General features: G+C 42.2%; 1 protein-coding gene and 2 long non-coding RNA genes across 5 annotated transcripts in view; 2 read left to right on the top strand and 1 right to left on the bottom strand.

Moving 5' to 3' along the window:
- Positions 1–8,930: 8,930 nt before the first annotated feature.
- Positions 8,931–12,530, bottom strand: LOC115599952. Its single transcript, XR_003988722.1, has 3 exons — positions 12,368–12,530; positions 9,423–9,463; positions 8,931–9,146 (listed from the first exon to the last, which is right to left on the bottom strand). It is a non-coding gene; the product is annotated as an uncharacterized LOC115599952 (long non-coding RNA).
- Positions 12,531–12,641: 111 nt separating this feature from the next.
- RCL1 (RNA terminal phosphate cyclase like 1) lies at positions 12,642–36,870 on the top strand. Its single transcript, XM_030467865.1, has 9 exons — positions 12,642–12,813; positions 14,195–14,266; positions 15,063–15,238; positions 18,927–19,001; positions 20,252–20,376; positions 22,757–22,882; positions 25,830–25,986; positions 31,484–31,587; positions 36,558–36,870. The coding sequence occupies exons 1-9, from the start codon at positions 12,654–12,656 to the stop codon at positions 36,706–36,708; spliced, it is 1,146 nt and encodes a 381-aa protein (XP_030323725.1). The 5' UTR covers positions 12,642–12,653; the 3' UTR covers positions 36,709–36,870.
- A 19,235-nt stretch (positions 36,871–56,105) lies between these two features.
- The window catches only part of LOC115599879, a 36,215-nt gene continuing 23,388 nt past the window's right edge, over positions 56,106–68,932 (top strand). For all 3 annotated transcript variants that reach the window (XR_003988658.1, XR_003988659.1, XR_003988660.1), the window contains exons 1-2: positions 56,106–56,214; positions 56,838–56,966. This is a non-coding gene — a long non-coding RNA (uncharacterized LOC115599879). The remainder of the gene's footprint in view (positions 56,215–56,837; positions 56,967–68,932) is intronic.

The following is a 68,932-nucleotide window of genomic DNA, read 5'->3' as shown; positions in this document are numbered from 1 at the left end:
TTGATCAGGTTGTTTATGTAGCACATTCCAAACTTCTGCACATTCAAAGCCTAAAAGAGTACTTATTTAAACTTAGAATAAATTGGCCTTGTGAAACCAGTATTAGAAAGTATTTCTTATTGTCAGGCCATTAGAGAAAAAAAAAAATCCCCAAAGGATTGGAAAAATCCGGAAAGGAAAGGGAAAGGAAAGGACTTCAAGAAATCATTTAGTTCATTCCTCTTCTCTAATTATGCCTGTCATCATTTATTGGCATATCTATCTAAGCTGTTGGTAAAAAATCTCCAATGATGCCAAATGCAAATATCTTAAACATGACATTTAGCTATGAATTCATTCAAAGCTATAACAGCATCAGAAATCTGGTGTGACCAATTATTCTGCCTTCAAGTCACATCCTGACCTTGATCTGAGTGAAGAGAACCTCCTAATGGACAGAGGTCATCTGTGAGAGAGTTGGTTTTTTGTTTTGTTGGGTTTTCTTGTTGTTGTTCGTTGGTTGGTTGGTTTTGTGGGCAGGGCACAGGAGGGACAATTACTGCTTTGTGTTGAAATGTTGTGCTTGATTGCTTTTGTCAGAATTTGCATACACCTCTGGCTTGGTTCAGGGTGGTCTGCTATTAGCTATACACAGAGATTCCTCATACTCGTATGAACTGTGTACCCTGTGCAAATTTTCTGAGGCAGCTGAGAGGGTGCTGTTTCTGATCTCTCTTACATGGAATATGAGAAAATTAAATGATCTTCTTTTTTTACGCCATTAAATGCAATAATATAAGAAAATTTATTCATCCAGCAAAATTCCTACTGACCTCCTGAAGAAAGAACACACATCTAATGTGTGTAATTGATGATGCCACAGTTAGTTTTTTCTGATGAACTTCTAAGATATTGGCTAGCTATGGCTGTGTCTCAAAAGGTACAGATTAATTTTATCCTTTATGCTGCATAAAACTTGATGTTTGAAATCTACTCAGAACCTGCCTTCTCATCAAGACTGTCTGAAAGGAAGTGGATGTCTGAATCCTGACACCTCTTGTCCTTTGTATGTGTCAAGCTCTGTGGCTGGCCCATGTCTCCTCCAGCACATCTTGGTCTGCAGCTTGCTCACAGGCTGAAGCAATACCTCCCTGGCTCAGTGTCATCTGCATTTTGAAGAGTAGGTGTTCTGTTCCCAGGTGTCTAGGCATGTAATTCATATTCATTAGGTCTGACGTCTTCATTCTTATTCTTGTAAAATTACCGTCATGGTGAACACCTCTCTAGTCTTGGGTTAGTGGTTAGTCTTGATAAGTGGCCTTTTGTTCCTCAGGTAGAAATGCACCATTCCCTGTACCCACCTACCAGTGGCTGTGTTAAGACACAGGGATCACCATTCTGCATCAGAGCAGAGGTCCATTTACGTTTGTACCCTGTCTGCAGTAATAGGCTGTGCCAGAAGCATCATGGAATGAAAGAATTGTTATTGCCCTCACATTCCTGTGAACACTCTCCTGCTGAGAAGCATGCAGTTGTTTTACATTACAGTCTTTTGTTTTCACACTCTTGTTTTTAAAGTGTCATTTTATTTTTTTTTTTCTTTTTAATCCTGATTTGGTTTTGGCCACAATAATACATTCTAACAATGAGATGCTTTCTCAGCAGCAAAATCTGAAAGCAAGGGAGTTTTGCTACTCTATATGTTTGTCTTTCAAAATAGATACAGTTAGTGCAGTTCTTCTAGCAATGATCTGATGGTGCTGTTGATGAGTAAGAAAGTGAGAAGATCAATGGAATCACAGAATCACAGAAAGTTAGGGGTTGGAAGGGACCTCAAAAGGTCATCAAGTCCAACCGCCCTGCCAGAGCAGGGTCACCTACATCAGGTTGCACAAGAATTTATCCAGGTGGGTTCTGAATACCTCCGGGGAAGGAGACTCCTGCACAACCTTTGTGGGCAGCCTGTTCCAGTTCTCTGTCACCCTCACAGTGAAAAAATTCTTCCTAATGTTTATACAGAACTTCCTATGATCCAGTTTATAACCACTGCTTCTTGTCCTATTGCTAATCACCTCAGGGAAGAACCTGGCTCTGCCCTCCTGGCACTTGCCCCTTACATATTCATAAACATTACTGAGGTCACCCCTCGTTCTCTTCTCCAAGTTACAGAGACCTAGCTCCCTCCATCTTTCCTCATAAGGGAGATGTTCCATCCCTTCATCATCTTGGTCACTCTGTGCTGGACCCTTTCAAGCAGCTCCTGCTCCTTCTGGAACTGAGGGGCCCAAAACTGGACACAATATTCTAGATATTCCTGGTAGTCTCACCAGGGCAGAGTAGAGGTGGAGCAGAACCTCTCTCGACCAACTAACCACCCCCCTTCTAATGCACCCCAGGATGCCATTGGCCTTCTTGGCCACCAGGGCACATTGCTGGCTCATGGTCATCCTTCCATCCACCAGCACCCCCAGTTCCCTTTCCCCTGTGCTGTTCTCCAACAGCTCAGACCCCAACCTACACTGGTACCTTGGGTTGTTCTTTCCCAGATGTAAGACTTTACACTTGCTCTTGTTGTGTTCTATTAAATTTCTCCCTGCCCAACTCTCCAGCCTGTCCAGGTCCCCCTAAATGGCAGCACAGCCTTCTGGGCTGTCAGCCTCTCCTCCCAGTTTTGTGTCATCAGCAAACTTGCTGATAATACACTCGGCTCCCTCATCCATATCAATATATCTATTGAACAGCACTGGTCCCAGTACTGACCCCTGAGGGACTCCACTAGAAACAGACTTCCAACTAGACTCCATCCCATTGACTACAACTTTCTGGCTTTTGTCCTTCAACCAGCTCCCAATCCACCTCACTGCCCAATCATCCAGGCCACACTTCTTCAGTTTAGCTCCAAGAATGCTGAGGGAGACAGTGTCAAATACCTTCCTGAAATCAAGATAACCTCTGTCTGCTGCTCTGCCATCATCCATCCACCTGGTTACATCCTCATAGAAGCCTATCAGGTTGGTCAGACATGACTTCCCCTTAGTAAAGCCATGCTGACTGCTCCTGATAAGCCTCTTGTCCTTGATGTGCTTGGAGACAGCACCAAGAACAAGTTGTCTCAATAGGAATGTGATCTGTTTAGCAGAGCTGCCTTTGTTGTTTTTTTAAAAGTGCAACTTAAGCACAGATATGCAATGTTTGTGGTCATAAGGATTTTCTACAGACAACACAGCATTACAAGCACAAGGCCTTGGTCTCCCATTCTATGTGGTACTAGTGCAAAAGGTGAAAAAGGGGAAAAGAACAGAAGTAGGAAAATCCTTTCTCCCTTTAATCCTCATATGTTCCCATTCATTCTTTCTACCTACTGCTCAGCAGATGCCATCTAAGTGGTGAGCAGTTAATTTTGCTCAACATTCTTTCTTAATTCTGTGTCAGTTCTCAGGAAAGACACCAGGCAGACAGGTTTGGAAGCTGAAGCTCTCTACCTGCAACAAAAAAGTCCAACACACAGACACCAATCAATGTAAGCCACCCAGTGCTGCCAGGCATATTGGATGCAAAATAGAAGTGGGTTTTCATTGCATTAACTTTCTGTTTTCTGTGCCTGTCATGGTTTAACACTGGGCCAGCAATTAACCGATGACAGACGCTCTCTATTCAACTCCCTCCCATCCCTGGTAAAGGTGAGAGAATAAGGGGGAGAGACTAAAAATAAGGGAGAGAGAGAATAAGGAAGAAATTCTTCAGAGAGAGGGTGATCAGGAACTGGAATTGGCTGCCCAGGGAGGTGGTGGATTCTCCATCCCTGGAGGTTTTTAAGAAGAGACTGATGTGGCACTCAGTGTGGTTACTCAGGTAACCACAGTGGTGGTGGGTCAATGGTTGGACTTGAGAGCCTTTCCAACCTGGCTGATTCTGTGATTATATGATTCTATGACTTACGGGTTTGAAAATAAGCTACACAGATTTATTGAAGCAGTAGTGATCAAAAGGAAAAAAATTATTAAATATATAGAAATATACAGAAAAGTGATAACACGTTCTTCCCTCTTCCCCCCAGTAATGTTCACATCACCACTGAAGCTGCAGGGTAGCCCTGGGAAAGTCCAGGCTGGACTCCTGGAGCCAGCAGCAGTCAGGATCTGGAGACAGGAACACACAGATTCAGGCTGGCAGGGATCAGGACTACAGGCAGACAAGTGGACAGAATTCTCCCAGGATGCTGAAGAAAACAGGGACAGATGAAGACAAAAAGCTGAAGGATGGAAGCAAGAAGAGAGAAGAAGTTTGACCCTCGTGATCCCTCAAATTTGTACCAAGTATGATGCATATGGAATGGAATATTGTTTGGTCAATTTTGGTCATTTATCTTGTCCATTCCTCCCCAAAGGAGGGCTGCAGGTGTGACCTTTTTACTCCTTTTCTCTTCCCAGAGCACGAGATGTTCCTCAGAACTGAGCAGTGGCTGTGGTTCTGCATTCCAGTCCTTAGCTGTAACTGTAAACACTGAGCTTTATCAGTCCTAGAAGCAGACACTGACTGAGATACTACTTGCTGTTAATTTCACCAAGGACAGCTAGTTACAAAAGACTTAGTTCAAAGCAAAATTACAATACAGAAAATTAGCTCTCTCCTGGTCCAAATCAGGTCATCTGTTTAATTTATTTAAAAGAGTTCCTCTGGAGCTTATCACTAAAACTTCTTTTTTCTTTTTTTTCTTTTTTTTCTTTTTTTTTTTTTTTTTTTGTTGTTAGTCTTTTTCCTAGAGGATGAGGCTTATCTGATCCCACATTCTTGCCTGTGTATGTGTTTGTGTGTGTCTGTATAACTGTTTGTTCCCCTCTGTTCTTGGAATGACTTTTGCACCGCAAAGATACAAAATTCCTGCAAGAGTAGTGACATTGGTTGTCTGTGTGAAACGGGCATCATAAGAGCCTAGATGAGAAAACAGTGCAAGACACAGATTCATAAGAAATGAGGCTTCAATTGTCACTCAGATTATTAAACTTCTTGAGTTTGGTTATGTCAGTTGCACCTTCTTTTTGCTTTACATTAATAAAAGTACTGTCCTTGGTATGTGATATCATCTTTGTGACTTACTTTAAACCTTGAAGTGGCAGTGATTTTGGCTGAGATTATCTACTTGAACTGTTTGGCATTCAAAACCCTTTTTCAGTATAAACATGTAGACGCCTAACTTGTGGTAATTTACGTTAAAGAAAACCTTGAAGAACGTTGTATGCTCATAGAGTTGGGTTCATTTTTGTCCTCCAAGTGCTGTTTCCAACTTGACAGTCTTACCTTGAGCATTTTCCTTGCCTTCAGCCACTATTGTTTTAATTGAAGTGGCAGTGATTTTGGCTGAGATTATCTCCTTGAACTATTTTGACATTTAAAGCCCTTTTGCAGTATAAACATGTAGAAGCCTTATTTGTGGTAATTTACATTAAAAAAACCCTTGTAGAACTTCGTATGATCATTGAATTGGGTTCATTTTTGTCCTCTGAGTGCTGTTTCCAACTCAACAGTCCTACCTTCAGCTTTTTCCTTGCTTTCAGCACTATTTTTTGTGTGTGTGAAGTAGCAATGATTTTGGCTGAGATTATCTACTTGAATTGTTTCAATATTCAAGACCCTTTTTCAGCGTAAATATGTAGAACCCTAATTTGTGGTAATTTACATTAAAAAAAATATTTCAGAGAAGGAAACACACCTTTTTAGGTAGTTTGCAGAAGTGTTTGGTCTGCAGAGTTTTGCCTCATTGCTTAACATTTGGTTTTGCTAAATGTGCTACAGACCTGGAGAAGAGTGGCTGGAAAATTTCCAAGCAGAAAAGGACCCCCAGGGGTGCTGGTTGATACCTGGCTGAATATGAGCCAGCAGTGTGCCCAGGTGGGCAAGATGGCCAACAGCATCCTGGCTTGTACCAGGAACAGCATGGCCAGCAGGAGAAGGGCTTCACCTTGAGTGCTGTGTTCAATTCTGGACCCCTCACTACAAGATAGACATTGACCTGCTGGAGAGAGTTCAGAGGGGGGAAATCAAATTGGTGAAGGGCCTGGAGAACAAGGCCTATGAGGAGAGGCTGAGGGAATTCAGAATGGTTAGTTTGAAGAAGAGGAGGCTGAGAGGAGACTTAATTTCTCTCTACAAATACCTGAGAGGAGGTTGTAGGGAGATGGATGCTGGCCTCTTCTCTCAAATAAATGATGATAGGACTAGAGGAAATGTCCTGAAGTTGCACCAGGAGAGGTAGGAAGAATTTCCTCACTGAGAGTGTAGTCAGGTGCTGGAATGTGCTTCTCTGGGAGGTGGTGGACTCACCATCCCTGGAGATATTAAAAAAACAAGTAGATTAGGCACTTCAGGACATTCTCTCATGGAATGGTGATTTATTTTTCTTCCTGGCTTGAAAGTTGGACGCAGTGACATTAGATGTCTTTTCCAGCCATGATAATTCTGTGATTATATACTCACAAAAGAAAGCATGGGGACTTAGAAGTGATGACTCAAATCTTGGGAGACTGGAAAAGGGCAGTAGCATACTTCACCAAACACCTCAGTGAGTGAGCAAAGGATGGCAGTCATGCCCCCGAGCAATAGCTATTACAGTGCTATTTATTTCAGAAGCACAAAAGCTAATCCTCAGACAACCTCTAGCTGGTTTTGTGCCCCATGCTGTCTTAGCTGTCTTAGACTAGCATAGGAGTCAAAGCAGTAACACCAGGGAAGTAGTTAAGACATTATTAAACGAGATAATTCCTAAGTTTGAGATCCCAGAGGGCACAGCATCTCATAACAGCCCACACTTCATCTCAGGTCTTGTACAGATGTCTGGGATCCTGCAGTTTAACTGTGAACTGCGTACCCTGTGGAGACCGCAATCCAGTGCCTCAGATGAATCAGATCTGAGGCAAATTTCAAAACTGTGTCTTGAAACTCAGATGAAATGGATAGCCCATAGCTCTAGCAAAGGTCCAAAGAACTCCAAGGTCTTGGGAGGGTGTAAGTCCCTTTGAAATCCTATATAGAAAGCCCTATCCTGTAAAGTTTGACTAAGAAAGATGTCCACATGTATCTGAATGGTGATCAGATCCTTACTGAGTGTATCTTGTCACTGAGGGCTTTATTCTGTCCCCACAGGTGTCTTCATGAAAGGACACCTACACCATTTGATAGCCCAGTGCATACTTTCAAACCTGGAGACCGAGTCTATATTAGGACTTGGAAGGGTGAATGCCTCAAAAAAAAGTTGGAGAGCTCCATACCTGTTGTGTTGAACACCTCATCAAAGTAAAGGGTCTGGGTCCTTGGATACTTCTTGGATATAAGGGTAAAAGAAGCACCAAAACCCTACGAAGACCAACAGACTTCGAGTTCTACTGGGGATTTAAAACTTAGGATCTCCAGATATGATCCTCAGTGATGAACTGTACCCATATCTGGAGTTCAGAAAATGCCTGTGTGAATTTGGACCGTACTTGAAGGTTCTTTATAGTATTTCGTATGCTGGTATTATTAATATTTTGTATGGGTTTGGACCTTTTTATATGCTTGATGCTTTGCAGGAATTTTAATTCATTTGGGACAATGGTTACTCTGGTAAAGAACAAAATTATGGTTTTGCTTGGTTTGATAATACTAGAGAGTAATGCAAAGCTTGGTAATATTTTGGTGCAATTGGTACATATTGGAAAGAAAACATGTATCAGTCTGACTGATAGGTAGTTAAAGAGACCAATAAGAACAATTTATGGGTTTGTTCTTATTTTGCAGAACACTCAGAGAAAGGGATACCCCTGACTGGGATTGGGATTGGCATTGGCATTCCCATTACCCCCAGTATCTCCTGGACCAATTTATGGGTAAGTATGGGATGAGTTAATATAATGGTTTCTAGATTTTGGATGCTGGTTCAGGCAAATTGTAAGTGTAATATTTCTAGCAATTCTGATAGTTGTGCATATATGTAACATTATATATAGTTCAGTGTGGTATACAGTATTGCACCAAAGTGCTCTATGGGAAACAACCTCAGAAATGGTACTATCTAAAAAAGATTATATAAACAGACATGAAATTATAAAAGATATCTGCACATAAGAGAGAAAATATCTAGGCAAGTCAAAGCAACAGGTTATTGTATAGTGCCAATGCAGTAGTATAGAAGGAAGAGACAAGTTTCAAGAAAATGAGCTCTGTAAGTCTCAAAGGGGGGAATTGTTAAATGGTACACAGAATGACTAAAGAGTGACAATTGCTGGCCTGCCAAGGACTGATAGTCTGTCTCCATTACAGTGCACAGATAACAGGACAGATAACAGCATGTTATTATTATGGTAAACTGTCCCTACTCAGCTTTAGCCTCCACCCTTGGTATGTGTGAAGAGAACACCAAGGCCAACAGAAAAGTGTGATAACCACGGGGATCTCAAATTTTATTGTATAAATACCCTTTGTCCTATCACTATAGTGTGCTATTTTTTTTTTTTTTTTTGGCATTAGCCTGCCAACCTTGTGCAGTGTTGCAATAAGCCTGATACCTCATCTCTCATGTTTGGACTGGACTTTGGATGCTCAATAAAGAACCTGGTTTGGGGACAACTACTAATACTGCTTTTAGATACTCATTAATACTTTTGAAGTTTTGTCTTTTTCACAGATTGTAGTACTGAACTGCCTGGAACATGACAGTTTAGTCAAATGCTTTTTAACTTTGTGCTGATTAGCACAAAATCAGGACAATAGCAATGTCCTCAGTCACGCATTCTCTACCTCGGAACTGCTTATCGACAATAGTCATACTTCAAGTCTCAATGTATCACCTTCCAAAACACAATACTGCCACTCCTATGCATTATTAAAAAAAAATCTATAGATGTAGCTCTGCATGTGACCATTGTATGATGGGAGATGAGGAAAGACAGAGTGAGAATTCTGTCAGGCTCAATTGTACTTTATGTGGGCAGCTGCATACAAGCAGCCTGGCATGAGCTGGCTGAAAATTTTCATCACTGCTTTCCAGCTACCAGCCTGAATTGAGGGCCCTGCTCTTGTCCAAGCCCTCTTTGCTGAAGTGCAGCATCACCTTTTCATAGCAATGATCTCTGCAGCCATGCGTGACACCTCAGCTATTGCATCTCATGGGATGGCACTCAGTGAGCACATTCCTGCAGACAGAGAAAAGCAGATCTTGTCAGAGAGCTGCTCAGCCTCTTCTGGAGCTTCCAAACCCAGAGGAGGAAGAGGTACAGAGGTGCTGGAGCTCCCTTTTCTTTCCCCCCTTTGCAAGTGCTTCTCTCCCCCTCCAGGTTTAGCAAAAGGCCCCAGCAGGAGCAGCAGACACAAGGCCTGAGAGCTGTGCAAGTGACTACAAAAAGCACAGGAGTGCCTACTGGTGCCCCACCAAAGGTGCTGCCAGTCTGAAGAGAGGAGAGGCCTCTTACCCTGGGGGCTTCCACAGAGATTCAGGATGTGCCAGCAGCACCTGAAAGAGACAGGCTCTGTTTGACCTCCAGGGCTTTCCAGAGCCAGTGGCCCCAGAGAGGCACAACAGAAGCTGCTGCTGCTTCTCTGGGTCACTCCCTAGGAAGAGAGGATGGGGTGATTCACCCACCCCCTGCCTATACTGCTTATTTGCAGGACTTTCCTTGGGCCACTGACCTCTGCCAAATCCTTTGCCTGCAGCCTCCACATCAGCAGCAAGGCCTCGCAGCAGGCACCAGCTGTAATTCCCAGCACAGAGAGAGATTTACTTGACTGGGGTCTCTAACAGTCCCTGCAGCCACAGGCACCTCCTGCACCACGGTGGCAAGGGGCTGGATGGATGAGGAGGACATGGGGAAGGGGTGCAGGGGGAGGTTGCAGCTCCACGCTGGAGCAGAGCCATGAGGAGCTGCTGGATGATCTCTGCAGATCAACTTCTAAGGCTGCCTGCTAGCAGCTGCCTGCACAGACCACAGCACATCTGTGGGTGGCCCAGGACAAGGAGGGGATTCCTGTGCCTGGTGATGGTGTCTCAGCCACACAAAGAGAAGATCTGTGGATGATGGTGATGTTCCAGAAGTGGGGTCCATTACCGGGTGTGCAATAAGCCAGTTCACACACAGAGTCAAGATACTTGCTTTAATAGCAATTTCTGCCCAGAAAGGGGAGCAGGATGGTATTCAACAAAGCAAGCTCAATTTTCCAAAACAAAAATGCTACTTTATACCCAAAATTGTGAGAAATAACTTTATCTCTAACATCATTTCTAGCATTATTCTATCATTCGTACTAACCTATGGCACTAGCTTCTAAGACAGCTGCTGATGAAGTCTGCTTTCCTATTCCTTTCAGCATTCCCTGCCACTAAAGGAATTGAGCAAAACATCACTTGTGCTCCTGAGCCCTCAACCATTCGTCCCAGCACCCTGGGCAGTTTCAGCTCCAGTGGAGCTTTTTCCACTCATTTTTTCTCCCTACAGTGTCTCTGTATTATTCCCTATCACCTGACCTATCTTCCACTGGGCATACACCTTCCTCTTTCACCTGATTTGTAGGAGCAGATCTCTGTTGAGCCAAGCCAGTCTTCTACCTCGTCTGCTTGACTTCTGACATTTGGGATTGTCTTTTCTTGTGGCCTTAAGAGGTGATGTTTAAAGAGTGACCAGCACTCATGAACCTCAGCACCTGCAAAACTGTTTTCCCCTGAAGGGAAGGGATGTCATCTACAGGGACCTTGATGAGGCTGAGCAGTGGGTCCATCTGAACCTCATGAAGTCCAAAAAGGCCAAGTGCAAAGTCCTGAGTCAGGGAATCCCTGTTATCACTGAAGACTGAGAGATGAATGAACTGAGAGCAGCCCTGAAGAGAAGGAAACAGGCATGGTGGACAAAAAAAGTGGATATGAGCCAGCACTGTGCGTTTGCCACCCAGAAAGCCAACAGTATCCTGGGCTGCACAAAAAGAAGTGTGGGAGGTGATTCTGCCTTTCTTATCTGGTGATACCTCAGCTGAAGAGTTATCCCCATCCAGTTTAGGGGCACCCAGCTCAAGAAAGACAAGAGCCTGATAGGGCCACAGAAGTGGTTAAAGAGATGAAACACCTCTCCTGTGAAGAAAGGCTGAGCTGTCATTGTTCAGCCTGGAGAGGGGAAGGCTCCAGGGAGACCTTATGTTGCCTTTCAACATATAAAGGTGTCTTACAAGAAAGATGAAGACTCTTTACTGGGCCCTATAGTGACAGAAGGGGCAAATGGAGAAGGTTGTCCAGGGAGGTTATGGCTGTCCCCTCCCTGGAAGTATTCAAGACCAGGTTTGATGAGGGTGCTGGACTAGGTGATCTTTAAGGTCCTTTCCAACACTAACCATTCTGTTATTCAGTAATATATATCTTGCAGGTTGATTTGTCAAGACAACAAATAATCCTTATGCTCATTGATCAGAAAGGCTGTGTTAGAAAGTAGCTAATGAAAGGGGATGTAGTTTCTGCATAGCTCTTGTAAATCATCCCTATCATGCTTTCTTTATTAAAAAAAAAAAAAATTAGTTTCTGGAAAACAACTTCCCAGTTAAAAAAAAAAAAAAGGTTATTCTTTTAAAGGAGAATTATTTGATCTTCCCTGTTCATGGTTTGTTGACAGCAACAAACTGGTAGGTTTGTTGATTTTATTGCTGATTCTCTTTAGAAAGACCTTGAAGAGGTATCTGGATAGTGTGGGGGCACTTGGCAAGTCATCGGTAGTGTGAAGTGGAATAAGAACGAATGATGGATTCCACACCGAGGACAGAAACGCCAAGCACAAATATAAACTGGGAGAGGAGCGGCTGGGGAGCAGCCCTGCAGAAAACAGCCCACGCTGGTCAGCAGCAGGGCTCACTAAGATTCAGCCACATGGCCTGGCATCCTTACAGCTTAAGAGGGATGTGACGGTCCTGGGATGCGCCCAGCGGAGGGCAGCAAAGCTGGTGAAAGGGCTGGAAGAGGAATCGGTAAGGATTTACGAGCTCGGTCAGTTCGAAGGAGTTGAGGGGCGACCTCATTGCTCCCTACACCTCTCGGAGGGATCTCTCCTCCCTGGAATCCAGTGACAGGACGTGTGGGAATGGCTCAAAACTGTGGCAGAGAAGCTGTAGAGTGAGCACGAGAAATCATTTCTTTAACGAAAGGGTGGTCAAACACTGGAATGGGTTTCGTGGAGAGGTGGTCAGTGTGTCAAGCCTGTCAGTGCTTAAGAGGCATTTGGAGAATGTCCTTAAATACATGCTTTAGCTTCTGCTCAGCATTGAAGTGTCCGGGCAGCTGGGCTGGATGATCCCCACAGGTCCCTTCAGACCACTCTGTGCTAAGAAACTCTCCCCTGCAGCTTACCCATTGACACTGTCACCCCTACAGCGCACTCCACCTTACTCTCAAATGCCGACTGAAAGCTCCGCGCAGTCTCCTCTCCCAGGACAGCGGGTCTCTGCCGCTCCCAGACACCGAACAGCCCGGCCTGGCAGCCGGACCCCCTGAAACGAGCTTCCCTTGGGGCCGCCACAGCCTCATCCCTGCCCCGCGCCTCCGGCTCTCAGGGCTCTGGCAGCTCCGCCCCCCGCCCTCTGACCCGCGCTGCCCCAGCGCTTCCTGTCCGCCCGCAAGCGGGAGCGGCAGCGGGGCCGGGGCTGGGGCCGGGGGCGGGGCAGCGGCGGACGGCATGGCGGCGGGCGGTGGCGCGGCGGCAGGGGGGGAGGCGGCGTGCATCAGCTACACGGGATGCAACTTCCTGCGCCAGCGCCTGGTGCTGGCCACGCTCAGCGGGCGGCCGCTGAAAATCCGCAAGATCCGCGCCAAGGAGGAGGATCCCGGCCTCCGCGGTGAGCGGCGGCACCGGCGGACGGTGTGGGGAAGAGGGCGGTGGAGGAGGAGGAGGAGGAGGAGGCGGCCGGGCTTCTGCCCGGGCCAGCCCCGTCGGCAGAGGGAGCCGAGCGGCCCTGCTGCGGGGGCCGGGGCCGGAGGGTCCCCGCTTGGCTCACGCTGCGCCTGGCGTGAGGAGGCGTGGGTTTATGGCGTAGAAATTCTCCGAAACCAGAAAAAGAGCCACGCCGGGGCCTGGTTTGTGTTAGTGGTGCGACCTGGCGGGACTCTGCTCCTCGTGGCTGGCAGAGCGGCAAGGAGAACGGGAGGGAGATGTGTTGTTCCAAGGACGCACCCTCCTCGCTCTGGAAAGGGTCCCAGTGCTGTCGTCTGAACTTTCATTCCAGAGCTCATCCTGACAGAGAGCAGAACCGGCATTGCGCGGCCGTGTTGTGCAAATACTGCCAACAAACTCTGAATTTCTGCAGTTAGGTCTCTGGTTTCAATGTCTGTACATCCTAAAAGTTTAGCTAGAAAGAAAAACCTGGTTACTATAAAGTACCACGGCGTCATTGCTAAGGAAGCTTTGCAGCCTGCCAACAGCTGAGCCAGTGCCCTTGGTCCTTCAAACTGCCCGGCTTTTAGACACTGCATATATTCCTTGGTACTGAGTCTGAATACTAGAATATGAGCATATTGGTGGTTTTGGTTTGTTGTGGTTTTTTTTTAATTAAAAATGCTTGTCCTTTCACATTCCCTTGAGCAAGAGTCCACATAAACTTGAGGAAATACTTCCACACAAGCTACTGCAGTGTACACAGCAAGCAAGAAGGGAGACAATAGGATCTTTATTATGTCAATGACAGTTTCAGAAATTGAAATTTTTAACGTGGCACTGCTTCACATCTGAATATTCCTGTCTTTTAAACTAAGGCTTTGTACAGAGAATTATGGGAAGCTATTATTAGCTTATAGTGCTTAAATGCATGGGGTTTGTTTGCTAGGATTTGCACGGTTTGTAGTGAGGAAAATGTTTATTGGCAAAGGTTTTATCCTGGGCTTGAGTGATCCCTCAAACCACGTGGCAGAAGTGTCAGCATGTGTCTGGCTGCGTGCTGGGGAGTGTAGCCAGTCCAGCCCCCACGTTTGGATGCAGCTCAGCTGATCTGAAATGCATATAAAGCTTGGAGGCTCAAATTAACATCTCTGTTTTTATAGTGAATTGCCTTTCCTTATGTGGAGGAACTATACCAGAGATAGTTGAAGAGTGAGGGTAGACTTAGAATCAGAGCAGCAGGAAAGGGAAAATAGAGAACTCTGGTTTTGGAGTTTGTTTTGGTTTTTTTTTCCCCAGGAATAAATTTAAGGAACTTAAAATTCTCTCTTTGTTTTACTCCTCAGATTTTGAAGCAAGTTTTATTCGCCTGATTGACAAAGTGACCAATGGCTCTCGGATTGAAATAAACCAAACAGGTGAGATCTGTTTTCTTTGTCTCTTCTGGTCTTCTGGGATCTGTCAGCTGCTGTAGTGAAATCAGACTTTCGGAGTGATGGAGGTAAGTGGTTGGATAGCATGGACTGAGAAGATCAGAAATAACCAAGCTGAGAAGTTCTATAGTAGCTGATGGCATGTAAGGTGATCGGTGCCCCACTATGGTGCAGAGAGTTAAGTAATCTGTACTGCCCAAGAATTAAAATTAGTATTTTGGTTGGAATGCACGATTTTGTAGTGGGGGAAGGTCCCTCTGAACCAGACTTATAGATTCTTGCATTCTACAAAGGCAGACTTCTGCTTGCCTAGTAATGCTCAGAAAAGGGGTTTTTGAAAGAGAAGCATCCACATAAAAATTCCATCAGGTTCTTGTCCTCTTCTTTTGTTTGTTTGTTTGTTTGAAGAATTTTAATGCATATAGTTTGTCAGTGAAGCATATGAACTACCACTTGATGCAGCGGTGAGCTGATGGTCTGAAGGTTTAGGTTCTCTGCAGTACAGTAATTGCTTGTATCAGCCTGTTGGGGATTGCTAAGAGATCCTTGATTTTTGTGGAGGAAGGGAAAGGAGAAATGATGTGCAAGACAGACAAGCACTCATGCGCATTGGCTCATTTTTTGACTGCAGAAGTAGGAACAATGTGTTGGAAGTGCTATAATTTGTCATAAATTCTTCTGTCTCCAGTTTCTCTGTCATTGTGAAGTGTCTTTATGCTGTAGTATCTCCAGTGTGTTGACAGGGCTCTGATTTGTTTTGATCTTCTGGCATCTTTCCTAGGTACTACCTTGTATTATCAGCCTGGTCTTCTGTATGGAGGTTCCCTGGAACATGAATGCAGCCCCAGTCGTGGTATTGGCTACTATCTGGAAAGTCTGCTCTGCTTGGCACCTTTCATGAAACATCCACTGAAGATTGTCCTGAGGGGTGTAACAAATGATCAAGTAGATCCTTCGGTAAGTGATACAATTAAAGTATCTGACGGGAATTTTTTTCCCTTAAAAAGAAAAAGGTATTAGGAAGAAGTCCATAAGACATACTGCATTTTTATCACCTCTCACATCCAGAAGTATCCAGTTACTGCATATGCCAGCAAACTCTGAATCAAATGAGCATCTGCTAAACTGTTGCCTTGCTGCATCACACCCCAAACTGCAGTTTGTAATCCACCTTTTGACTTTCAGTTCTGTACTGCTTCTGTCTTCTCCCCTGGAAATTCCTCTCAAGTGCGATGTGAGACACTGCCACTGGTTTGCTTTGTCTGTTCTTTTGGAAATTGCATGAGTTGTTTTTCCTACAGTGTATTATGTGTAAAAAGAGGAAATGGTCTGTAAAATTTGAGAATGCCAATGTCTTTCTCTTCTGGTAGGTGCTAGACATAGTTATACCAGTGTTGCTGTGAGTCTGCCTTTCTGTTAGAAATAGAATTGACAATTTCATTACAATTATGAAATTACTGTAGCAAAAACATGTAATAAGTCTGATTTTTCAGACAGACACTAGAAGGCATGATAGGTCCATGCTGAAGAGCATGGGAGAGCAGCAATGCTGCTTATTTTTTTCATGGTGACTGGAAATTGCCTGTTTTTCTCTGAGTAGGTTATGGAAGCACTATTACCTGAAAACCAATTTAAATGACTACAAATATTATTAAATCTAATTGCAGATACTAGGCAAGCTTATGAGTCTTGCAGGCATTTATGGCTGTTCTGCTGTACTTCTCTTGTTTTTTTTTTTTCTTGCTAAACTCTGGTTTTGCTTTTCCTCACAACCCGAGTCTACATACCAGTCTCCAAAACATAATGCTTTATGGCAGGGATAAATGCTCCTGTGTGCAGTCCTAGTGGCTATGCAGGTCAGCTAATGCTTGCCCCTTCCTGAGGCAGCCATGTGCTTTAGGGTCTGGTTTTGGTTGGGTTTTTTTGCAGCCTTTCACTAGCTAAGGAATTCTGCAAACTATTAAAAGTTGGTTTTGCTTTTTTGTTGGTTTTTTTTTCAATTGCTGTAGACTTCTTTAGAGGGAGAAGGGCTGTGTTTACCCTTGTTAATGAACAAGCAGTTTCTATGGGATTTAGCATGTTGTTGGTGTTTGTGGTGAGCTGTGCCCTTGGTTCTATGATGCATTTGCATTTGGCACAATATAGTGCTGCCTGCTCTGGAGATGGAATAACTGGTCTTCAAAGGAAGCTGACGGATGGTTTTATGGCTGAGTATAGATAAGAGACTAGAAATATGGTTTCAGGTCTTCAGTTCCATTACTGTCTTGTGATTTCTAGTGAAGTACTTAACCTCTGCTGCCTGAACTCTCATCCAACAGCTAAGCAGAGCAGCCTTTCCTACTTCAAATACTGCCAGCCTTCTCTTTTACGGCTGCAAATTTGGAACATAGTCAGTCTTCCATCATGTGTCTGTCTGGTACTTGGTAAGTATCATGCCTGGAATTTGTCTGAGGACTAAATAGGATGTCAGGTTCTTGAAATTTTTGGAAACAGAGAAACTAGTCTCAAAATTGATCCAGCTTCCTGATGCTGGCTTAACACTTTTTCTCCAGAGATACAGACTTCAGTCCGGAACTGTGTAAGTGGACATGGAGGAGGCAAAGGGAGTTACCTACATAGTGAAGCTTTTCTTTTTTTACTGGTATATTTTGTTTCCTAAGAAGGAGGGAGAAATATTGTATAACTTTAATATGAACCAGATTAGCTCACTGCAACTTTTACTAGTGGTATCCATGCATGTTAATAAAGGTTTTTAGTCTAGAAGTAAAATTTATGTAATTAATTAATATGGCTGAGGGACTGAATTAAGGTAGCCTGACTGAAAAAAAAATATATAAATGTAAAAAAGTTAATAATTTACTTACAGGCTTTTTAAATTAAGGTATTTATATATTGATACTTCCATTAAAAATGACACCAAATGCCTCTCTCTAAGAAAGCAAGGACAGGAAGATTCGGAGAATAACTGAAGCATGCACTTGTAGGCAGGTTTTTCACAGGTGAGGCGTGTGCTGCTGCTTTGTCAGTGCCTTGCATTCTCTGCAGAGAAAAGAGAATGAAACTCAAGGATCGTGGACTCTAGCTGACGGCATGAGAAGGAGGCTGCTCTTTTCCTGCCTCCTCAGGTACTGTCTATCACATACCTGTTTACTTCACCTAAATTTAGTTCTCTTTGCTGTTCTGGTTCTCTCTCTCCTAAGCTGCTTGTCTTGGGTAACTCCCTCTGGTGTTGTAGGGCTCAATAATTTTGTTGCCCTTGGCAATGCTGCTGAAATTTCAACCGAGGGAAGAAGGTGGTATTCGCTGTTGTTGTAGGTGGGCAATTAGGAAGAGCAGTGGCAAGGAAGGTCCTGCTCAGACCAGGATCTGGGAAGCATGTGACTTGGAGTGAGTACATGGATGTGTCACCCAGTTCAGGTTTTTCTAAGTTTTTCAACAGAGGTTACCTAAAAAACTTCTGCTTGTCAGTGTCACGGTTTAAAGCTGGGCCACCAATTGACTGAATTGACAGATGCTCTCTAATACTCACTCTCCTTGGTAAAGAAAGGAGGGAGAATAAGGGAGAGAGACTTATGGGTTGGAAACTAAACTACACAGCTTCAGTGAAACAGCTATGATAAAAAGGAAAAAAGTTACTAAGTATATACAAATACACAGAAAAGTGATACCGCGTTCCTCCCCCCTTTCCCCCAGTAACTCTCACGTCACCACCGAGGCTGCAGGGCAGCCCTAGGAAAGTTCAGGCTGGACTCCTGGAGTCAGCAGCAGTTGGGAGCTGGAGGCAGGAACACACAGATTCAGGAACACACAGATTCAGGCTGGCATGGATCAGGTCCACATCAGGTCCAAATGGACAGAATTCTCCCAGGATGCTGAAGCAAACGGACAGGCAAAGAAGGGGAAGCTGGAAGGGGTTTGACCCTCATGATCCCTCAAATTTATACGGAGTATGACGCATATGGGATGGAATACTCTTGCCAGTTTTGGTCATTTATCTTGTCCGTTCCTCCCTAAAGGAGGGCTGCAGGTGTGACCTTGTTACTCTTTTCCAGAGCACAAGATGTTCCTCAAAACTGAGCAGTGACCTTGGTTTTGCATTCCATTCCCTAGCTGTAACTATAAACACTGAGCATTATCAGTCCTAGAAGCAGACACTGACTAAGAAACTTGCTGTTAATTTCAGCAAGTACAGCTAGTTACAAGAGACTCAGCTGAAAGCAAAATTAACAAGACAGAAAATTAGCTCTATCCTGTCAAAATTCAAAGGGTCTTGCAGTCATAATTTATTTAGCTGTCATAATTTTTTAGCAATGATGGAAGAATTTAATTTTTTTCAGTTTCTGTGTTCAGAGGAAGAAGTGAGCTGTTTTAGAAATAACAGAAATAAAAATGAGTCCAAGAAAGAACTCTACAATAGGAAATTCTATCTGTCAGTAATTTGTTCTAGGAAATTTTTTGAGTAATGAGGTACTGTGCTAGTCTAGCAGCTGAAGCTCTCTATGCTACATTTCTGTATCTTCCAACAGGATACCTACTATGGAAGAGCCTTACTTTTGTTAGGCACATAATAATGTGTTGAGTTTTAAATTGCTGAGTTCTGTAACTTGCAATAAAGAGTCTGTTTTTGTAATTCTGTGTTGTATAGGTTGATGTCCTTAAGGCAACAGCTCTACCTCTACTGAAGAAATTTGGAGTTGATGGTGAAGGTCTGGAAATCAAGGTAGGATGATTTGTTACTTTCTTTTTTAGCATATGTTGAAACGATACGTTTGCACTACTTCACAGGGACATACACTTGCTACTGGTTACTGCTTCTAGTAGATGGCTAGTTATAACTATACAAATCTCTAAAGTTGTCCCTTTTTCTTGGCATGTTTTAAATGGTGTACTAACCACACAGTGACTGATGATGTGGTAGATGAGAGGTGCAGTGGGGCAGAGAGAATAAGGAGAAGGTAGTGACTTAGTCTCTAAGATCAGGAAATTTTTTTTGCTTTCTTGTTCCTCTTCATTTAATTATTTTTCCTCCCACTTGGTTTTCCTGCACTGTGCTTAGTGCCAGGGAGTAGTAGCAGAATCTTTTGCCTCCTTCACTGGTAGATGAGCTGGATCAGTGTTTGGGTGACTGAGGTTTACTTTCAGTTTGGAGAACAGAAGAAAGAAACTTTCTTCAAAGACATTCTCTTCAGGCCAAATAAATCTGGATGCAGAATAGATTATTTTTTTTTAGGCTGGAGAAACTGTAGCCTTTCAGGAATGCGCAGTTAAAATGTGTGAAGCCTCTAGCTACACTTCTAGTCTTTGCTTGCTCTGCCAAATATTGCCCCCTGCCCTGAGTGCTGTCCCCCAGCCCTGCTCATGGCCCAGGACCTCATGTCATTGGCCTGGGATCACCAGCCTCTGCCCCAGCATCCCTGCAGCCAGGCTGGTCTCCATCTTCCCACAGCCCTGCCCTGCCCTGAATCCTCTGTGCCATCCACACCCCCTGGCTCCTGTGCCATCCCCATCCGTAGTGACTTGCTGGGGTTGTGGGACAGGGTTGGGCTGGCCAGGCCTGTGTGTGGGAATGAGTTCATTCTGCTCCCCCAAATACATACTAAGCATCACTGATAGAATTTCTTCAGCAGGGAGGTACAAGTGTGCTCTTAGAGATAATTCATAAGTGAAGGCTGCCTTCCTGCCAAAAGTTTTAAGTTTTTGCTTTGTTGGCTCTGTTTTGTTTTCCACTGAGAAGTCATACCCTACTGCACTTCAGAGACAGGAGGAAAAAATAAATCCTTTTTTGCTTATCTTTGCTGCAAAACCCATTTTTGCCTTTAGAACATCTTATTCTCATCTGTGTTCATGTAATACTCCTACTGGTAACATTTTATTACCTATTATGAAATAAAAGCTATAGTTTTTGAATGTGGAAATACATTCCTTGTGCTCTTTGCTAATCTGCTTTTTTTCCTCCATTGTTGTTTCTAGATTAACCGGAGAGGAATGCCTCCCAAAGGGGGAGGAGAAATACTGTTTACTTGCCCAGTGAGGAAGGTCTTGCAGCCTATTCAGTTCACAGACCCTGGCAAAATCAAGCGAATCAGAGGAACTGCGTATCCTTTTTCTTCTTTACAGAAGTTTGTCTTAAAAAAAAATAAGTCTTTCTACTTAAAGCTGTGGAAATGCACCCATGTTAAGGGCACCGTGCCTTGAAACTGCTGTGTCCAGGACATTGCGGTTCAAAAACCATCAGTGGACAAGAGAATAAATTTAAAACTGAATGGCACTTTAAAAAATATTTTCAATAGCAAGAAAGTTAAAAATACCTTCTGTCATACAGTGTACAAACCCTAAAAGTAATTTTTCCTTACTGTGTGAATCCATTAGTAAAAATGTAGGTTTGTTATGCAATGAGCCTAACTGAATGTTGGATGTGAGCTTAAGTTTTAGTTCAGTTTACACCTCATGGCACACGTGAACTGAGCTTTTTGTTTTGTTATATGAAGAAGTTTGTTAGTTTTTCACCTTCAGTAGTACCACTGAAGAAGGAAATGGGGCTAGTTTTCCTTCTGCACAAAGATAAGGACACAAAATACACTTGTATTCACTGTTGCAAACAACTGCATATCTTTTGTCTTGTGCTTTTCTTTTTTCAATGCTGTCTGTCATGAATCTGCTATCATTGTAGGAAGAGGGCAGAAATCCCTTACAAACAAGGTATAATGAAGGTTGTACTTCATGACCTCCTGCTTCCTCTTGAGCATTGGCCAGCAAGTAGTTTAATTTGTGATTATTAGTCTTAAATATGATCTAGCTTTGATTACCTAGAAGGAAGCAGGAGCTGGGGGCAAGTTTCCTCCCAGAGGTGCAGACTTGCAGCCTGTTCCTCCTTTAACTCCATGGCGTACCATACCATCATAATTACCTATGAGAACATCACATCTTGACCTGTGTTTCCACTCGTGCCATTTGGATGAGTGCAGCATTGCCAAGTGAAAGCATTTTTTCTGGCTTTGTGTACTGTAGAATAACAAAGGTGGCATCTCAGTGTATTTTTGTTGATCATGATCATCACTTCCCATGAAGGAAGTAAGTTTCTTATGCCCCTATCCACCTCTGTAGTAAGTAACTTGATCTTCTGTTTCTGTGTGTGTGAGGAAGCAGTGATTTTGGCTTTAATGTCATGTTTCTAAATTGACATTAATACACCACCTTTGTGTAGACTAGGCTTTGACTCGATTTGGCCCGTGTATGTGAACTGCAGGTTGTTGAACTACCACTTTCCTTTAGTTTTCCTGGGCTTTTTCTCAGGGTAATGGTTTGCACATATTAAGCCTGCTGAGAGGCGGTCTAGTTTTAAGTAGTACTTCAAGCCAGCAGAAAACAAAACATTTAGAAGGATAAGTGCTTGGGTTTTTTCTGTGTGCATTTTTGTCCCTTCGAGATTCAGCTGAGCAATTCTGCTTCCTTTCATCAGAGGAGCTTGAGTTGCAGCAACCTTTTACTGTAATCCAAAAAAGAGTGCCACAGCTGTGCAGAATGATCAGGTTTTTGATTATTATTTCTAGGTTTTGCCCTTAAGTTCTTAAAGGTTTTGGTTTACCTACTTCACAAGAGCATAAATAAAAATTTAGGTAGAAAAGGAAATTTCCTTCTGCCAACTGTGGGGTTTGAGGGTGAGTTTCTGTTCAGTGTTTGGTGCAGGTAGGTGCAGGTGGGTAGTTAAAGGTACAGAGCACGAGTCTGACTGATAGTTGGGATTGAATCTGAAGATCAGTTGGGAAAATCACTGAAGCAGCATAGGGGTGGAAGGGCACAGAGACAGCTCATCTCTTGTGTACTGTGAGGAGGTGCTTTGGGGTGGGCAGGAAGGTGGTAACTTCTTTTTTTCCTGGAACTGTTTTAGCTGGAGATGCTGAGTGACTAAAGAACCAGTGAGCTTGGTAACTTTGTAGCTCTGCAAAACAGTTAAAGAGAGTGAAGATTTTTTTAATATATATATATTTTTAGCTTTCTATTTTTCTTTCTTTTTAAAACATTTGTCTTTAATTTCATCTGCCTAAGTTGATCCTTGATAGGAATAGAAAGATAGGATTTCTGGCTTACAATTCAGAGGAACTTTACCACTCACCATCTTTTAACAGTATATGAGGAGCAGAGAGTGCAGATCATCATAAGAAAGCATAGGGCAGAACAGCAATTTTAAAATTCTTGAAGGATATTCTTAAGATAGGTGTTTACCAAGACATAATAAGCTGTTCTCCATGTGTTCTGTGTACCTTACTTCAAGGTGTATCAGTGGAAAGACTATAGCAAGTACTCACACACATGTGCTTCTCTAAGTATAGGAAAATAGATCAAAGGTAATGAATAGATGTGGAGAACAAACCCCCATTTTCTGGAAACAATGAACTGAGGACCTGTTGGCCACTCTTGTAAGCCTCTGATTTAAATTTCTTTGACCATGTTGAATTCCTTAGCTCAGAAATGTAGATACTCCGTCAGAGTGTCACCACAGATGGCCAACAGGATGGTGGAATCTGCAAGGAGCATTCTGAATAAATTTCTCCCAGACATTTATATCTACACGGATCATATGAAAGGAGTCAGCTCTGGAAAGTGAGTATCCCCTCTATTCACAGGGAATAGAAATGTTATTCTGCATTTGTTCATCTGCTAGGGTGTTGTGATCTGTAATTTTAATGAGTTTTATACCATGATCTTCTATTTTGCTGACTTGCAATAAATATTCCTCATACAGAAGAAACTGAATGATTCACTAGATGCATTTGTTTTACTCAGAGTAAAATAAAATAGCAGGAATAAAAGGTATGTGTTTTCTTTAGCAAGGAATATGATACTTCTTTATCATATTACTTGAGGTCTCTTTAGTTTTAAACCTGTGCTTTGAGGTGACATTGACATCAGAAGTGCCATAATAACATTCTGAAAGCTAACATTCAAACTTGACTGTACACCTTTTGATGGAAATGGTAATATTATGGATAGGACCAAACTTAAAAGTACTTAAGCTGTATGTTTTTTCTTCTGCTTTGCCACTACATAAACAGCAGAGTCTCGTTGAGCTAGCAAGAACTGGAAAATCAAGATGATAATTTACTTTACATCCTCAGGTTTTGTTTTTATAGTGGAACACAGAAACAATGGATTTGATTCAAATAATTTTATTGTATCTGTCAGCTTTGTTGTCTGTTTTCTTGTCACTTTTTGTTGAGTGAAGGAGTTCTGGATTACTAGTTTGTTTTATGTCTGTATGCTCACATCCAAATATGCACATTTTCTTTCACTGTTCCTGCTTTTTTGAAATACTACCTTTTTAGGTCTCCAGGATTACAAATTGGGTATCTGTGTTTCACCTGTAATGTGTCTCTGTGAGCAGAAACTTCCTGGTCCTGTGTGTATGCTTCTTAATACTGCCTGCACCATGAGGCACTGGATGATTTTAATTTTTATTTAGGCAGATTGCCAACTACTACTGAACACTAACAAAATCTGCCAGTGGGTATTAGTATACCCTGTTAAAGGATACATCTAAAAAACAATAGCATCTTTGGCACAGTTTTTGTCTTGCCGTGTAGATTTCTCTCTTTCAGGGGAAGGAAAGGAGAAGAGAAAGGCCTTTAACATACTGTGTTGCCCAGCAAGTGCAGGCAGTTAAATGTGGGTGGGAACCACTGATTTCTGTTCATTCCTACCCTGCTGCAATGCAGTGCCACTGGGGGAACTGTTTTGTTTTTCTGGCATTGGGAGAAAACAATGAGGGAGAAACAAATAGGGAGAAAGCCCCCTATTTGTGGTAGGGGCTTGATTTTGTGGTTTGTTGTGATGTCTGTGACATTCCTCACAGTTTTGGGTGAGTGGAACTATTTTAATTTAAAATTTTGGGTTGTAGAGGCAGGAGGAGTCCACAGCTGTGGGGAGTTAAGGTAACCTTATTTTGAACAGCTAGCTATCAGTGCTCTTCCAGAGCCTGTAAGTAAGAACATCTTGTGACCTTTTTTGTTTGTTTGTTTGTTTTTCCCCTCCTTAAAACTTTCTGATTGCTATGCAATCTCTACTCAGACATCTGTGGTTTTCTTGTAGGAAAAATGTTTCTTAAGTCTCACAATAGCATTCTGTAGGATACTAATCTCTTAAGAGGAAAAAAAAAACCGGTATTTTTTTTCCTTCTTCAAATTATCTGTTCAGATTTCTTACACAGTTTTAATGATTTGGACAGTACTGAATTTAAAACATACAATTGTGTAACTACAATTGGTGTGGATCAAACAGGTTTTTTATTATCTTGTTTTATGCCATGATAGTGATCTAATCTTGGTAAATTTTGAAAGTTCAAGGAAAAGAGCTCAATCCCTAAGGAAAGTTAGTTTGGGGTTTTAATGTTGCAGAGAATAAGCATCAGGTGTCTTTGAATTACCTAAGTGGGAAAGATACAATTTTGTTTAATAGAGGAGGTTATTTCTGAGGTTTGGATGTTTCTGGCTTTTTTAATTTTTCCTGTCTTTTTCTCTTTTAAAGACATTGTGCCAGGAATAGTCAGCACAGCAGGTTTGGGCAAGTGGCACTGGGTTTAACTTTTAGATAGAATTGCAGAATGTTTTGGGTTGGAAGGGGCCTTTAAAGTCCTCTAGTCCAAAGCCCCCTGCAGTAAGTAGGGACATCTTCAACTAGATTGGGTTGTTCAGAGCCCCATGCAACCTGACCTTGAATGTTTCCAGGGATGAGGCTTCTGCTGCCTCTTTGGGCTACCTTTTCCAGTGTTTCACCACCTCGTGGTAAAAAATTCCTTCCAAATATCTAGTCTAAATCTACCCTCTTTTACTTTAAAGTCATTTTCCCTTGTCTTGTCACTATTTGCCTTGCTAAAAAGTTTGTCCCCATCTTTCTTATAGGCCCTGTTTAACTATTGAAAGATCACAACAAGGTCTCCCCAGAGCCTTCTCTTCTCCAGGCTGAAAAGCCCCAGGTCTCTCAGCCTGTCTTTATAGAAGAGGTCTTCAAACTCTCTGATTATCTTCATGGCCCTCCTCTGGGTTGGCTTCTGGAGGTCCATGTTCTTCTTGTCTTGGGGACTCTAGAACTGGACACAGTATTCCAGGTGGCATCTCATGAGAGTGGAATGGAGGGGGAAAATCACCTCCCTTGTCCTGCTGGCCCCACTTCTGATGCAGCTCAGGACACACTTGGCTCTCTGATCTGTGAGTTCACATTCTGGCTCGTGGTTATCTCTTAATCTTCCAGTACACCCGAGTCCTTTTCTGCAGGGCTGCTCTCAATCCCTTCATCCCCCAGCCTGTATTGGTTCCAGGGATTGCTCTGACCCAGGTCAAGGATGTTGCAGTTGTCATGTTGAACTTCTTGAAGTTCACTGTTGCTAGTGTGTTTGTTTAGGATGAATCAAATGTGTAGAATGGGAAATTTGTCAGCACATTGAGGTTCCCACTGTTGTCTTATGAGAAGAGCTGTTTTTCATGAGAAGGTTTGCTAGGACTAGTTCTTGACTCGTTTTTTCTTAAATCAAATGCACTTTTCCCTTTTCTTTCAGATCACCAGGTTTTGGCATGTGCCTTACTGCAGAAACCATCAATGGCACTATTCTCAGTGCTGAGCTAGCTTCAAACCCTCAGGGCCAGGGAGAAGCTGTGCTTCCTGAGGAACTTGGCCAAAATTGTGCTAAGCTATTGCTTGAGGAGATCTACAGGGTAAGTGGCCAGTATATTTTGTATGTATAACTTTAGGGGAAGAAGTAATGACAAATTGAAGAGATGGTTTGGGAACACCCTCAGATAGACTCAGATCCAAACAGAGAAATGATCTGGTGTGCTATTGTCATCTTCATCCAGGTAAGGAATGGTTTTGAATTGTTCCATGAGCAGGGTCATAACATACTGGGTCATTTGATTCCTTATGACCAGGAGATAATTTGTAAATTGTACCTGCTTTTATTGTGTATCTCCAAAAAGGTTAAAATAGGTAGCTGTTAGTGTAGACAAAAATTTGACCTATAAGGGGGCAGTTATCTACAGATTGTACTCACTGTTTTAAAAAAAGTAATTGCTCTGAAAGGGAATAACCTCATAAGGCCTTAAAAATATTAAAAATGCAATTAATGAGATTCTCTATTACATAATGTAGTCAGTTATAAAAACTGCAGATTCACAAAAAGGTTTGGATTGGATCACCTAATTCCATACCCCTTAGCCTCATAAATCATATCCTTGCCTGTATCAGACTGTTCATCTGTGCCCATATTATCTTTTTCTTTCTCTACTGCAAACCTGTCACCTGTCAGAATTACCAACTTGTTCCAGTTTTCTATTAATATTTTGTCTTTGTTAATTCAATATATGCACCATCCTGCTAGAGGACTTGGCCTTTCTTACACAGGGCTCTTACCTCATAGAAATGCCAGTAACAAATATTATTCCTGGGAACAGTCCAGAACCCTTGCATTTGAAAGTCCAGCATGCATGGAGAATGCAGTCATAACTAGTGGCTGAAACACCTGTCTATTTCTACAATTAGGTACTGACAGGTAGCTATTTTTATTTGAAGGGTAAATTGTAAAACCTTTCAGCTTCCTTGCCCTTCAATTCTGAAAAAACAAACAGCCAACCAAACACAAAACAAACCTAAAACCAAACCAACCTGAAATTTGGTACATTTGTTGCTTTCTCTAAACCTCTGGGAAAACATCTTCAGAAAATAAGATGATTTGAGGCATCAGAAATAAAATTTTTACATACTTTTATCTGTAGAAATAGGTACTTCTTCTCTTCTGTAAACCATCCAACACTTAGAGAATCACAGAAATGGTTTTATTTGAAAGTAACCTTAAAGATTCTCTAGTTCCAAACTCCCTGCCATGAGCAGGGACACTTCCCACTAGACCAGGTTGCTGAAGGCCTCAACTTGAAAGATTGAAATTTGAGAACAAATTTGTCCAGATATTATACATTTTTCAGAGTCAGATGTGTCAGAGAACTTCCAAAATGAAGAGGGCTGGGGGGCTAATTTCTGCTGTAGTGCACTGTAGCCATTTGAAAGTGATGAGTCAAATTCTGCAAAGCAGTGGGATAGTAAGGATCTCAGGACAAACAAACGAGTGTTTGAGGAGGGAAGAGTGTCAGGCAAGTCTTTATATGGTAAAGTGATAGGCCATGAAGTTTTCAGTGAAGATCATAATTCTGAGTGACATTGCTAGCTGTTGCCTGCTACGGTACTGCTGGTGCTCCTGGTTCTTCCATGTGGGGGCAGCTTCACTCCAGAAGTTACTGAACAGTGCTAAGGACTGAATGGACTACTTGTGGTCCTCTGCTGCAGCAGCTCACAGTGAAAAAGGTTTTGTTTGTTAGGATTTTTGGCTATTGTCCTGCTTATCCACTGGTGTGCTCAGCACTTGTTCAGTATTCATGAATTCCCTGCTCCCTCTGTCATAGGCAATATGGTGGATTTTGCTCGATAGTTTTCAGAAAGTACACTTGAATTAGTGTATCACACACATGCTCACACAGCCCGTCTTTCCAAACCCCTGCCCAGTGCTTTGTTATTGATTTTTGTTTGGTCAATTGTTGGGTTTTGCTGTTCTTTGGGTTTTTTTTAAATCTTTTTTTGAGCTTAGGTCAGTTTGATCTGGTGTTGAGCTCAGAAAGGATATAAAAACAGGTTGCAAAGAAACAGTGTTTGCTTAGTTTGAAGGCACTGTTTGGTTTTTTTAAGTTTCTTTGTCTGGATAAGATAGTGAAACAGTAAAAATTTGGGAAAGTTGTGCAGTGGGGCAAGGATAGGTCACTCTGAACAGGTGCTGAGTCCCATTCTCTATACCTGCTTACTCAATCCAAGGCTTAAGCCAGAACTTTTCTCCCTGTGTTTAAATCCTCTCTTGATTTTTGTCCTTCTGTTTCTTTGCCTGTACTGTGCTGCAGGAGCCAGGGAGGGTTGCCCAGAAAAGGGCATTCTGGGAGCATTGGAGATTAATTCTCTGTAGAAGGGTTTTAGCTGTAAGGGTCCCCCATAAATGTGCTGGACTCTGTTAGTGTTTAAGGGGGTCCAGAGACATGTCTTAAAGTGCTTGCTTAATGGTTGCTATTTTGCAAACTTCACTGCCTAGGAAATCTGAGGGTTTGAATGTTAGCACTATGTTAGGTGCTAAATGGTCCCTTTTACTAAACTTTCAGAAAAGAAACAGAAGAGGGCATATGAGTGTTGTAATCAGTGCAGTTTTTTCAGTACATTAGTTGATGGAAAGATCTTGGAGCTGACTGACTAATAATAGTGGCACAGTGCTGAATACAGTGGCCCTGAAAGAGGGGACATGGAGTGACTGACTAGCAGTGTGTTTACAAATCCAGATGTACTTCTTCTTAAATAAAGAAGGACAATAAAGATTTTCCCCTTCTCTCTGAAAGGCATTGGTTATGGGAGCTTCGTATAGCAGATTGGCAGCATGGAAGAACCTGGAATAACAATAAAAGGACTGGATGTTTTTATTCCTTGTGATAATGAGAAATAGCTACTTAAGCTTGAGTTCTTTAATGAAGAATAGTTAGAGTTGTAAGGAGGATTTGGGGGCCAAGAGGTGTCAGGCTGTTTGTTAGATTTAACTAGAGGTAAAACGAGTGAAACTTTTCACTGACTACTTACTTTTCAAGTATTTGACCTTACTTCAATGTGACAAGAATTGGACCCACTCTTAAAAAAATAAAAAAAGCCAAAAAAACTCTGCTCTTTATGTAACAAATTACTGAGGCGTGCAAATATGTGATACACAGGTGAGGGAGGATAATGTGTGTATTCTGAAGTATAACCACGACTAAGTCAAAACGGCGGTCAAGCTTGGAAGAGTAATCCTCTCTGCAACACTTGTCTAATATGCAGTCGTAGTATTTTTATGTGTCAGTTGTGGTGTTTGTTTAACAAGTTCTCAGAATGGACAGGATTTTAAGTGATCTATATCTCTAGTTGTCACATCCAGCTGTGTCCGGCTCTGTTGCCAATGGAAACAGTAAAGGAGAAATTGCTATAAAATGAATCAATGCAGACTAGAAGCTGCATCCTAGGTTGGTAAGGAGTGTCATCTCTTTTGGAGCAAATGTTTTGACTTTACCCATTCTGTTTCTTGTGGGAGGGTTGTTTTCAGGTTGGACTTTTGAGTAAGTGTCAGGTAGACTGAGAAAGAAAAGTTGGCTTCATTGGGAGTGGCATGCCCTTCATTTGGCACGAATTACTGTTACCATTACATTACAAGCAAATACCTTAATTTCCCTGCCTGGCTACTGCCTGTGTAGGAATGGACATAGCACATCATTGATAATGCACACCAATACTGGGGGTAATGGACTTGTTGCAGGAAGAAAGCTAATGTAAACAGCTAGGGTGCAGTAGATGCAACACACTTTGCTAAATTGCTTAGGAAGTAGTTGTGTCCTTGCTGAATGAAGCTTCTGTATACATTTGGTCATAAAAATAGATGCTCTGTGATGTTTTCTGCTTTAAAAAAAGCCAAAATGAACCCCCAGAAAGCCCAACAGATGAGCTCAGATTCAGTGAAGCTTTCTTCCAAGTGATCAAGAACATTTTGAATTATTAACCTAACTACATATAGAGAAAGTACTGTCAGGAATGCTCCTTACCAAACTCTTCTCTGCTGCTTAGCCATGTTTCAGTTTTGCAAATACAGCTGTCCAGAACTGTGGCTTTGGATTGCATCAGCACCCTGTTTGCTCAAGACAAAACACATTTTTTACAGTCTAGTAGAGGGCATTAGGTTGAGTGCATGAAATTCACTTTGATATGGCAGGTTCACACAGGTAAAAGGACAAGGACTGCTGGAAGAGTATGTTGTTAGGAGTTAGGCAGTGAAAGTGAGAAACATGTTTCTTTCATTGTGATCATAGAGTCATATGAACATGAGTTGCGTGTAGTGCAGTGGCTTCTTTACAAAGCATGGAGCTGAGATTTACCACACTGAAGCAAGACAGACTTGAAGATTAAACCTTCACTAACTCCCCTCATAAAAGTCCTCTTTTCTGCCCTCTGAGTAAATGTGCTGAGGTAGTCACATGGTTGTTTTCTCAGTCTGTGTAGTCCAAAATTTATTTTGCCTCTCCCTTGCCCTTTTGGATAATGGTAAATCTTAAAATAATGACAGGTTACCCTTGCCCACAAAGGTAACTGTCAGTTTGCCTCATTAGAGAATTTGGCTTTAAAAGGATGGATTTTTAGTTTTGCTCTCTCCAAGGAGCCTCTAGAGAGGGTTTAGCATTAGACCTGATCCAACAGGGAACTGTTCGCAGGTTTCATGGGGCTGTGGATCAGGATAAATATGAAGACAGTCCTAAATGATGTTATGCCATGTATTTTTTTCTCTTTTCAATCAATCTACATAGTCATAATTGTTAAATTCTCCCTACTGCAGTCTTTACTGAAAGTATCCTCTTTAATGTATGTTCAAGCTTCATAAACAAAAAAAGCCTTCCAGTTCTAATTTATGTATGCATCATAGTTAATGCTGTCTCGATCTGACAGGGGGGTTGGATTCTATGATCTCTTAAGGTCCCTTCCAACCCCTAAAATCCTGTGATTCTTCCACATACAAAACAACTTATCATGCATATATGACTTACTACAGTAAAATGTTTACAAGAGTATGTGTACCATAATATTATGCATTATTTGTTCACTTAGCAATAAAAAATTATTCCCATTTTAAATATGAGGGGAAAATGTTTGACTAATGTAAATCCACAAAAGGTATTTGCAAGTGTTTAGGTGGGTGGGTGTGAAAAAACTTTTACCTTGTTTTGCTTCTCTTAATGCTGAGCTGTTTGTCCTAATGTAATTTTTTAGTTACCTCAAAGTACTGCAATTCATGGTATCCTGGAATGCTTGTGCACTATAATTAATAGCTATTGTCAGTTTACTGCAAAAAATTTCTCAAATGCTTACAATCTGTGATATCAGGAGAGAACAGGTTGGGAGAGACAGCAGGGGTATTTAATGTGCCCATGCTACTGTGAAGTTAACTGCTATGTGAAGTTAACTTTTTATTTCTATGAAATCTATATTTTTATCTTTTTGGCCCATAAAAACTAGGGGTAGTAATTCAGCCTTTTAAATGTATCTGTCTTCTTCATTACTCTCCTCCCATCTGAATTCTGGTTTGTACAGAGGTGAATTATTAAAACATTTGGCTTGCAGGGAGGCTGTGTAGACTCAACGAATCAGAGCCTTGCTCTGCTCCTCATGACCCTTGGACAGCGGGATGTTTCCAAAGTCCTGTTGGGACCTCTGTCTCCATACACGTAAGTATTTTTTCAGTTTAATTACCCAGTCTGTTTAACTCTGTAGTTTTGTTGCACAGCAGTTTTTTGTGTCTGAAAGAATTTGCCTATGGCTGTGAGTACAACTTAGACCACCTCTCTCATTTGAAGACAGGTACAAGTTAAACGATGTTTACACATGACAAGATTATACCCTTAGTGTTCCATGTTGTTGCTGGTTCTGAGGCGACTTAGAACTGCAGAGTTTATTGTTGGGTTTTTGTTTATTATTCGGTTTATTCTTTGTCTTGGATTGTACATGTATACCACTTTGCTTTTTGTTGCCTAGCATACAATACTGTGTTTTCCTTGTAATCAGTCTGTAGCTGTGGCATTAAATGGCATGTTTCAAACGGCTAGTGAAACACTAAAGCTGTGATTGTCCATAGGGAACAGCCTAAGAGGTGAATTCATAGAGCTATGTGCAACCTCAAAGCTTTAACCTTATTGGGCAGTGGAGTTCTGTCTAGCCTTTCCATCAGAATTTTTATTAAAGCCGTGTCGGTGGCTGGTAGTGGTTCAGAGGATGGAAAAAGATTAAATGTCTTACATAGCTAGTTGCAACATGCAAGGTAGGGGAAGGGCATCCAGTATCATCTACTCTATCAGACTGACAAGTGACTGACCAGATCACGGTTATTCCTTGAGACTGAGTAATTTTCCTTTAATTAAATGGAGGGAGGGTTGTTTATCTGACAATGGCATCAAGTAAGACTGTGAACTGTCCTTTTTCGGTTATCATGGTACCGGTGCTGTATACGTGAAAGGTACAGTACTGTGATAACTGAAGAATGGTGGTGCCATCACATGAGAGGTAGAAATTGCCTAACTGCTATTCTTAACCCTGCTGAGATTTTCAGGGAAGACAGGGAAGCCTCCTATTGCACAGAGATAAAGTAATCCCGTGTAAAGTAAGTATGCACATGAAAGGCTTACAAAGAGTAGGGAGCAGTGTTTGAATTGCACAGGTAACATGTAAAAGAAGCCGATCACCTGTCGTTTTTTGTCTTTTTAAAATTTTTTTTTGATGCTGAGAAAATCATGCAAACACACTCGTTTACTTTGTAAGCTGGCTGATTGCAAGCGGCAGGGTTTTCAACACTTCTGAATGAGGAGTGTGCTGCAGATCTGAAGGTCAGAAGCAGGCATTCTGAAGCAGCTTTTGTCACAGGAGATCATAAAAATTTGTGGTTTGCTTGAGTATCTGTAACTATCGGTCCCATAGGCTCTGTCTGCAGTACTGCAGTGCCCTCACTGAGACAGCTGAAAAGGGCTGGGAAATTTCACTCAGAGTAACTCATGGATGCTCTGGCTTTTGAAGTAAATTGCAGTGCCATGTGCCACTTCATCGTCCCTCCTTTCCTTTCTTGAGGCTGTGACATCTCTGCATTTAACACAGTGAAGGGTGAATGTGACAGCACAGCTGGCAGATCAGAGCACCGTGGTGGTGCTTTGGCATGTGCCCATCAGAATAAGCAAACACCTCCCACGCTTGACTGTGCCTTGCCACGAGAGACATGCTTTGCCCCTGCTAATGGTATGACGGGGGGGAAACATCATGAGCAGGACTTTACTGAGTGGTATTGGAGACACCACTCCCAAAAAGACCACTTGGTCTATGGCCCTCTGGACTAGCCCTTGCTTTCGCCAGGGTTTAGAGGCAGCAAGCGAGGTAGAGGGGGCAGGCACGCCCCTGAGGCAGGGCTGCCTCGGGCAGATCGCCTCTGCCTGGCGGAGCCTGCTTCGGGTTCTTCACCCGCGACCTGCTCGGGGGTGCTGCCCCGCTCGCACCCGGCATCCTTCTGCCCCGCCGACCCTCCTAAGCCCTCTCCCCGCTCTCCTTCTTTTCCGCCACTCCCTTCCTTCCCCCCCCCCTCTCGCTCTCCTTCCTTCCTCCCACTCCCCGCTCTCCTTCCTTCCTTCCACCCACTCCCTCGCTCTCCTTCCTCCCACTGCCCGCTCTTTCTTCCCCCCTCCTCGCTCTCCTTCCTTCCCGCCATTCCCTACTCTCCATCTTTCCCCCCCCACTCCTCGCTGTCCTTTCCCCCTCACTCCTCGCCTCTCCTTCCTTTCCCCCACTCGCCTCTCCTTCCTCCCCTTTCCTCCTTCCTTCCCCTCCCCACCTCTCCTTGCTTCCTTCCCTCTCCCTCTCTTCTTCCTTCCTTCCCCCCCCCCGGTCTCTCTTTCCTTCCTCACCCCTTCGCCTCTCCTTCCTTTCCCCTCCTTCCTTTCCCCCTCCCCTCTCCGTCCCGTCTCTCCTTCCCGCCCGCCGCCGTCCCCTCCCGCGGCCCCTCGAGGCGGGGCCTCCCCTCAGCGCGGCGCCCACTGGTGCTCATCCCCATCCTCTGCTGCCGGCCGGGCCCGGTGCCCCCGGCGGGACTGTGGGATCAGCCCCGTCCTACCGGGCTCTGCCCTGCCCCGGTCTCGGGGTAGTCGAACGGTGAAGGCGTTGCCGGGGTAAGGCCCTTCTCTCGCACAGTCCTGTGAGCTGGTGGCTTTGCCCTGACGGTGAGCTAAAACGCGAGGTGGTTGTGTGCCTCTTGTTGTTTGACGCTTACAGGCGTCAGGGAGAAGGCGGCACTTGGATAAGCGGGCTTCCTACGATTTTACTGGTTATGGCACAGTTGTTTTTCTGTTGGAAAGTGGTTGGCCCTGAGGAAAACCTCCCGTGTGGCCCGTGTAGCTGTCTTTGGGCCTAAGGAAAAGTTTTCAGCTCTGCCTTCCTCTGGCCTAAACACACAAGTCTAAATTTACAGCAAAATTAAACTTCTCCATAGCTCTCACCCCCCTCCCTCAGTCCTCCAGTCCATTTATGTATATTTGGTGCAGCCTTCTCTATTACTTGGGGTGCAGGTATTCCCATGTGTGACTCCTGTAGGCCTCAAGCTAATACAGCCCCCCTTTCTTCTGTACTTGTTCTATACCCCTCCCATTCCCCCCCCTCTTTTTGTCCTGCTTTCTGGAGAAAAAGGACTCTTAGGAGCTCTTCCACTTGTGCTTCTAGTGCTACAGGACAGAGCCTCTTGCTGCTCCCAGTTTTTTTCCCAGCGTTCCCAGGTAGCTTCTCCTTTGTTCCCACTCCTGTGAGCCTTTCCTGTGTACTGCAGAGCTGTGGCAAAGCCCTCTGGCTGAAAGGAAGAAATAGAAAAGCACATAGTATATAGCATATAGAAAAGCATATAGCATATGTAGTCCACATGCATGCAAAGACAGCTTTCATGATTTCTCTCGGAGCCTCCAGCTCCACACTGCCTCTGGCATTTCTGCAGTTTATTCTGTGCCCTCCTTGCAGCTCAGGGCACCACTCCTGCTGTTTTAGGCTTAGCTGCTTTCTTGTCACACTGCCAGAGCTCTGGGAAAGGACCCAGCTAAGGGGGAGGCTGGTACAGAGTTTGTTGCCTGTCAGCTATACTGAAGAATTTATGCCAGCATTATGCCCATTTGCCTATGATAACAGCAACCAGAAACCTTGCAGCTGATGAGGCATGGAAGAAAAGCCACTTTTCAGTTCTTTCTTTCAACATGTAATACATTTGAGAGGTGAGAGAGCTGGTGTCTGCTGAGGCCAGTGATTACACCTGGAAGGTGAAGTAGAAAGGTGTACATCTCACGGGTTGCCCACATATTACAGAGATATTCAGCTGACTATCCAGATACAACTCTCAGATCTTCCCAAGCACAAACCACTGTAGGTAGCAGCAGCCTCTCTTTGTCTGTCTCCTGCTTTGTCCCTCCACTCCCTGTGCATGTACCCAAGTGCAGGAGTAGCAGCATGCCCAAGTGAAGTGGATAAAGCAGTTCTTGTTTATTCACAATTTCTGTGATTAGGAGTTGCTTTTAGAGGAAGATGTTGCAGTGGGGATGGTCCTATCCTCTTGTGTATCTGCTTCCCATTTTGTGTGTATTTTCTCTTGATTTTGTATAATGATCTGTGACTAGCTTGTGATCATGCATTCACATGCAGAGCAGAGGCTTTTTCCAGACTGCCAAACACACTTGTGGACTTGCTGCGCACATCCCCTTTTTTTTAAAGGTTAAATTTAACCTAAGGAGGGCACGTACCATTTGATGCAGGAGATGAAACCTTAGTTCAAAACTGGAGATTTGCTGTTAGCCGTGACTGGAGGAGACCAGACTTCCTTCTGTCAACAGCAGTTTTGTATTTGTAGCCCTTTGGTGTAATTGCTTGTTCTCTCTTTCAGGGAAGCCAGTAGAAATGTGGGTTTTTTTCACTGCTTTTTTTTCTTCTTTTTTGTACTTTTCCATAGACAGCCTCTTAATTGCCCTCCAATCATTGAACGTGTAGGAGCACTGTGTACAGTGTATTTGTGCCTCTCATTCTAAAATGAAGAAAGGAAAATTGCTTTCTTTTTTTCTGAAGATCAGGAGAGAAGAAAGGAAGAATTCTGAGTCTGAATGTGATTGTAACAAAACATTTAGCTAAGAAGTGGACAAGCTAGCAATACAAGCCAAACATGTGCCTTATGCTTTCATGTCTCTGTTCTTAAAGTATGCTCCCAGTGTCATCCTATTGGCTATTGCTGCTTATCTTTTATTTCTACTTTAAAAACTGGGGAGGGGGGGGAGTACCACTACAGGTTGGTATGGGGTTTACATGGTCCTGATGGTGAGTCAACATCATGAGTGACTGATCTTGCCTGGCTACACGTCTTCTTTCTCCTTTCTCCTTCTTTCACCGTTTGTCTTGCTATGTATACCAGGCATCCCTCGTCTCTGTTCATATAGAGAGTGCATTGGTTTTAGCAGGGATCACCAGGCACTTCTGCAGCACAAGTGAGAGCAAAGCTTGGAGACCATAGGCTTGTTTCTCTGTACTTAACAATATTTCTGTATTTCTATTCATGGCTGTCAGCTCTGGAATCAGCAGTAGTAGATATTGCTAATGGTCTTCCTGGTTGGTTTCTTAAACTCTGTTCTTTTCTCTCCCTCAGAATTGAGTTTCTCCGACACCTGAGAAGCTTCTTCCAGATCATGTTTAAAATTGAAACAAAGACCCCTGAGGAAGAGCATGTGGGAGGGGAGAAAGTTTTAATGACATGTGTTGGCATTGGGTTTTCCAACCTAAGCAAAACTATAAGATAAGAAACATCTGCAAACTTCATGAAATGGGGTGACAGAAAATGCTGCAGAGATCTGATAAAACCTGCCTTTCCCTGTGCTTGTTGTGGCACAGGGAAGCCCATGGCAATTCTAGGGCAAAGATACCTGAACTTGCTGCATGTAAACAATAAAGATTACCTCAGACTTTTGTAGCCCTGTGTTGTTTATGAATGTAATGCCAGTATTTTGTGCTGCATGGAATAACTGGCTGGAGCCATGGCTGGCTGGAGTCTCCGTTGGCTTGGGGCTCATTGCACTGTATTCCACTGCATGGGATACAAGTGCCTCTTAAGTCCCTGTGCCCTGAGGCCTTAATGCAGTGTCCTCTTCTGTGTACCTACAGGCTTCGCTCACCTTTTTACTGAAAGGTTTAGGTAAAGAAAACTAAGATTGACTAAATTGGGCTTTGCAGTAGGAAACAAATGATCGCAACAGTAAAATTAGATTCTTGGGGTAATTGAAGAGACAATACTGGAATGGAAATAAAAGTTAATATATAAACAATTTTTGTTTATATATTGCCTATATATAGACTTGTCAAATGTATCACTTCTTATTTTGACTAAAGTACTGTTTCCTACAAAGAAAAAAAAAATCTGTCTTTTAGTTTTCTTTAATGTTACTGTACTGTAGAAGAGATCACAGCCTATGCTAACTTGTTTTAGCCTTCTCTGCAAAGATGGTTTTAGGAGAAACCTCCTTGACTGTTTTTGGCTTGCCACATGTTTTGGAAGACAGAAAGGTCTTCTTCAAATACATTCCAAACAAAACAAACACTAGAGGCAGTGTAGGACCACTGATGAATGAGGTGGGTCCTCTGGTGGAGTTACTGAATGCCTTCCTTGTCTCTGTGTATACTGCTGGAGACTGTCCACAGGAGCCCCAGACCTCTGAGCCTTCAGAGGAAGTTAGGATAAAGGAAGAGTTTGCCTTGGCAGCAAGAGGACTGGCCTAGAGATCCATAAATAGGTAGATTTATGGACGTCTATGCATGTGTGGATCCTGATTGGATGCATCACGGGTGCTGAGGAAGCTGGTGGATGTCATTGCTGGGCCACTCTCCGTCATCTTTGGTAAGTTGTTGGGAACAGGAGAGGTGCCTGAGGACTGGAGGGAAGACAGTGTCACTGCACTCTTCAGAAAGGGTAAGAAGGAGGAGCTGGGTAACCATAGACCCATCAGCCTCATCTCCACCCCTGGACAGGATGATGGAACAGCTTTTCCTCAGTGTTGTCTCTAGCCATATCAAAGATGAGAGGGTCATGAGGAGCACTCAGCATGACTTTACCAAGTGGAAGTCATGTTTAACCAACCTGATAACCTTTTATGAGGAGTGAGGTGAGGCCACATCTGGAATATTTTGTCCAGTTCTGGGCCCCTCAGTTCAAGAAGGACAGGGAACTGCTTGAGAGCCCAGCACAGAGCTACCAAGATGATGGAGTGGAACATCTCCTTGCTGAGGGAGCTGGGTTTCTTCAGCTTGGAAAAGAGAATGAGGGGTGACCTCATTAATGTTTATAAGTATGTAAAGGGTGCATGCCAGGAGGATGGAACCAGGTTCTTCTCAGTGATGTGCAATGACAGGACAAGGGGCAGTGGGTGCAAGGTGGACCTTAGGTTCTCTGTAAACAAAGGGAAAAGCTTTTTTACTGTGAGAATGAAAGAACATGGAAACAGGGTGCCCAGTGGGGTTGTGGAGTCTTCTACTCTGGTGACATTTAAAACCCACATGGACACATTCCTGTGTGACCTTCACTAGGTCCGGCTCTGGCAGGGGGAGCTGGACTCTACAGTCTGTCAAAGTCCCTTCCAATCCTTTGTGATCCTGTGATTGATTTTAGTTTTGTTTGGCAAGCCACACAGCGCAGTTTACAGTTGATTGTGAAAGGTAACAAAAAAAGCTGTAGGCTTTGAGGGAGAAAAATATATTGAGTTACCCCATCAGGTCGGCTGCTGCCTTTTTAAAGAGAGAATAATGGTGTGTGGGCACTGCCTGGACTGGCAGGTGCAGAAAGTCTACCAAGGTACAAATATTTACCCAAGACAGGATTTTGGTAGGTACCAGGTGAACCTGCTGAAGTTAACGTTGAACTTGTGAGTTGTTGAACATGTTGAAACATTGAACAAGGAAATAAATTTATATTTTACTTCAGACTGTACTCTCTGTCTGGAGTGAAATAAAACAATGTCAAAAGCTATTGTATATATATATTTAAAAAGAGAGAGACAGAGCAAATACCAGTGAGTGTTATAATGGTCTTACAGACATCCTCTGATGGAGCTGTAAAGTGGGCATTTCCTCTGCAATACGAAATGTGTATTGGACCCAAAGAACTTTGACAAAAAGCTAGGTATTTGATTAATATTTTATTAATTCTTGAAGGCTGTGTGAGTTGTTTCTGTACTGTACTTTGTTCTGGTTGTAATCTAAATACATATTGGCAAAATATTTTTTTCCTATATAGAGTTTTATTTACCTTGAAAACAAAACAGACAACAACAACAAAAAACATTTCTCTAGTCCTGTTAGATGGCATTTCAAAGCCAAGTGGCTACTTTGTACTGATAGATCAAATTAACAGCTTTGGGAGTTGGCAGGATGGGAGGAAGGGATAGGGCAAGGCCCTTATTATAATTTTCAAGATTTCCAACATTTCATTTGCATGTGAGGAAGCCCTAACAAAAAGAGTAGATGTGAAACAAAATTCTCTTGACTTTTAAAATTTCAAGTTACATTAGGAAAAAACACATGGGCTAGGAATAATTTACCTTGCTTCCCTTTGTCACCTATGCAAAGAAACATCTAGAAACTGCCCAAATTAAAATTACCCTAAATACAGGGAGCCACTGGTCCATAAGGCGAAGTGTAGAAGCTGAGGTTAACACCCACAAGAAAAAATATATAAAGCTTACACTAATTAAAGATACACACTTATAAAACAGCTCAGATTTCCAAAATAGGTCTGAGTAAAATCTGAAAGTTCACAGCTTCAAAAAGAAAAGCTTTGTTATCTTTAAAAATTCAAAGCTTTTAACTTTGAAGCTGTGACAGTTTTTCCAAATGTTGAAGTTGCACCAGGCTTAGAAAGGGCAACGTGTTGCCCACGTAGGAGATTCTTGAGCAATAGAATTATTATGTTACAAAGTTACCCATTCTCAGTGTTAAAGTTAGGTTGCTGAGCCTCAGCCTTGCTGTAAATTCTGTGGCTTTACAGCCCAGCACTTGCTGTGACTCAGAATTGCTTGCTGCTTTACAGAGGAAAAGATAGGTATATGAAAATAATATTTTTTTTCCAGAGCAGCCAGTCTCTGGAGAAACAGGAACAATTCCAGAGGAGGTTTTAGCTAGAAGCTTGCTTAAAATCGTTCAGTCTTCACATTTTGTGAAAGTAACTTACTAGGAAATCCTGCTTTTTGCTTACCAGTAGAACAGTGATTAAAATGTATTTTGGTGGACTCATCCTACAAGCAGGAAGATTGTTTAGAGCTGGACAGAGGAAATTTAATTTTGGTGAAGGTAGTTCAAAGCCTGCCACAGGTATATATAGCTACAGACTGTATGGTAAGGATACAAGTTGCTGGGAGATGCATCTTTAGTCTCAGTCCTTCATGGCAGATTTAATACTCAGCTGACTTGAATCCAAACTGATTAGCTGTACATGAATAATCCCGTACTCTCTGAGCTATCCGCCAGCAATTTAGTTAATCCCTTTGGGTGAACAACTCTGGTAATACTTTCCAGCTGTGATTGGAAACTTTTCTGCTTATTGGAAAGCTTGAAAGCTGGACCATAAGGTGTGGGAGGAGACTAATTAGCAGAAGTATGTTGTAATGGGCTTTTTGATTGCAATAATTTTAACACAGAGAAAATTGGCTTGGGGGAGAGCTAATCAGAACACCTTACTCAATGCAGAATCTCTTCCTTTAAACTCTTCTAACAGGAAAGGCTCTTACACTGGTGATATGAGAAGTATTTGAAAAGTATGCCCTTACCTTGAAACCACATCCACTTTTGTGATATCTGTTGTCAAACATGCTTCCATTTCATAGAATCAGAATCATAGAATGACTAGAGTTGGAAGGGACCTTAAAGATCATCCAGTTCCAACCCCCACAGCATGGGCAGGGACACCTCCCACTAGATCAGGTTGCTCAGAGCCTCATCCAACCTGGCCTTGAACTGTTCCAGGGATGGAGCTTCCACAGCTTCCCTGGGCAACCTATTCCAGTGTCTCACTACTGTCCCAATAAAGAATTTCCTCCTAACCTCCAAGTTAAATCTCCCCACTTCCAGTTTAGAACCATTAGCCCTTGTCCTCTCAATATGCCATTGCAAAAAGTCCCTCCCCAGCTGCCCTGTAGGGCCCCTTCAGGTATTGCAAGGCTGCTATTAGGCCCCCTCAGAGCCTTCTTCAGGCTGAAAAACCCCAACTCCCTCTCTTCATAAAGGAGGTGCTCCAGCCCTCTGACCATTTTCACGGTCCTCCTCTGGACATGCTCCAGCATGTCCACATCCATCTTGTCTTGCAGGTTCTAGAGCTGGATACAGTATTCCCAGTGAGGTCTCACCAGGTGCAGGATCACCTCTCGATCTGCTGGCCACACTTCTTTTGATGCAGCCCAGGATGCAGCTGGCCACCTGGGCTGCAATTTCACATTGGTGGCTCCTGTCCAGATTTTGATCCACTAGTACTCACAGGTCTTTTTTGACATTGCTGCTCTCCAGGATGTCCTCCCTCACCTGGTATTCATGTCTTGGGTTGCCTTGGCCCAGGTGCAGGGTGTAGCACTTGGCCTTATTGAATCTCACCTGGGCCCACTTCTCCACCTTGTCCAGGTTCTTCTGGATGGCATCCCATCCCTATGGCATATGGACTGCACTGCCCAGCTTGGTATCAACAGCAAACCTAAGTTACAATGGCAACTTAACTGATCATTCTGTGTTTATGTGAGAAAATTCACGTTAACTTGTTGTAGGACACGTTCTGGAGTAGTAGAGATTATGCTGGAGGTGAAATTGCTTCAGTTCAGCCCAGCACACATGTGCCCAAAGGCACATGGCTGGGAGCCAGGGCAGTAAGAGACTGGGGAAGTGCACAGTATAGCCCAAAATAGTAAGTACATGGCTGCCTTGTGTAATGCTTTCAAAACGGTGATTGTTACTGCTGGAGCATAGATTTTCTCTTCTTCTCCTTCCCCACAGTTGATATTATGACTCAAATGGATTTTGTTTCAAACCACTGAGGAATAATTCTGATTGCTTGCTAGCTCAGACATTCACTTCCCCATTTTTAAATCATGCTCTTGAGACAGGAAGAGGAGGAGAAAAAGTCAAGAGAAGTACCAGCTTTCAGGAGTCATACGTTTTCTTACAACTTTCTCATTTTTTACTATTGTGTGGACACTGCTGCATTTTTTATTTTGGATGTCTGATGAAAGCATTTCTATTTAGTCTAAATGCAAGGCGACAACAAGTGAGACATGTAGCTGTGTTAGGACAAAAGCTAAATAAAAGAAAAAGGTGAAAGGGGCATCTTCTAGAGTTGTTGCTTACATCTTGGTAAGCTCTGTCTTAAAAGACCATTCTTGGTGGGATTTATAGTTTTGCATGTGATCTAGGAGCAGAACTGACAAGCTCTGAAAAGCAGCTATTACCTGTTGTCAGTGGCAAGGGTAAAAAGACAGAAAGTCCTGAAGGAAAAGAGAGTGTGTGGGTTGAACTCTGCAATGACAGCATTTTATGTGCAGTGGAAGTTAAGTGATGTGCTGTGTCAGAACATTGCAATGTCCAAACAGCACTTGTGCTAGACAAAGTTATGACATTACTGTAAAACATTTGTTAGTATGATTTCTAGCATGTCTGTAGCAACAGATGCTATGTGTGAGTGCAATTTCTTCTGGAACCCCTGCTTGAAGGCTGCATCCAAAGTCACACCATTTGAGAACAAATGTCTCACTCCTATTTACTTCACTCTAATATGCAACCACTCTGCTCCTTCAAAGTGACTTACCCTGTTTACAATCCTAAACTGACTCCATGGATAAGAAAAGAAGTTGCTTTGGCCAGTGCTGAATATAGATCTATTTTGTAAGGTGAGGCTGTTGCTCTGAATGGTCACCCCTCAGCGTCATCAGGGCAGGCAGTTCTCTTTGATGTATCTGAAAATGTAGTTTTGATTAGACATAAAATACTATGGATCTGCAAGCTGAATCTAGATCAAAATATAGATTTTGATTTTTTTTTTTTTTTTTTTTTTTTTTTTTTTTAAGTATCACCAAGGTGACTAAATGAGAAAAATAAAAAAAACTTTATGGCTTTGTTTGGGTGTCAGCATTCAGAAAGTGCCAAATTCAGTAACGCTTCCTGAGAGGCTTAAGTTTGTGTGTTTAGAAACACATCTACTGGTTCAGAATGTGTCTGTGGGAAAGGGTTTCTATGGCAGAATATTTCCGAGCCCTGAATGCAAAAATGTACCTAATCCACAACACAAGTGTATTATCCAGTGTTTTCACCTTGTTCTTTGTGACTTGAATAATGTATGTAATGTAACTTCAAATAAAACATCCACAGTGCTAAAACATCCCGGGCTAAATAAGACAGCCTAGAAAATGCCATTCCCATTTCTTTTGGAAATGTGTCTGTCAGGTTGCTACTAAAAACAGCTTCCTGGGTTTTTTGCTAATGTCAGTAGTGAGTTTTCCCATTTCAAGATCCTGCTTTAAGTCCATTCTAATTAACTATGTATGGATTCAAAGTGAAGAATAGATGATTTGAAAAGATTTGACTTTTTCCACAGTATGTAGAGCAGTTTAGAAGAACAGGCTGGTAACCTGCTTACTCAATGAGAGGGTGATGGAGGAGTGGGGTGGGCAATCTAGAGCTACACCATTATGGGACTGGCCATCTCACAGGAAGAATGTGGCAGCTACCTTAAATAGTACTTCGTCTTCCTTTTTTAGTTTCAAAGTACAAATAAAGAATGAACTTTTAGCTTCCAAAGATAAATAAGCATTGCAGGCAGATGGTTTTTAAGATTGTCTGACCTCCTGTATATTAGTATGTTCTTCCTCCTTCAAGGGAAATGACAGTTTTCAGAAGAGCCTCCAGTCTTCACCAGGAAACCTGAGACATGGATATTTCCATTACACAGTTTTGTAAATTTATTCTAACATTTAATCACTGTTTGCTTAAAAACAAGTACTTATTTTACTTGGTCAGTTTCCTGGTTGTTGCAGTGCTAGAGAGAGATCTGTAGGATCCATCTAGGCTCTTTTCAATTATGTCCAATGGTAGAGCAAGGGGCAACAAGTACAAGCTTGAGTATAGGGGGTTCCACATAAGTATAAGGAAGAATTTTTTGACTGTGAGGGTGACAGAGCACTGAACAGGCTGCCCAGGGAGGTTGTGGAGTCTCCTTCGCTGGAGACATTCAAAACCCACCTGGATGAGCTCCTAGGTGATCTCCTGTAGGTGACCCTGCTCTAGCAGGGGTGTTGAATTAAATGATCTTTCAAGGTCCCTTCCAACCCCTAACTTTCTGTAAAATCAGTATGTTTCCACTCCATGAGTAACACATGAAAAAGGTTCAGATCCGGAAGCTGTATCTGTCAAACACAGATGAAAAGTAATGGTCTTCTAGCTGAATCCTCTGCAATTTAAACTGGAGCAAGAAAGGAAACTGTTTACTAACACTCAAAATCAAAGTTTCTTGCTGATTGGCATTTAAATGTACTGGCTGCTTTAAAGCCAGCTGCACATCATGCTAATAAATGGACAATGGGCATATTCATAAAAAGTCCTAGGGCTACAGATTGCACAAGAAAAAATCTTGATGTGCAGCTCAGCTCTCATGAAGATGACTGACTTTGTTCTTCTAGGACCCTCTGGAACGGAAGTAGACGTATTGTTGTGGTTACTTAGACATATTATGGGTTTTCCTCTCATTAACCTTCCACTGGTGAAAGCCTGATTGTGTTTCATTATATATGGTGTCTACTATTGTTTCTACAAAGTGTTGGCTTAGTAGTATGAGTTCTGGAGAGTAGATAGTAACTCTTAATTCCTTGCAGAGGGGGAAGTACAAATTAGAAAAAAAAAATGGGAAAATGGTCACAGAGTTGCAAAAGCATGCAAGGGAAGAAATTAATGAAACTGTACTAGTGTTTCTATTATCTCCTTATATTTCCAATATTTAAAACAATTTTAAAATGTTGTTCTTTATCCCACTACTATAGGGAACAAAATGAAAATCATAGCCCTTGCCACAATACTCTTGCAGCACTAGCTTATTAACAAATGAACGTTTGTTAACAAATGAAGAAATGCAGATGCTGCCTATGTCAGTAGCTGTATCTCGCCCACCATGCTCACGACAATTCACTCCTGCTGCTGTTACTGCAGCTGCTACACAAATACTAAATTCAGCAAGCTGTGTGTGTTGTGTAACATGTTAGTTTCAGTTCTAAAGGGAAGCAGAAAAGTTAGTTCCAAGTAAAAGCAGCTACTTCTGCAACCTTTTCAGCTTGCTTCCTCTGCCATTTGCTGAATGGTGGCCCACCTGTAGATCAGTAGAATGTTTATGTCTGTTGCCTGTTGCTGCATGTCTTCTACACAAACTGGCTCCCATTTTCACAAGTTCTGCTAACAAAAAGCATCTCCAGCTGGGTCTGTGGATAGACGTAAGCTTTCCACCTATGGCTGACTGAATTGTGTAGTGGCAGAAGAAGCAGAAGAAAAGACATTCAAAGCCAGAAGGGATGGGCTCACTGGTTAATTAACATTATGTAGAGTCTGACTCACAATGCAATGTTAGACTATTGGATTTTTGTGGCAGAGTTTGGTATCAGGGGGCTACAGGGGCGGCTTCTGTGACTAGCTGCTAGTAAGTACCCCTTTGTCTGGCACAGCCAAGATCAGCCAGCTCCAAGAGGAAGTGATTCTGCCCCTGTACTCAGCACTGGTGAGGCTACACCTCGAGTACTGTGTCCAGTTCTGGGCCCCTCAGTTTAGGAAGGATATCGAGGTCCTGGAGCGGGTCCAAAGGAGGGCAACCAGGCTGGTGAAGGGAGCTGGGGCTGTTCAGCCTGGAGAAGAGGAGGCTCAGGGGAGACCTCATCGCTCTCTACAACTCCCTGAAAGGAGGTTGGAGCCAGGTGGGGGTTGGTTTCTTTTCCCAGACGACTTTCAAGAAGAAAAGAGGGCATGGTCTTAAGTTGTGCCAGGGGAAGTTTAGGTTAGATATTAGAAAGAATTTCTTTACAGAGAGGGTGATCCAGCATTGGAATGGGCTGCCCAGGGAAGTAGTGGATTCTCTGTCCCTGGAGATATTTAAAAAGAGGCTCGATGTGGCACTCAGTGCCATGGTCTAGCAACCACAATGGTGGTTCAAGGGTTGGACTCGATGATCTCTGAGGTCCCTTCCAACCCAGCCAATTCTATGATTCTATGATTCTAAGATGGATCTGCCACTGGCCAAGGCTGAGCCCATCAGCAACAGTGGTAGTGCCTCTGGGGTAGCACAGTTCAGAAAGGGGAAAAAGAAAACTGCCCAGCTGTTGTCAGGGAACGGAGGAGAATATGTGAGTGCAACAGCTCTGCAGGCACCAAGGTCAGGGAAGAAGGAAGGGGAGGAGGTGCCCCAGGCAGCAGAGCAGAGATTCCCCTGCAGCCTGTGGCGCAGCCCATGGGGAGGCAGGATGTGCCCCTGCAGCCCACCCAGCTCCACAGGGGAGCACACACACGTCCATCCACCTGCAGCACACAGGGGACCCCACAGCAGAGCAGGGGGATGGGCCTAATGGAGGCTGTGAGCCCACGGGAAGCCCACGCTGGAACAGGAGGCAGGAGCTCACGCTGAGGAGCAGGTTTGCTGGCAGGGCTTGTGACCCCGTGGAGGATCCTCTCCAGAGCGGCACTATGCCTATTTTTGTAATTTTGTCTCAAACGGAAGGTTGTTTCTGATTTTAAATTAAACTCTGCTCTTTCTTCTCTTGGACTGTCAATCAAGACACAGCTTGCTATTATTGTATTTACCAGAAGTAAAACTGAGGAGAAACGAAAGTGAAACTTGGTGTCTTTGCTTCACTGCCTAATACTAAGATAAGAATACGTGGAAAAATTAACTACAAACGTACAAAATGTCTCACCTTGCATTAACTGTAAGCAATTAAAAGAGTTTTAGAAACTTTCTTAAGGTTTTTATTCACATATTTATGTGTGTTTTAAAGATCCTTGTTCTCCAAGGTCTACTGTGATTGATGAAAAACAGTAGGCAGTTAGGAAAATATACAAGATAAACAGTTCAATTTTATAACATTATAATATTGGATTCAAGTAGCCTAGTGATCATACCATACATAAAATGAAAAAAATATATTTTAAAATATTATTAAGGCTGAGCTCTCCAGGGAGGAAATTCCAAAGATCTCAATAGTTAACTTAAAGGGATTTAGAAATCCTATTCTATTGTCTTTTGTTCTTTTGGTTTCTGGCTGTATCATACTCATATCCTGTCACACTGGCTAAAACAGATTAAATTACACTAACAGATTAAATAATAATACAAAAACAAACAAACAAACAAACAAAACCAAAACAGGATAAGGAATTACTGACTGAAAAAAATTCATATAAACATTAATTTTTGAAGCTTCCTGACTTTCACAGATAGGTAAATGCTGTTAAACAAGTTCAGAAAGTTTAACTTTCCATAATAATGGAAAGCAAAAGCACCTTTGACAGACCAGCAGTTCTTTTCATTTAAAAACAGGTATCATTAATCAGTATGTATTTAGCTTCTAGAAACCTTAATTTGAGTAATCCTTAACAGAAGTTTTCATCTAGATGTCCACAGATATGTTGAAACATAATATAAAAATCTAATATACATACCACAGAATCACACAATTCTAGGGGTTGGAAGGGACCTCTTGATATCATCTAACCCCCTGACAGAGCAGGTTTGCCTAGAGTAGGTTGCACAGGAGGAAGTCCAAGTGGGTTTTGAATGTCTCCAGTGACAGAGTCTCCACTACCTCTCTGGGCAGTCTGTTCCAGTGCTCTTTTACCATTAGAGTAAAGAAGGTTTTCCTTATGTTTAGGTAGAACCTCTTGTGTTCCAGTTTGTGACCATTGCTCCTCATCCTGTCACTGGACACCACTGAAAAGTATCTGGTCCCTTCCTCCTGACACCCACCCTTAAGATACTGGTAAGTATTGATGAGATCCCTCCCTCAGTCTCCTTTTACTCCAGGCTGAACTGACCCAGGTCTCTCAGCCCTTCATTGTATGGTAGGTGCTTGTCCTGGTTTAGGCCCCGCTGGTAACAAAGTACCACATGGCCACTCACCCCCCCTCCCACATTTAGGGATGGCAAGGAAGAAATCCACCTAAAACCACGTGGGTCAAGACAAGGATTCTTGCCAGTTACAGTCAAGGGCAAAAAAGAATCAACCTGGGAAAAAAATCAATTCATCATTTATCAAATCAAAATAGGTCAAAGAGAAAACACAACCCAAAACTTAAATACTTTACCCTACACCTCCTGTCTTCCCAGGCCCAAATTACTTTGTTCTCAGTACCTCTGCCTCCTTCCCCACAGTGGCACAGGGAGACAGGGAGTGGGCTTTATGGTCCATTTGTCACACATGTGGTTTCTGCTGCTCCTTCCTCCTCAGAGACAAGGATTCCTCACAGTCTTCCCCTCCCCCAGAGTAGGTTTCTTCCTATGGGACAGAGAGTTCTTCACAAACCCCTCCAATGTGAGTCCCTCCCTCCAGGTGCAGTCCCTCAGGAGCAGACTGCTCCAGCCTGCTTCAGGAATAACCTCCTCTCCTGGCATGGATTGTGTATATGAGGGGAGTGGGCTGTTTCCCATGTTTGACTGATGCAAGAAAAGCTGAGGTGATTTTGCTGAGATTTTTAAAAAGGGAAAAAATTAACCCTGGGCCCTCCAAATTTTGTTACAGGAGGTTTTCAAGTTACAAGACTTTCCTGCTCCCAGGAGATTTTCAAATGCAATTATTTGTGAGTTATAATCTATTTTCTTGGTAACAGGATGACCCAAGAAGGCACAACTTTAGGTCCTTTTTTATCAATATAAATACATTCAATTTTTATAGCTGTATAACCAAACCCCATATGAAATCACATATTGTTGAGTTTAGCCACCAGTTAAACACAGGGGATATCCTGTTCTAAAGATGAAATAGTCTTGGGAAAAACACAAAAACCCCAAACCTAAGCAAGCAAAATTTGAAGTATAAAATGTGTAAAATTAAAAGTCTGCACTTCATGGTTCTTCAACTCAGGTGACAGTATTATTTTGATTAGTTTCATGTTTATTAGTTTCATGTAATTAGTTTCATGCTGTCTGATTCCCTAACATGATTTTGTTAAGGAAGTAGAACCTTAGACTAGACAATAAATTTGTGGTGCCCTGTAATGCCGTTTACACCAAACCACTTCCCAACAGTCTACCGTATTGCAGAATTAATTTTCAAGACATTCTACAGTTAAGACAATTTCTTGCACTTACTTGCCTGCTTTCTCCAGCTACATAACTCCTGGCTGCGTGCTAGGGTTTGTCCTATAATAGGAGAAAGGGGCATGGCTCCTTAAAAGGAAATCCCATGCTGCTGCTCCGTGGTGACTCAACAAACTTGGCAAGAAATTAATTTACTCCATCTCCAGATCAGATCACACCAACCTGTGCTAAGCCACACAGATGAGAGGGTTCAAAGACTTTGAACATTTTGCAGAGCTCCTGGCAGTGAGAAATTGGTGAAGGCACTGCTGTTTACAAGACAATCAGCTGCATTATAGCATAAAAAAGGAAAAGATTTTATCTTTCTCTATTTGCAGAAAAACAATCAGAAACTACTGACACAAACAAAACTAGAATAACTCAATGTGAAAGACACATATGGAAACCTTATGCACCATACAGTAGTGCATACACTAACAACATAGAGAAGCAATACAACAATACCACTATGCCATCTTTTTTTTAATGCAGGTTTTATTACCACTGCACATCAGATACACATCTTCAACATACAAACTAAGCTTCTCTCAGACAGAGCACTACTCCTGATCACTGCAGGCTACAGATTGTACCAATCAGAGGGAATCCCAGAGAGCTGCTGGGAAGCAGCTACTTGGATGTGCTGTGGAAGGGAAATAGGGCAGTTACAGAAACACAGAACAAAGGAAGGGAGCATCATCTGATTTTATTCCTCCCTGTTCTATAGAAACCCTTGTCCTGCATCAGTCTCTGTAATGTCTGCAGGCTTTTCCGTTCCAACTGAAGTGCTGCCTGCTCTTGTGTGGGTTTTACCTGTTGTGATTTTTTTGAGGGCTGATTATTTTTTGTTTGCTTGTTTGATGCTTTTTTTGTTTGTTTGTTTTTTGTTTTTTTTTAAATCTTCCTCTGGGACTGCTGTATAATGCAGTAGTTCTTGATCAAGAAAGAATCAGTAACTGATCAAGAACACAGTGGGTTGTTAGAGAAGGTGGTGTCAAAGATGTGCATCTTCCACAAGGAGCAGTGCTCAGGGCTGAGTTCAGTGGCTGGGGAAGTACCTCTTACATCCTTGGGTGATGATCCATAAGCAGTCATGACAGAAGTGTCATGCACTTCTTGTTAGGTGCTGTCTTCTGCTTCTCAGAGAAACAGCTGTCAAGTGAATATCTGGAAGAGGAAAACCTTAGGCTTACCACTGGAACCCCCAATGCCTAGAAGTGGATTTTTTTACTATTTCTTTTTCTGAAGCAGATGAATTAGAAGAGTATATCCTTTCAGGAGCTGAATCATATACAAATCTGTGTATATAAACAGGTGCTTGTTCTTCTTTTCTCCTCCAGGAAGGAGGTAGTCACTCATCCCACTCAAAGAAATAGATTTCAAAGAATTACTATAAATAATGAAAGTTTATGTCAAGACTGTTCTTAGTGACATGTATTTAAAGAAAACTCATGGTTTTCTAACCAAAATGTGTTTTTCTGTAAGTCTGAGCCTGCACAAAGGATGAAGAAAACCTGTTAGATACGTATTTAAACACTAAGAATTTTACATCCTACTCCAAAAACAGAAGGAAAAGTGAAATACATGGAGACAACCAGCTTCAGAGATTTGACTTAAATAACTTCCTTAGCCTTGTTCTAATTTGTGAAGGTTTTGCAAATAATCTCCCATCCTGAATAGAGAAAGTGCTTTGATTTTATTTTCAGCAAAAAATGATAAATCTAAGAACAGCTGTAAGAATTTTTCAAGTAAAAACAACAACAAAACTGATTCTATAATTATTTAGCTGCTGGAACAGAAAATGAAACAAAATCTATTTCCTGATCTGTATATTGATCTCAAAATGTGCAAAACAGAAGTAATCAAGAAAGTAGAACTAAGCCTTTTGCACAGATGGCAAGTTTTATAACTTGCTTTGAAAAGCAAACTAACTCTGAAGGGAAGTTGCTACAACTGTAGAAATCCTTTATTGTGTATAATTAATGGTATTTTTGTCTATAATTTTGGGGTAAGTTACTAAGTTTGGTGTTTTACACCCCTGTTTAGTTCAGGGTTATGTGGTTACACCTGTGTTACTACACCCTACATGTATTTGTATTTGACATGATGTGAAAATGTGAAACGAAATGTGTAAACGGGAAGATAAATGATACTTGAATCCTTTTAAGCGTAAGTTACCACATGTCACAGGCTGACACTTGCACCTGAGTGCATTAATGAGCAAATGTATGGATTTTGTACAGTCATTTAGCAAAGAAAAAGGAAAGAGAGAAGCGTAAATGCTACTAAGATGAAAATCTGAGGGGCTATCAGTTCCTGGGTACAGATGCCTTTAGAAGGACTTGTTAAAAATTAACAGAATAGCAGGAATGCTGCTGAAAGTTCAGTCGGAGTGCCCAGCCCTGAACAGACTAGTGGTCTGGATGTCATTGGTAAATTAGGTGATTGTATTTAGGAGGCATCAAAACAATTTTATTTTGCAGTGTTTCCTCTCCCCGACTGCAAGAAGTTTTCAGTGTCACTCAGTACATGCTAGAGTGAATTTTCCACAGTGCAGCCTGGAAAGACACATTAAAAAACAAAAGCAAATTATTAGAGGATGTAATACCTAGGAAACTTTCTGACAGATCAGGGACTAAGTAGACTAGCATAAAGTACCCTGAATTAACTTCATTTGACATCACCAGGTATCCTTTAAACTGCATGTTCTACGAAGCCAAACATACAAAGCAATGTACTCAGCGAGTTCAATTCTAGTTTTGAATTGGTCTAGACTTTGTTTTCTGTGGGATGCTGTTCTATGTTGTGGGCATATTCTCCTGCACAGAGAGTAAACCCCCTGCAGCACTGCAGAAATTATAGTGGTAGGCTTGTGCTGAAATAGCAATTTATTTTACAGTACTGAATTGTTAACTGACCATTATCAACTTACTATGAAATCAGTCCCTCCACAGGCACGCCCTTGTTGTGGGGGCTTGTGCCCTTGTGCCTTGTGAGGTGGCCTTGCCTCCAGTGGGGTCTCCCATGCCAGACAGGTCACAACTGAAGGGTTAGACAAAGTGTGTCCATGGGCAGGATGGGCTCAGCAGCCTTCAGGCAATCATCCTAGGAGAAGGACAACTCTAACTCCAAACCCGGGCAGATGGAGCTTGCTTAGCCCTGTAAGGCCATCCATCCAAGAGGACACTCTAACTAAACCCATGTCCTGAGGACTTTGCTGTCACCACCCAAGCTTGCTGGGCCCTGGCAGATGAACCTTAGGAGTAAAGGGTGGGGCCAGTTCCATGCACGCTGTGCCTCACCTAAAAAAGCCACAGGGATAAACACAGTCCCAAGGGATAAACCCAGACTTGTAAATCCCTGCAGCGACAGGCGGGGGTTGAATCAGCAGGGAAAGGGGCACTGGGAGCTGCAGACCCTACCCTGAATGCAGGCAGCTCAGGACATCAGTCGCTCGAGGCTGACCCAGGAGATGACAATCTTGTTGGGCAGCATCCTCAGTGACCAAGCAGCCTTTTTCAAGGAGAGCTGACGAGTCATTCCGATCGCATTATTTCCTTACACCTCCCACTACACAATAAGCAACATGTGATTCTCTTCAGTATTTATGCCCCAACCGTCCAAGATGACCATGCAGAAAAAGTCAAATTCTACACTGACCTGCACTGTCTCACCCAAAAGGTTCCTGCAGGTGATAAGATCATAATCCTTGCTGGTGGTTGGTGACTTCAATGCCAGAATAGGAAAGAACTGTGAAGCCTGGAAAGGAGCACTAGGCACGCATGGTGTTGGGAACTGTAATGACTACAGACATCTGCGGCTAGAGTTCTGTGCTGAGCAGCAGCTCAACATCACCAACACTATCTTCCTGAAGACAACCTGGATGCATCCTCCATCCAAGCACTGGCACCTCACTGACTATGTCTTAGTGTGCCAGAGAAATGTTGGAGATGTCCATCATACCTGAGTAATGCCGTGTGCAGAATGTCATACAGACCAGTGCCTTGTGCAATGTAAACTTACCCTCTGCTTTAAGCCCAAACCTAAGGGGTGGCATGCAAAGGAGGAGGCTCAAAGTTAATGATCTTCAAAAAGGCACAGTGAGAAACAGCTTCCAGATAAACCTTCAAGCTAGACATGTAGATCATCCCTCTCTTGAAGAGCTTTGGTAACACATTAAAAATTGCATCCTGCAGCCCTCTGAGGAATCCCTAGGGTTCTTCTCAAAGAAAAACAAAGACTGTTTGATGAAAACCACCAAGAAACCCAAGAATTGTTGACAGAGAACCACTCACCAAGCACACTTCACTCAGCTATCTTGCCACGTAAGAAAAGCAGCTTTTTATCTTTCATGCAGTAGCTCTGCATCCAACAGAGACTTCGAGACATTCAGAGCAATGGGTAGATCAACCAAGCAGCAAAGACTGAACTATGCGCAGTTATGGGTGACCACGGAGGGCTCTATGAAGAGCTGAAAGCAGTGTATGGACCCACATGCCAGGTCCAAAGCCCCTGCTCAGTGCAGATGGCCAAATGCTTCTCACAGATAAAACCTCCATCCTGAACCAATGGTCTGAACATTTTCAGACTCTCTTCAGTGCCAGCCGTGTAGTCCAAGGCTCAGCAATTCAGCACATTACACAACAACTGGTGAAAACCAAACTGGACATAGCCCCTACTTTGGGAGAGACTATGAAGGCCATACAGCAGCTGAAAACTGGCAATGCAGCTGGGGTTGATGGAATCCCATCTGAAGTCTGGAAGCATGGAGGCCAAGCACTCCATTCTAAATTTCATGAGCTCCTTATGAGTTGCTGGGAACAAGGTCTACTACCACCAGATCTCTGGGATGCACTCATCATCACTCTGTACAAGAAGGAAGGAGAAAAGTCAAACTGCTCCAACTACCAAGGGATAACTCTGCTCTCCATTGCTGGAAAAGTCCTTGCAAGAACACTTTTCAACAGATCAGTACCTCCTATAGCAGAGGAAGTTCTACCTGAAAGCCAATGTGGTTTCAGAGCCAATAGGAGCACCACAGACATGGTATTTGTTCTCAGACAACTGCAAGAGAAGTGTAGGGAACAGAGCAAAGGTCTTTATGTGCCATCCTTTGACCTCACTAAAGCTTTTGACACTCAGAGTACAAAGGACCTGTGGCAAATCTTGGAATGATTAGGATGTCCCCCCAGGTTCCTCAAAATGATCATCCTGCTACATCCACTGGACTGACCCCGTGACCAATGTCCCTGTCCTTGAACAGGCAGGGGTCACCACTATGGAGCCCATGATACTGAGGACACAGCTGTGCTGGGCAGGGCACATCTCCAGGATAGAGGATCACCACCTCCCTAAGATTGTGCTCTGTGGTGAACTTGCCACCGAGTGCCAGAACAGAGGAGCCCCAGAGAGGAGATCCAAGGACTCCCTGAAACAATCCCTCAGCTGTGGCCACACTGACTGCCAGTAGTGTCCACTCTGGCCTCCAGTTGGGAGACATGGAGACACCATCCATAACTGAGCTGCTGCCTCCTTTGGGAACACACGTGGGATCAGTCTGGAGGAGAAAAGACAGAGCAGAAAGAGCCGTGCCTTGGCTGTCCCCTCACAGGAGACTTTCTGCTGTGCCTTTTGCAGCCGCACTGCCTGTCCCACATTGGCCTTTCCACATCAGCGCACTGGCAGCAAGCCTGGGGAGAGACCTTCTGAAATCTTCCTTCATGAAGCCAAACCATGATGATGATGATGATGATGATGATGATGAAGATGAAATCAGTGAGTTAATAATGGGCCTGAGCCTCTTGGTAGACTTGAGACTCACCATCAAACTTTTAGACAAGTGTTTATCTTTCCTTGCTGCAATTTATGTTGTCTCCTGGATAAAGATTTCATCGTATATATTTGTAGATAAGGTCCTCTAACTATAGTGTTCCTCCCATGTCATCAGTCAAAACCTTTCTCTTTTTCTCTTGACTGTAACAAACAACTTTGAGAGCTTTCAGATGAAGCATCTTTACTCAGTATTGATGAGGAAATAAGGAACAAATTCATCACTTAGCAAGTTACAGGAAAGTTTACATCCGCAAGGTTAAAGCTTTGTCTATCAATCCTGGGAGCCAGGGCAGAACCAGCATGCACACGCATTGCTTAAAAGCACACCGTCTCCTTTTCCTTGGTCCCATCTCCCCCACACACACACTACGGGAAAACACGACTACAGCGGACATGCAGTACTTTGGTTTTCCACAGCTCAGTAAGGCAAGCTCTGTTCAAGCTCTGTCCCTCAAGCTTGCGCTCGCTGTCCCAAGGCCCTTTTGCTTCACTTTAGCTCCGCTTCCACCTCAGAGCGGCTCACTCTGCTCAGGGCAGACGTAAATTTGTAAGAAGAAGCCCTTGTTCGCAACAGGGACCCGAGCGAGGGGACAGGGAGGGCATAAAGCAGCCACCATTGGCACAAGAGAGGTTCCCCTTCCCGCACTTACACCCCCCCGGCGCCCTCTCCAGCGCCTAGGCGGGAGGCTGCCGTCTCCGTCAGCTGCGCCGCCGACAGCCTTACCCCGGGACGGCTTCCCTGGGGTGGGGGATATCCTGCCGCAGCGGGCAGGTGCCGAGGGGACGCCAGGGACGTTTCCCCCTCCCGACCCCCCAACCCCGGGAGTAGCAGTGCCTCTGCGTGTGTAAGCCGTCCGACCGCCGAACACCGACGCGCGATGACGCAGCAACAGCGTCGCCTCCCCCTCCCGCCCCGCCCGCCCTTCCCCCTCAGCTCCCCCGCTCCGGAGGGCGGGGCGGCCGCGCAGAGGCAGTGGGCAGAGCGGGGCTGAGCAGAGCGGAGCCGGGCTGGGCACGGCGGGGCTGGGCACGGCGCTGCCGCCGCCGCGTGCCCCGGCGCCGTGCATGGAGAGGGAGCGGGCTCCGAGGGCCAAGCCGCCTGCATACGCCGGACTGCCCCGCCACCGCCGGGGTGAGTGGGCCCGGCGCCGCCCGGGACGGGGTGCGTGTCGGGGGGTGGCCGGGGTGGCGGCTGCACCTCGGCGTGTCCCGTTCCGCTGACGGGAAGCTCCGCCGGCCGGCTCGGAAGCTGCCTCTGGCGGCCGCCCCTCCCCGGCACCCCCTTACCCCCCCTTCCCGGCGTGCGAGTGCGGGCGGACGAGAAGGCGGGGGTGCGCGGCGGGGCTGGCGGGCAGCGCTCGGCGGGACAGCCCGCCCCGCTTTCGGCCGTACCTGGGCAGGGAGAGGGGCAGGAGGGCTCCCGGTCGGCACGGAAGACCCGTCTGGTGCGGCGATGCGCTCTCCCCTCGCCTAAAGCGTGTTCCCCTGAGACTGCCCCGGAGCAGGTCGGACCTAGCCGGTGGGGGACCTGAACTTCCTCGAGAATAGTTACTTGTGGTGTCTGAAAAAATTACAGGAAAATCACCTTCTTGCAGTACGAGGGCAAACGGTCGCAGAAGCGTCTCTGGCTTCTCTCTCTCTGTGCTGGATTTGCTTCTGGGCTGGGAAACGTTCCCTTAGTTAGGGGTTATGAATTAATGACTTGTATTTATTTTCACAAAAGGTTATGTATATAATTTTGTTGTTGTTTTTCAGAAAAGGATTGCGGCTAAAACTTCTGGAGAATTATTTTTTTTTGTTTGTGCAACTAGAGTCTCATTAGAGCCCACTGATTAGCTTTGTCTTCAAGAAATTTCCCCTTCTCACCTTTGCAGTCTGGAAGAGGTGAGAAAATAAAAGCTTGCTTTGCTTGTTTGTAAATTATTTCTTGCCAGAGAGACACTGACTAAACTCTTTGGTTGCAGAGCAGAGATAAACATAATTGAGAAGATTTTTACAGCTATTCATGAGTTCAAATGTGATTTTGTTCTTTTGGTTAGTTTAATAGTGTTTCTGACATCTTAGCCCTGCATAGCTTCGCAGTTTCTCAACTACTTCTCCACTGCTTCTACAGTCAGTAAAATTTAATATGCATGTAGCTTAGGTGAGAAATAAATATTCCTAAAGTATATATTTCATGGAAAATCGATATTGACAATGAGATTGTGGAGAGATTATGTTCACTGTTAAAAAGAGTAGTTTGGATCAGTTCTATGGATTAACTTTCTCTTTCCCCCTGCCCAGTCTTTCTAGTAATAGATATATGGCCATAGCATTGTAGTGATGTTCCTCGAGCATACCCCTACATCTTGACTGCTTAGATCTGCTGACAGTTCTTTGATCATTCAGTAGGAGGATCACAGCAGCCACAACTGTCTTTTGCTCGATGAGAATGAGTCCTGAGTAACTTGTTGGTGTAATTGGAGTATTTTGTACTAAACAGCTTCCTTATGAATAGGTGGTATGAAGAACTTCAGAATCATAGGGACTTTAAGCAGTGGTGTGCCTTCCAGAGCAGTCTTAAATCTGAGCTATTTACAGAGTTTTTCATTTTTGTAAGTGTTGATGTCAGCAACATAGGGAAGTACTGTTTGGAGCTGGGAGGGGAAGTTTTAATGAACAAGAAGCTCACGGAATGCAGAAAATAGTTTGGCATTGTTGTCGATCAGGTCAGAGTGACTGGAACTGCAGAGTGAAAAAGGAAACTGCTGTTATGTCTCACGTGTAGCTGCTGCGAGTGGTGATTGGGCTAATAAAAAACAGAAGTTGAAACCTCTGTAGAATAACAGTTGTCAGTATTGTTGGGATTAATATTATGCATGACCACAGAATACTGGTAAAGTGAATGTCACTGCCATCTTCTACTAACAATGGCACCTTCTTGCTGAAGTTGAAAGAAGAGCAGTTTATCAACATGGTTTTCATTTTTGAAACAGGTTTCTTTATCTTAGCTCTTGGGCATTTTTACAGTGTGACAACAGAAAGCTAAGTGATGATATTTGCACTTACAGGAAATAGTGTGGCATCTCAGCTGAAACTTCAAGTAGGCAATAAAGAAGATTCAGAAATATAGCAGTATTACACAGGAACATTAATTATAAGGTGTTAGTTATGGATAAAAAAGTAACTACTATTGAAAGTTACAAAACTGTCATTGAAAATTAACATAATTAACCATGCAATAATTAAAAAAATAATACTGTTTTGAAAAATATCTGATGTGGAAGACGGAAATCAAAACCTTGTGGCTTTTTAAATAAATAACTAGGTCTTTGAGTAAAAGGTTGAACTAGATGGCCTCCCGAGGTGCTTTTCAACTGGGATTATCCTATCCTAAAACATTTATCCTGTTACAGGCTACCATTTCTAACACCCCCTCTTCTTTTATACCTGGTTTACAAGCAAATATTAACACTCTTATTAGGCAATACACAGTTATATTTTTTCCATTTAACTTAATAGAGCAGCTCTTTCCAAGTCTGTGATTCTGGCTCTGCATTGATTTCAGTGGATTTCATATGGATTCATATGTCCACCCACAAGGCTCTCAGCATGAGCCCAGTAAGATGACTAACAGGAGTCAGACTGGCAAGATCTGAGTCAACACTTGAGCTCATGCTTTCCTTTGTATTCCTCCAATTTGCTTTGGCTGTGTTTCCTTTATCAGAAGGTAAATTAGGAGCTCTCTTTCATTTCTGCGGATGAGATTTTGCAGGTTATCCCATGAAGTAGATACGTCTTTATGGAGACTTGAAAACAAAACCATATTTAAACAATGGAGTTTCTGTATAGTATTTCTGCTTGAAGAACACTAAATCAGTTTTATTTGCTTTTTGCTGCATACTGTGTTGATCTGCAGACTACATTGTATCTCTCACTTAAACAAGTTATGCACCCTGCAATACAGTGGGGGCTGCGAGGTGCCAAAGATGTCGAAGTTACCTCATTGCTGTTAGTTGCAACCTGTGAGGTGCTGGAAGAAAAAAAGGTGATGATTCACTCCCTGCTTAGCCCTCTCTGGGTTATGCAGTACTGAATGCAGAGAGATCTGGTTCACATGATATAACCTACTTGGGTTATCATGGCTGATATGATCTTTGAAAATAATTCCTAGCCTGCTTCCTGTCCTGTTGGCTTTCCTAGAAAGTAAATTTCTGTAGAAGAATTATCTAAGTACATCTTGAGTACACACATAGAGTGACTTGCCTGGAAGAAAACTGTCCCGTGTAGTTTTCATTATGAAGTAACTGTGTGATACGGTAAATTTAAATCTTCAAATCTGACTTGTAGGGGAAAAAATCTAATGTGGTGGAGCCAACTATTGTTTAAAAATCACTATAATCATTGTTTATCATACGAGTTGTCTCTGTTTGACAGTGACTTCTGCAGCAGTATTACATTGTTGCTTTTGTTGCTAGTAGATTGCTTTTTAGTCATGGTCAAACATTTCCTGGTATTAGGAGGAGAGGCATTAGCTTTTTTTTTTTTTTTTTTTTTTTTTTTTTTTTTTTTTTTTTCCCTCCAATTTTTCTCAGCCTCTGTTCCTTCTTCTGGTCTTTTTTCTGTTCTCTGTTGTTTGTGTTTTGTTATTTCTTTTTTTTCCCTCTAGGATCTTTAGTATTTGTTCGTAGATCAGATGAATTTATGAATTGGTTCTGGTTTTTGTGTTTTCTGGGATGTCACAAAAGACAGTATTTGAGGTGAAACAAGAATTTTTTTTTATATACCATTCTTTGTTCGTTGGAACATTTTGTTTCTTGTGTTGTGTGTGCCTGTATGGTTATTTTGTTTATCTGCTTACATTTGACTTAAAATTCAATGCCTTGTGGCTGCAGTATATTATTTCTGGAGGTGTTGGTTTGTTAGGTTTTTTTTAATTTGTTGACATCAAATTTTATGTCTTGTGTTTTCTAGCTTGACTCTCTATTCTGATCCTGCTCAGGTATCATGTTACCTTGTTATTACTAAAGTTGTTTGTGGTTGTTGTTTAATACTTACTAGGTAGCAGCAACATTTATTCAGCTCCAGCCCTAGGTGATAGAACTAGACTGTTCTATGGACTTGTTAAATTGAAGTTTTACTTAGGCTGGGACTTTGAAAGTGCTTATAAGCTTGCGTAAATACATGTAGTGTAGTATTTCTTGTTCTGTGTGCTTACCTATGTAGAAAGTTTTCTAATATTTACCTCCATTCTTTAACTATGTGTTGTTCCTGATGTAGTATTTTTTATTGACAGTCTAGTGGAGCTATCTTAGCTGATACTCTTTATTATTTTGTTTTTGTGCTTGAAGCAGTTGCAGTAGATTTCAGGTATTAAGAAAGTGTTTTACAAGTGTTTTAAATAAATAATATATGTGTTCAGACAGTTGTGGTTGAAGTTACTTGCATTTATAACTCGGAGGTTAAAAATTTTTTCTTTATGTGACTTTACTGGTTTTAATGATTTGGGGTTTTGGACCCTTTAGTAAGAATAATAATCAGTTGAAATCAGTTTGTGAGACTTTTTTTATATGCAGAAACTAAGTCATTCTGTTTCCTATTAACAGGGCATGGGGACAAGAACTGAGATTTTTTGGTTTTTACTATTTTAGAGTATGTAGACATTTCTTAGTTGAGCATTGATACTTTGCATATATAAAATGGATCTTTAAGAACATGCCTAGTATGGTTTGTAGGGGCATTTTCTGTCTTTGTTCTCCATTAGTCTTGGTTAACTAGTAGGATTTTGTAGTAATGAGTAAAATGTTTATCATTCTTTGATGTGTAGTACTACAGCCTGGGTTCTCAGCACTGTTAGATATTTTTAAATTAATAGACTTGATCTTTCTCCATGTAATATACAGTAATTTTACTAGACATATTTCTCAAAAGAATTTTTAGAGGACTCAGTTGCTTCAGTGCATTTACTTGGGAGCTCTGTTAATTTCAACATGAAATTATGGGGCTGCTTATGTGGAGTCAGCTATAGAGATAAGGCTACAGCTGGCCCCTGAGTTTTGCTGAATGTGATAGGTAAAGCTTGACTATGAAGTAATGCAAGACTATATGAGGACAAAGGTTATTGGAAACAATTTTCAATAAAAGAAGGGGTTTTGAGTGAAAAAGGTGCTTCGGAAACCTATTACATTTTTCAAATAATACAGGAGGCTCTGAGGTTATAAAGACAAAAGCCTCTTAAAATACAGCTTTCAATTAAAAGGTTCATGTTGGAGGATGATGTTCAGAAAAAAATAGCAAGTCTCTTACCTGTGGAATAGTTGGTGTACTGCATACTGATGCAGGCAATATGGGCCAGCAAAAAATGTTTGCTGTTGCATCGTTTCTTAGTTGTAGGGAATTCTGATGTGCTTCACTGCTAGGTTGCTGGTTCTGAAAAAGGTAGCAATACTGCATTATGTTTGTTCATAAGTTAACTATAATAGAATTACAAGATACAGTGATCCCCATCTCTCTCTGTACTTCACTCTGAAACAAAGCAGGAACAGTTTGCCAAAGTGCAATGCAGAATCGAAAGCGTTCTTACTCTAGTCCTACCGTCTGCAATGGTAGAAAAGGCAAAATGTTACCCTCAGAAATGGAGGGAGAAAAGGGTTGAATAAAGGGAAGGCTTTCAAACCTTTCCCTGCAGTTGAAGGAATCAAAATTGGACTCGAAGTCAAACCATTCCCATTTTATAGGTTGCATGAAGACTACCAAGAGGACTAGTGAACCTGAAACCTTGCACATTCATCAGGTTTATTATCAAACTACTAAATACATTTCCTTTCAGTGGGAAATGTAAATCACATGGGAAGAACCAATTCTGGAAATGTTAACTAGCATTTCTGATATTGTTGCTGGCACTGGTTTGCCATACTGACAATACAGGTTCTCTAGATTCTTTTTTGTAATAGAACTGTAGAATGCTTTTGGCTGGAAGGGACCTAAAGATACAGTTCTAAGGCCCCTGCCATGGGCAGGGACATCTCCACTAGGCCAGGTTGCACTAAGACTCATCTGATGTGGCACTGAAACCTCACACTAAAGAGTTTCCTCCTAATACCTAATCTAAATCTACCCTCCTTCAGTTAAAACTGTTACCCCTTGTCCTATCACTATGTGCTGTTATAAAAAGCCCCTCCCCACCTTTCCTGTAGGCCCCATTCAAGTGCTGGAATAGGGTGTCTGTGGAGCCTTCTTTTCTCCAGGCTGAATAATCCCAACTCTGTCAGCCTGTCACCATAGGAGAGGTGCTTTTTTGAACCACTGGAACTTTTATTTTAATATGGAATATATTACAATCACACGATAATATGTACATAGAAATGCCTTTGGTTTTTATTATCTTATGAAGTCAGATTTAAGCCAGTTCTACAAGACTGTACTCTAAATGAATTTCAGATTACTTGTGTGAAATTTGAATGCCCACTTCTGTGTATGAAGATCTGTGTTGATACACAGTTTTTAAGCAGCAGATTTATTTTTACTCTAATGACAAATGATTTATTGTGTATAGTTTTCAGGCTTCTGCACTGAGTAAAACAGTGACAGTCTTTTGAGTTTTGAACAGAGAAAGAATTTTGGCCTTTCTGTCAGGAAATGTAAAAGATAAAGTCCCAGAGATGTAAGAGTAAGATAGAAGTAATACTTTCATGATGTATGTTAAGTGTCCTCTTAAACTGTCTCTGGCACACAAGATGTTTCTTTTCTTAACCTCTCCCAAATGCTGGAATTTTCTGCTCCCTCACTTTTGTAAACATGATGGCTCTTTTTAGGGCTGTGGTGTAAACTGGATCACAGCTGTAACATAAGCTTGCCTTTTTTTTTTTTTTTTTCCCTCTTTTGAAACATCTGGCATGAGGGAAGGGAAACTGATAGTGTAACTTCTTAAGATGGCTTTCAGTGCCAGAGAAAATGTTGTGTAACCACATCCTGGATAACCCCAGAGATAGACTGAGCTACAAAAGAAATTCTGGGTTCCCAGTGGAATCTGAGGACATGAGGTTGCACAAGGCTAAGATCCTCTGCTGTAGGCAATCAGGCATGTGGCAGTCCCACAGCAGACTGCCAAAAGATTGAGACTTTTTGGAACTATTCTAGCAGCAGTGTAAAGAGGTGCATGTCTATCTTTCAGTTGCTCTATACCTGGGCCTTCACAAACCTTTGTAACTATTCTGTCAATCAAAGGTTTTGTGAATAAATACTTGTAGTTGTTTTAAAGGTGATTTCAAGGTAGCTGGTTAACATTAGGACAGTCTCGTCCTGTGTCCCTGGAGCCTAACACACTAAAATGGTGTTCTTAGCATTGAAAAGATGGATCATGGAGTTACACTGAATTCCAGTGACTATTTTGGAAGCATGCTTGTAGGAGTAGGTGGGATGCATGTTAGACTTAAGTTTGTGATAACAAGCATATAAAAAAGTTAGTATGACTTACAGGTGCTGTGCGAAGTGGGTGTAAAAATTACATGGAATCTTCACTTTTCATAGTTGTGCACTGGCAAACCTGAAGGTAGTGTGACAAAATAGACTCAAGTCAGAGTGGAGAATAAATAAACCAGGAGGTTTATTTGGTTGAGGTGAATGAGATCAAACCAGTATAAGTCAGAACCAAATCAATTTGAAGTGATGCCTGCAAGGTAGGTGCTTGTGTGACTATAACACACATAGATGTACCTGAACTATCACAAATTTCAGCACCTGGAAGCCACAGCAGTGTACATTCCACAGGATACTGAAAATTCTGTGTTGCTTTTGCCGCCCAAGATGCTTCAAGTATATATGCTAACAGCGTTTAGAGGGATATCTTTAGACTGCAGCAGACTTAAGCTTACCCTATTTCTCTTGGGTTTTGGTACTTTTCCAAGTCTGTTTTCTAAGAGCCCTGCCACTTGCTCAGAGTGATAGCTTATCAGTATTTTTGCCTGTGAACTCACAAAACTGAGTTTTAAACTAATTTTAGAATGCTAAAAGGTTTTTCCTCTGTTTTATAAAAAAGATAGTAACATTTGTCAATTTTATTGTAGTTCTGCAAGTTTTGACACCATTTGTTGGAACCCTTGAGCCGGAGATAAAATTTTTTGAGTAGTTCTGTAACATGTCTTATTGTTTAAGACACTGTGCTGTGGTTAGAGTATTCTGTGAGGTGGAGAAATAACATTCCTTACAGTCAGACTTCTCAGAAGGAAGTTTGAAGCTTGCCATTACCTGACATTGCAGTGAATTAACAACATGACAATACGCTAGAAGACATTGTCTGTCTAGAATGCTATTCCTGCAGATCACTGTGGACTGCTCTGCCAGCTTCAGTGAAATATCTTTGAGCAGAGCAGCTTTATATGTTGATTACTTGAAGCCATTCCTCAAAATACAGAGAAGCACTTCACTTTTAAGCATCATGTAGGGCTCTTCATGTTTTGTGTTAATGTGTCAAACTACTTGTCTCTTTCTGTCACATCTGAGGTCTGTCTTGGCTCAGAAGCCTGGCATTGTTTTGGCTTGCCACAATGCAGCTGAAGTATTTTTCTGACTAAGAATGCCTAAGGGGAGGTGACCTTGAGTGCCCTGTATCATACTGTTAGAATCATCGGTTAAATATGTGTAGAGCTAGGAAAAAGGGACATGCAGGCAAGGCTGTATTGTCCCTGATCTTAGGTTGACAGGTGGTGAGTATAGATGAAAAGGGTTTCTTTAAATTACTGTTTATTTTAAAGAAGACCATTTGGTGGTGGTTATTGCAATTCTGCTAACGCTAAATCTAGTCAAATAATTTGACTTTTGCTTAAATAGAGGTACTGTAGCCACAGAACCGCAGGATAATTGAGTGTGGAGGGTATGTCTGTAGGTTTCTGCTCTAGCCCACAGAGAAAAGTAGGGTCAGTAAAGAGGTCAGAATATGTATTGAAGCTTTATGTAGTCAGGTCTTGAAAACCACCAGGGATGGAAACAACTCACCACTGCTGGGCTGTCCTCACAATGACAACTTTCTTCTTAGATCTTCTCTGAACCTCTGGTGTTTCAGCCTGGGCTTGTTGTGTTTTTGACAGGAAAGAGCCTGTCTCTGTCTTCTGAATAACCCCCTTGTTGGTGCTGGGGGGGGGGGGTGCTGTCAAGTTCCCTAAGGTCTCCAGGTGGAACAGGATGTGCTCCCCAGTCTATCCTCACAGGCCTGTGCTGGTGGCCTCTGCTGTGAACTAGTTCCTGTTGTCCATGTTCTTTTTCTGTATTGGGCATGATGGGTGGGATAGAGGTTGGACACAGAATTTTAAATTCCAGTAAGATCTGAATATTGACAATGTTCTAAAGAAAAGCCCGGACAGGAGTCAGTAAGAGGCTTTTCAACAGCCAAACTGGGCAGACTTTACTCTCCCTGTTTATGTATAAAAATAATAATGAGATTGAGGTACATTGGTTTTAAACTCTTGAAGAACATGGTGACCAGAAAAAAATCTGTTGATATAATTATGCAGCCTCCCTTCTTTAATGAATTGCTCAATTTGAAATGTAAAATGTGTTTTGATATATTTTTTATGTATCAATTCTTTAAAACTTTTGTATTTAGTAAGTTCAACTGTAGATTTTTCCTTTGTTTTGTGTATTTCTTTTCAATTTTCTAAATGCCATAAATAAGTTCATGCCATATCATGCCATAAATAAGTTCAAAATAACTTTTGAAAACTATTGCCAACATGCTTAATGTTGGCAATTACAACTCAAAGTCTAGATAGAACACATTAAGTTCTAATGCTAAATGCGACATGTGCCTGTTTAATTAAAAAAAAAGAGACTTATTTGACTACTCCCGTGGTTAAATATGTGGAACAATAGCTTAAAAAAATAAACATGCAAAAGAGTGATTTATATTAAATGTTCTCTTTAATTTCAGTCATAGTTTAAAGAAGTTCATTTGAATAAATCAGTCTTCCTTGCCCTCAAATTGCTGAGTACTTAATTGTACATAGTTTGTATGCAAGTCATACATATATTTATATTTGGTTTGTTTTATTCCCTTTGGTTCTGTAAGTTTTGCTGGCTGTTAGACTAACTGGAACTCTGTGAGTACGATGGCCTTTTGGTTTTGTCAAGTCATTAAATTTCAACTAGTTGACCAATGCTGACCATTCCATTTTGCTGGAATATCTTCCAGAGCTAGGTAAAAGGGTATTTGGTTCTTTTATCAAGGTGGATTCTTGCATTTGTCTTCACAAGTCACATTAGTTTTAATATTTGCCTTTTATAACAGCAAAAGGCAACAGTAACCTCTTTGCTTACTAATAAAGTTATTGGTGGAATAACCAATTGGTCCCCTTGAGGAGCAGAAGTGTATGATGAACTTGAACTTACGATATTATTTTGTCCCTCAAATTCTTTTATTTCTGACTGAGATATACTCTTGTCCTTGAGAAACCAATTATATATGTAATGCCTTCTGTTTTCACTTTTTTTTTATACTGCTTTTTAAATTCTATATTGCTGCCTCTATTATCAAATTAAGACAAGCTAAAATATTAGGCCACTTTCTTGGTTATTTAAGACTAGGTCAAAAGGAGAGAGAAGAAATTTTAAGTAGTCCCAAATTGTTAAGCAAAATATCTTCATCTTAATTCTTTTTCTCAATTTGAGAAATGTATACGTTAGGAAGCAGTAAGCATTCATGTATTACCTCTTTAGTGTTGTTAGTTGAAACTATCTTTGCTTATTTCTCATTTAGAAACAAACATGAATTCTCTTCTAACAGATAGTTTGTTGTAATCCTGTACAATTAATTTAGGATGATTATTTGTTGCTTGGTGCAACATTTTTCTTACCTTGACATAATTTCCATTTACTCACTGAGACTTAAGAGAAAGAAGCAGAGCAAACAGAAGTGATGGACATCCTTTTGCTGTCAGGAAAGTAAGACAGGAAATCATTCTCCCTGATAACACATTGAGAAGAAAGAGAGTCTATGGAAACAATATAAAAGCCTCACTGGCAGAAACATAAAAGATATAGCAACAGACTTAAATGAATTTGTAGATTCATTTGATAAGTTTACACAGTAGAAAAAAAGTTTTTTTTTTAATTGGTAAAAGTGGACTTTCTATTATGGATTGTATATAATAAGTTAACTTATTTTGAACACACAAAAAAGTCTTAGTAAAAGACACTGTGGGGAGTGCTTAATTTATCATTACTCTTTCTAGGTAGTTATGTTTCCTGTGCTATCAGAAAAGGAATTTTCTTCTTTTCCCACAGCAGTAAAAATGTTTTTGCTTTCCTCAAAATAGGGAAGCCGGAGGTTAGTTTACAGGCAGAAGCTGTAACTCAACAGGATTCTTGAAATAAAATGGCTTTAAGTAAGAAGGTTTTAAGTACCTGCAGAGATCTTTCTCTTCATCCCTCCAAATGATTGCCTCTTCTTTACCTTTGTGCCATCTCCTTACTATTCTTTTTCATAACTTTTCTGTCATATTCAGCTACTTTTCTCCTACTGTGACTTTCTTGCTTTCTTACATTTTTTCCTCCAGCCATTAGCTGTGCTGCTGTTTTCAGAGTCAAGGTTTGAAGATCACTTTCTGATCTTGACAGTAGTCAAAGTGTGACCTACTTGGAACCAAACCTCTGGGCCCTGATCCAGCCAAGTATTTTCTCTTTCAGTTTACATTGATGGAACAACTTTTTGTCTTCCTGGATCCATTGTTGTCTCTGGATTCTGCTGGAGCAAACTCCTCAGACAAGTTTTTGAGCACCTCTCAATGGGAAAAAATAAAATAACCCAAAAGCACAATACATTAAAAAAACACAAACTATATGCCAAATATAGCTATAATTGTAAGCTGGTCTAAACTATATTAAAATTGTCTGGGAGGCTGGAAAATTGATTTTCAATTGGAGGAGAACTGTTGCTACTTTTGATGAGGAAATTAGTTTTGATTTTTTGGAAGAAACAGATGATGAAAACTGGATTGTGAGAAGACAGTTCTATCTGCCCACTCACCTCAGCGGGCGAGGGTGTGGTATTGTGATTAGAATTGTGGAGAATGAGAAGAATCAGTATTTATCTGAAAGGAAAAGATACAAGCAAGAGGCTTGGCAATAGTCTGGATGGGAACTGATGGTTAGTCTGAAGTGCAGGGATAATGGGAGGAAGTAAAAATATATTGTGAATGAGGGGGAAAGAGCAGCTGACAGATGTAAAAGAAGTAAAAAGGTGGAAGATGGTAGATGAGTGGTTCCATACTGGAAATTCAGACTGTGCAAGACTTGGTGTGTGTCTTCGTAACCTTAACTGTTAATGTGTATGTTTAATTATTCCAGCAGTTATAGCTGGTTTGTTTTACTCAGCAAACACTGTCTTAACATGTACATGTGAACATTCCTTACTCATTTTTCACCAATAGCTTTTCAGTTTTTAAATTACAGAGTAAGCAGAAATATGTATTTCAGATTGTGATAATTTCCTTAGCCTGCGTAGTAGAATAAAGTAGCAGTTTAACCAGTTTATTGCTTTACTGTATTTCTGTTCTGCTGTCACAGGTGGCATACAGGATTAATTTTGTAATTGTAATTTGTGATCTCCTTTCTTTTTTGTTCCTGCATACTTTTAAATTTATTTTTCTTTTAGCTGTGTAAAGCTTTTAGCCAAGTTCCTTTTGCAGGCATAATTAAAATACCAGATCATAGTATTAACAATGGAGCAGTGAATTGCTAGATGAGGGTAGAACTGTCTTAGTTACCGGAGCCACTTTGTGCTCATGGATACATAATTGTACATGCAGTGCTTAGAGTAAAATGCTATACAATTCTGATGGTGTTTTTGTCACATTTAAACGCTGGCCTGGCAATTACAC

This window comes from Calypte anna, chromosome Z, assembly GCF_003957555.1.
Source record: "Calypte anna isolate BGI_N300 chromosome Z, bCalAnn1_v1.p, whole genome shotgun sequence".
Classification (NCBI taxonomy): domain Eukaryota; kingdom Metazoa; phylum Chordata; class Aves; order Apodiformes; family Trochilidae; genus Calypte; species Calypte anna.
This window is presented reverse-complemented; position numbering and strand designations above follow the sequence as displayed.

What these genes read in the sequence shown, in the direction of transcription:
- RCL1 (XM_030467865.1), top strand. Translation starts at nt 12,654, where the DNA reads ATGGCGGCGGGCGGTGGCGCGGCGGCAGGGGGGGAGGCGGCGTGCATC. An exon ending in AAAGGAGTCAGCTCTGGAAA is followed by an intron (nt 22,883 to 25,829) that starts GTGAGTATCCCC and finishes CTTTTCTTTCAG; the next exon opens with ATCACCAGGTTTTGGCATGT. An exon ending in GGACCTCTGTCTCCATACAC is followed by an intron (nt 31,588 to 36,557) that starts GTAAGTATTTTT and finishes TCTCTCCCTCAG; the next exon opens with AATTGAGTTTCTCCGACACC.